Source organism: Nicotiana tomentosiformis, chromosome 5 (assembly GCF_000390325.3).
Source record: "Nicotiana tomentosiformis chromosome 5, ASM39032v3, whole genome shotgun sequence".
NCBI classification, from domain to species: Eukaryota; Viridiplantae; Streptophyta; class Magnoliopsida; order Solanales; family Solanaceae; genus Nicotiana; species Nicotiana tomentosiformis.
In genome coordinates, this window is record NC_090816.1 from 34,096,269 (window position 1) to 34,168,357 (window position 72,089).

At 37.7% G+C, this 72,089-nt stretch overlaps 4 protein-coding genes across 4 annotated transcripts; 1 reads left to right on the forward strand and 3 right to left on the reverse strand.

The window, feature by feature from the left end:
- Window positions 1-19,233: 19,233 nt before the first annotated feature.
- LOC138892145 (uncharacterized) lies at window positions 19,234-19,866 on the reverse strand. Its single transcript, XM_070175844.1, has one exon. It carries the CDS (start codon window positions 19,864-19,866, stop codon window positions 19,234-19,236), a length of 633 nt encoding a protein of 210 aa, XP_070031945.1.
- Window positions 19,867-34,944: 15,078 nt separating this feature from the next.
- LOC104109325 (uncharacterized) lies at window positions 34,945-41,986 on the forward strand. Its single transcript, XM_009618586.4, has 2 exons — window positions 34,945-35,420; window positions 41,265-41,986. Exons 1-2 carry the CDS (start codon window positions 35,051-35,053, stop codon window positions 41,798-41,800), a joined length of 906 nt encoding a protein of 301 aa, XP_009616881.3. The 5' UTR covers window positions 34,945-35,050; the 3' UTR covers window positions 41,801-41,986.
- A 3,159-nt stretch (window positions 41,987-45,145) lies between these two features.
- On the reverse strand, window positions 45,146-46,231 carry LOC138892147 (uncharacterized mitochondrial protein AtMg00810-like). Its single transcript, XM_070175846.1, has 2 exons — window positions 46,056-46,231; window positions 45,146-45,728 (listed from the first exon to the last, which is right to left on the reverse strand). The coding sequence occupies exons 1-2, from the start codon at window positions 46,229-46,231 to the stop codon at window positions 45,146-45,148; spliced, it is 759 nt and encodes a 252-aa protein (XP_070031947.1).
- Window positions 46,232-50,842: 4,611 nt separating this feature from the next.
- LOC104109326 (mitogen-activated protein kinase kinase kinase 17-like) lies at window positions 50,843-52,156 on the reverse strand. The gene has a single exon (XM_009618587.4). The coding sequence runs from the start codon at window positions 51,996-51,998 to the stop codon at window positions 51,009-51,011; it is 990 nt and encodes a 329-aa protein (XP_009616882.1). The 5' UTR covers window positions 51,999-52,156; the 3' UTR covers window positions 50,843-51,008.
- Between the last annotated feature and the right edge of the window lie 19,933 nt (window positions 52,157-72,089).

Genomic DNA, 72,089 nt, shown 5'->3' on the forward strand with positions numbered 1-72,089 from the left:
CATAGTTCCGGCACCAGTTGCTGCACCACCTACTCAGCCAGCCATAGGTAGGGGTCAGACAACCAGAGGTAGAGGCCAGACTATTAGAGGTGGAGGTTAGGCCATTAGAGGTGGAGACCAGCCAGCTAAAGGTCGTCCGAGGGATGTAGTTCAGGATGGTGGGGCCCAGCCTCGGTGTTATGCTTTCCTAGCCAGGTCTGAGGCTGAGTCATATGACGTTATCACAGGTACTGTTTCAGTTTGAAGTAGAGATGTTTCAGTTCTATTTGATCCGGGATCTACTTACTCCTATGTGTCATCCTATTTTGCTTCCTATTTGGTTATGCCCCGTGATTCTTTAAGTGCTCCTATGTATGTGTCCACACCAGTGGGAGATGCTATTGTGGTAGATCATATTTATCATTCGCGTGTGGTCACCATTGGGAGTCTTGAGACTCGTGTAGATCTTCTACTTCTCGACATGGTTGATTTTGATGTCATACTGGGTATGGATTGGCTGTCATCTTATCATGCTATATTATATTGTCACACCAAGACAGTGACCTTAGCCTTGCAGGGGTTACCTTGATTAGAGTGGAGAGGAAATCTTGGCCATTCTACCAGTAGGGTTATCTCATATGTGAAAGCTCGGCATATGGTCGAGAAGAGGTGTCTAGCTTATTTGGCTTATATCCGCGATTCTAGTGCGGAGGTTCCTTCCATAGATTCGGTGTCGGTTGTTCGTGAGTTTCCAGAGGTGTTTCCAGCAGACCTGCCGGGGATGCCACCCGACAGGGATATTGATTTCTGCATTGATTTGGCTCCAGGCACTCAGCCTATTTCCATTTTGCCATATCGCATGGCCCCGCCAGAGAAAGAATTTGAAGGAGCAGTTGCAAGATTTTCTTGATAAGGGCTTCATTAGACCTAGTGTCTCGCCCTAGGGTGCACCTGTGTTGTTTGTGAAGAAGAAAGATGGATCGATGAGGATGTGTATAGATTATCGGTAGTTGAACAAAATCACCATCAAGAATAAATATCCATTGCCGAGGATTGATGATTTATTTGATCAGATTTAGGGTGCCAAGGTGTTTTCAAAGATTGATTTGAGATCTGGCTACCATCAGTTGAGGATTAGGGCATCCGATGTTCCTAAGATAGCTTTTCGGACTCAGTTTGTGCATTATGAGTTTCTAGTGATGTCATTTGGGCTGACAAATGCCCCAGTAGCATTCATGGATTTGATGAACACTCTGAAAGACAACCAGTTATATGCTTAAGTTCTCAAAATGCGAGTTTTTGTTGAGTTTAATTGCTTTCTTGGGTCACGTTGTATCAGCAGAGGGTATTCAGGTGGATCCTAAGAAGAATGAGGCAATCCAGAATTGGCCTAGACTCACATCAGCTACAGAGATCCATAGTTTATTGGGTTTGGCAAGCTATTACCGTCGATTTGTGGAGGGGTTTTCATCCATAGCAGCCTCGTTGACCAGATTGACCCAGAAGGGTGCCCCGTTCAGGTGGTCAGACGAGTGTGAAGTGAGCTTTCAGAAGCTCAAGACTGCTTTGACCATGGCATCGGTATTAGTGTTACCCACAGGTTCAGGATCTTATACAGTATATTGTGATGCATCTCGTATTGGTCTGGGTGTGGTATTGATGCAGGGTGGCAAGGTTATTGCATATGCTTCACGGCAGCTGAAGGTTCACGAGAAAAATTACCTTGTTCATGATCTAGAGCTGGCAGCCCTTGTTCACGCGCTGAAGATTTGGAGGCACTATCTTTACGGCGTGCCATGTGAGGTATTCACTGATCATCGGAGCTTGCAGTATTCGTTCAAGCAGAAGGAACTCAATTTGAGGCAGAGGAGGTGGCTGGAACTATTGAAAGACTATGATATCACCATATTGTATCATCCCGGGAAGGCCAATGTGGTGGCCGATGCTTTGAGTAGAAAGTCAGCCAGTATGGGTAGCCTTGCATATATTCCAGTTGGTGAGAGACCGCTTGCATTGGATGTTCAGGCCTTGGCCAACCAGTTCGTGAGGTTAGATGTTTCTGAGCCCAGCCATGTTCTAGCTTGTACAATTGCTCGGTCTTCTTTATTTGAGCGCATCAGAGATCGGAAGGATGACGATCCTCATTTACTTGTCCTTAATGACACAGTGCAGCACGGTGGTGCCAAGCAGGTTACTGTTGGAGATGACCGAGTTTTGAGGATACAGGGTCGTATTTGTGTGCCTAATGTGAATGGACTTCGTGAGTTGATCCTTGAGGAGTTCCACAGTTTCCGGTATTCTATTCATCCGGGTACTGCCAAGATGTATCAGGATTTGAGGCAGCATTATTGGTAGAGGTGAATGAAGAAGGACATAGTTGTCTATGTAGCTCGGTGCCTAAATTGCCAGTAGGTAAAGTGTGAGCATCAGAGACCTGGTGGTTTACTTCAGAGGTTAGATATTCCTGAGTGGAAGTGGAAGCATATCACTATGGACTTTGTTGTTGGACTCCCACGGACACAGAGGAAGTTCGATGTAGTTTGGGTTATTGTGGATAGGCTGACTAATTCAGCGCGTTTCATTCCTGTGGCAGTTACCTATTCCTCGGAGCGGTTGGTAGAGATTTATATTCGTGAGATCGTCCGTCTTCACGGTGTGCCCGTGTACATAATTTCTTATCGAGGTACGCAGTTTACCTCGCACTTTTGGAGGGGAGTTCAGTGTGAGTTGGGTACGCGGGTTGAGTTGAGCACAACATTTCATCCTCGGACGGACGGGCAGTCCGAGCATACTATTCAGATCTTGGAGGATATGCTTCGCGCTTGTGTTATTGACTGTGGAGGTTCTTGGGATCAGTTTTTGCCGTTAGCGGAATTTGCCTACAATAACAGCTACCAGTTGAGCATTCAGATGGCTCCCTATGAGGCATTATATGGTAGACGGTGTAGGTCGCCAGTTGGGTTGTTTGAGCAGGGGGAGGCTTGGTTATTGGGTACAAATTTAGTTCAGGAGGCCTTGGACAAGGTCAAGATTATACAGGGTCGACTTCGTACAGCTCAGTCCAGAAAAAAGAGTTATGCTTGCCGTAAAGTTCGTGATATTACATTCATGGTTGGAGAAAGAATATTGCTTCGGGTATCGCCCATGAAGGGTGTTATGAGATTTGGGAAGAAGGGCAAGTTGAGCCCTAGGTATATCGGGCCATTTGAGATCCTCGAGAGAGTGGGCGAGGTAGCTTATAGACTTGCGTTGCCTCCAGAGTTATCCTCAGTTCATCCGATATTCCATGTGTCTATGCTCCGAAAATATCATGGTGACTCGTCCCACATGTTAGATTTCAGCTTTGTCCAGTTAGACAAGGATTTGACTTACGAGGAGGAGCCGGTGTTAATTCTAGCCCGGCAAGTTCGCCAGTTGAGATCAAAGGGTTACCCTTCAGTTCGAGTGCAGTGGAGAGGTCAGCCTATTGAGGCAGATACTTGGGAGTCTGAGTCTTGATACTTACTGGGCACCTCTGTGGTATGCTCATTCTACTCTTCTGCACATTATTTTGTGCAGATCCAAATATATGTTTATTAGCTAGCTGTGTGGACTGTTGCTGCAGAGACTCAAGGTAAACCTGCCCCTGCGTTTGCAGGCTTCAGAGTCACCTTCAAATTTTCGTTTTGCACTATTTATTCTTATTTTTGGACAGTTGTATTTAGAAGTTTTCTAGCAAACACTCTGTAGAGCTTATGACTTGTACTACCGGTTTTGGAAATTGTAAGAGATTTCTATTTAACTTGTTAGATATTTTTTAAATAGTGTTATGTCAATTAATGTTAGGCTTATCTAGTCCCTAAGATTAGGTGCCATCATGATACCAAACGGAGGGAAAATTGGGTCGTGACATTATTTTTTTTTATTTAGGTGGGGACAACCTTGAACCTTCTTGTGTGTTTATTATTCTTTCGTGTGTGTTTGCCTCAGTTTGATTATTTTTTTAAGTCTATTAGATCAAGTACGCAACCGTGATCTTCACGGGACTTGGGGAATGCCTAATACCTTCTCCCCAAGTCAAATGAACCCCCTTACTTTGAATCTCTGGTGCAAATTAGTTTTAGAGTCTAAATGTGTTTTAAAAGGGAAAATATGTTTTAGAAAAATGATGACTTGGCACAGCGAAATCAAATGTCAAGTGGCGACTATGAAAAATCTTTTGAAACACAATATTTTTGTCACTTTTCAAATGAAAACCCTTTTGAGCTTTACAAATCTTTTATTATCTTTAAAAGAGGGTAGTTAATGTGAAAAAATAGGTGTGACAAAGTAAAATATTTTCATAGAAAATGAGTGGTTTTATCACTTATTTTTTCTTGTTTGGTTGGTGAGTAAAACCTTTTTCTGAAAAATATTTTCTAGTGGTTGGTCAGAGAGTAAAAAATATTTTTTAGGAAAATAATTTTCTATGTTACCCCCCACCCCAAGTCCCTATGTTTCGTGTGCTCTTCCCTCCCCCTCCAAATACCCAACATTTTCATGACTCTATTTTCTTCAACAATTTAATTATTCTTCTAAAAATTCACACAAAGCCAAAGGAACTAATGTGTTGCTCACTTTTATGCAAAATGAACGTTGAAATTTGTGCTCCATTACTAAAAACATTACTCTTTTTTTGGTTGAAAAAGACAGTACTATTTCTACAACATGAAAATAAAGTACTCATTTTGTTGAAATGTAAGAAAATATTATTTCTACATCATGAAAAGAAAATATTCATTTTGTTGAAATGAATCAAAATACTTTTTCTACATCATGAAAAGAAAATACTCTTTTTGTTGCAATAAAAGAAAATACTTTTACTACATCATTTTGTTGAAATAAAAGAAATATTTTTTTCACATCATGAAAAGAAAGTATATTTTTGTTTAAATGACAAAAAACTTTTTTTATATCGTGAAAAGAAAATACTCATTTGTTGAAATAGAAAAAAATATTATATCTATAACATGAAAAGAAAGTAATATTATTAATATTTTCATTTAGGATAGGGTGGGGTGGGGTAGGGGTGAGGTTGTGGATAGGGGTGAGGGTGGGGTGGGGTGAGTTGGTAGGGGTTGGTGGGGATGGGGAATGGCTGAAAGGTTAGAAAAGAGATTTGGAAAATGTTTTCCCTTCTCTTGATAGGGAAAATATTTTTCTCCAATTGGAGGAAAGTTAGTTCACGAGGAAAATATTTTCCAAAATAATTAAGCCAACCAAACATGGAAAAATTGGAATACATTTTTCGGAAAATATTTTCCTTCATACCAAACACACCCTATATACGGCTAATAATTTTACAAAGAGCATTCTGCTATAAATATGGTTGTTGCTGTTATAGGTTAAAAAACTGTTATAGAGAGGTAAAATATAATTTAAAAAATCGGTTTCGAAAAAAATTTGACTATTATAGTGAATGATTGTTATATATGAATGTTATTATATAAGGACTAAGAGTAGATTTTACTAGAAAAAAACTTTAATAGTCCTTTTAAAGTTTGGGCTTAGAAGAATTTTGGTGCTTCTTATATTCCACTAAACATAAAATATCCTTTATGTTTGCAAACGTGGACGCCTTTTGTTTAAGATTAAACAGAAGCTACAAAACTAACGGGAAATGGCACAAAGGTAACGGCAGCAGTGGCAGTAACGTCAAAAAGACAGACATCTCTTCAACTACGATTTGCGAATTACATATTGTGAAACTTGTCGTAAGGGTAGGCCCGACTTATTTTGGGGACTAAAGTCAAAATTTAACGAGTGACCTTATTATTTATGTCAATTATTTTAATCGGTCCCTTTTCTACTAATAAATTTCTCAATTTTGTATCTATATTAGTTCATTGACTAGGATCATATATATTTATAGGAGTTGAATTATCTATTTCATTCATAAGCATCAATGTATTTTTTTGAGGATCTATTTCCGACTTGTCACTTGTTTTTTTTCTACTTGAATATTATTAATTTTAGAATTATCTAACTCAACTGAATTACTAACTTGCTCATCTATAGAACACTCCTAATTTTTCTGATTCAAGATTTTTATTATTCAATAAAAATTTATCAAGAGCATCTTTTTGAGATTGTATTAGATTTTGAATTCTTCTTTTTTTCTTGAGTTTTTCATAACTAGATTCACACTTTCTATTTGACATACTTATCTTCTAATAAATAATCTAAAAATGCACTAAATAGCAAAATATTAAATTTAAGACGAGAAAATAGTAAAATGATAGAATAAATAGCAAAATATTAATTTTTAGATGAGAAAATAATAAAAAGATAGAATGATAGAACCCGTTTCAAGAACGGATAATTTGATATCAAATTAAATTTTCTGCTCGAGTATGCTTGTCGTAAGACTTGAATTATGAAAATAGACCAAACAAAAAATACTCCACTATTTCTTAAATCAATACACTGAACTCTGAAGTCTGAAGCTCCACAATAATGCTTTAATCTTTGGCTATTGAAGAATGGAGTCATGAATTGATTAGTTGAAGAACAAAGTATAAAAATATAATATAGTGGCATAGTGCTATTAGTGCACACGTTGTCTTCACTTTGCGGGACAAAGTCACGTTGTCTTCACTTCAGAAGCTCCATAATGATGTTGGCTATTGAAGAATGGAGTAAGAACAAAGTATAAAACTATAATATAGTGGCATAGTGCTATTAGTGCACAAGTTGTCTTCACTTTGCTCGACAAAGTTTTGCTTGAGAAAGTTGTGGTCCGCTATCTCAAATTTATGTTCAAACTTCTCGTTTAACTTTATAGTTTTTTTAAAAAAATTATTATATATATATATATATGTATAAAACCAAAAAATGGGGGGCCCATAAATGTGGGGCCTAAAGCAATTGCTTTATCCGCTTTATGGACGGGTCGCCCCTGCTTGTCGTGGCGTGAACAAAGTCTCACATGGAAAGTAGAAAAGAAAAAATAAGCTACTTATAAGGAGTTGGATACTTTTTAGGAAAACTACCAGTTATGTACATTTATAAGTAGCTAATTATAAAAATTGGTCAATTCATTAAATATTACTAATATTAGCCAAATATTACCAACATTAGCCAATTAGCTATTTGTAGCAAAAAAAAAAGGTGGGTGTTATTAACAGGGGCGTATGTAGCATATACGTGACGGGTTCAACTAAACCCATAACTTTTGATGTGGAGAGTAAATTTATGTGCAAAATGTATTAAAATTGTAACAAATAGTAGATTTGAACCCATAGCTTTAAAATTATAACGAGTTCAATACTAAAAATCTTAAAGGCTGATCCCATAGAGTTTAAATTCTGGATACGCCTCTGGTTATTAGAATAGATTGGGTACATCTTAAAAAGTTTGAATCTCAGTTTTGAGATGATTTGACGAAGTTTTGATGTGGTTTGAATTGAAAATTCGAAGTAGAAGATGAAACATGAAAAACGGTTCTATGTGTATCACACTTATATTCATGTATACATGTGTGTGTGATACATGTGTGATACATGTTTGATACATGTGTCACAGAAGAATTATTTTGAACTCGATTTTAACTACAAATTTTGATACCAAATCAGTCCAAATCTCCTCCAGTCTTTCTCAAAATTTGTATATTGACTCATTTATATATTTTCAATGAATTTCAACCATACCCATTTAAAAAGATCATTTTTTGCTTAGATTTTTGGAATCTTGTATATATATTTTTTTGTATTTCATCACCTTGTTTGCTACCTCATCCATGGAGCATCTAATATTGTTGATCACGCTTAAAAATATGGAAAGAGATTTTTGCGTGTGATTTTAGAGAGAAAGAACTTTATTTATTTGCGTTTTCAATTTTTATATGTGTTTGGCTAGTTTTGGTAAGTTTATGATTAATGGCTAAAGGTTGGTAAGATAGAACTTATTTGAGACATTTATATAAGATAGTGTGGGGCCTTTTAAAAAAACCGTGCGAGCTTGACCGATATAGCCCAACAAAAGTAATGCTGCTTCAAGATTACCTCGTGAACTGCTCGTTGCTACGAAGCATGTGAAGCTGCTTAAGAATTGTATAGCAGCAAGTGCTAGATATCCATATTTGCAAATAAATATATAGTGTCATCTTCATCTATGCACTCTACATTGGGCCTAATCTAAGACAATATCAAAACTTGCACGGATCAAGTCTCGAAGCACAATTCTCATTCGATCGAACTTCAATTTTCGAGTATTAGATCTTCCACGACCCATTGATGGAATCTACATTGTTTGTCGCTGAATATGGTTGTTGCTTTTACTGTTACATCACCGGTTTTGCTTTGTATGAATGAATTTGGGAGAAAAAGAGTCACAAGTACTTTGGTTAGTTTTTTAAGGATTTTGGAAGATGAGGTGAGTCACGTGTCTCATTAACAATGTCACGACCCAATTTCACCTATAGTTCGTGATGGCACCCAACACTACAACTAGACAAGCATACTTAATAAAATAAGCATATATTGAAAAAAATTAAGACCAAGACAAATAATAAGACGCCAAATTCTACCAATGTGTGTGCCAAGACCTGGTGTCACAAGTGTATGAGCATCTAGTAGATTATACAAAACCTCAAATACTGTCTGAAATAAAATAGACAGAATGAAAAATACAAGGAGAGACACTAGTAGCTGCAGAACGGCTCAGAAAGGCAGCTCACCACTATGCCCATGGATAGCGTGGGTGTAAGACGATAGGTCCCCCACTAGTACTTGCCTCAGGTCCTGCACAAAAAGTGCAACAAGTGTAGTATGAGTACGTAAACAATGTGTACCCAGTAAGTATCAAGCCTAATCTCGAAGTGGTAAAGACGAGATGGCCGACTTTGACACTCACTATGGGTCAATAATAATAATTGAAATACGACTAGAATATTTAAATCGGTATTATTCACAGAATTTACAATAATTTATTTAACCAACGAAAATAATCAAATTCTTTCAAATGCAACAATTCTCAGTATATTAATTAAATTCCTTCAATTCAAATAATTTCCAATTTATCAATTAAATCTCATTTACAGGAATAACAATTAATTCCTTAACAAGCAGGCATAATAATTCATTAAATTCCAAGGATTCTCAAATTTATTAATTAGCTTCGCAAGCTGAAATAAGCTATTAAGGTAACGTGTGATTATTATTATTAAGCACGATTTCTGCCGAGGACGTACGGCCTGATCCAGAGTGTCGTGTACACTGCCGAGCGACGTGCGACACGATCCATAGATGCATCTATCCTGCCGAGGCGTTCGGCCCACTCCACAAGAAAGGAGGACATTTTTTTATGTACCTCCAAAAGGAGAGTATATTTATTATAAGATAAATTCGGGAGGAAGAACAATTTCTTTTAACAATTAATTAATTTAAACAGAAAATCAAGCATATGAGATTTCTATCCTTTAATATCTTTATCTAACAATTCACAGTATATTCATTTATAGCAATTAATATTAATTAAACAAAGAATACAATTTATACAAGTAATTCTTACTTTGAGTCCTAAACTACCCGGAATTTAGCATTAATAGTAGCTACGCACGGACTCTCGTCACCTCGGACGTACGTAGCCACCGCAATTAGCAACAATTATTCAATTTAATCCCTATGGGGGTAATTTCTCCCTCACAAGATTAGACAAGAGACTTACCTCATCTCAAAGTTCACTTTTCGATTATCGCGTCGCGTAAAATTCTCGATTCAATGCCGAAAAATCCGAAACTATCCAAAAGTTATATAATATAATTAATATATGTTAAATAATTCAAAATTCATCTATTAAATAAATTACCCTATCCAAAATGGTAAAATTTTTAAAATTCATCCCGAGCCCACGTGCCAGGATTCCGAAAATATTTGGATGAAAACGTTACCCATAATCTCAAGAACTTAAATATATAATTTCTACCCAATTCCATAACTATTTTCGTGGTTAATATCTCACTTTTATAAAAATCTAGGTTTTTCACCTAAACCCTTGATTTCTAAGATTTACTAATTATAATCTACCTATAATCTATGTATTTAACTCAAGGAGTGTGGAATTAACTTACCTTTCAATTGCTAGTTGAAATCTCCTCTCAAAAAGATCCAAAATCGCCCAAGAATGGAAGAAAATGGGCTCAAAATGACTGAGCCTCGATTTTTAACACATTCTGTCCAACAGTCATTTTCGCACCTGCGGCTTTCGCACCTGCGAAAAAATCCTCACAGGTGCGAGTCTCACTAGCCTTGGCCAAGCTCGCATCTGCGCACACTGCTTCGCACATGCGTGATCGCAGGTACGCCAAAATTCCGCATCTGCGGCGATGGCCTCCCCTTCCATTTTTCCACTTCTGCGCATAAACCTAGCATCTGCGAGAGTCGCACCTACGGCTGTCCAAGCGCAGATACGAACATACCAGAAGAAGAAAGCTTCATCTCTTCTTCAAAATTCCAAAATTGATCCGAGCCTTGTCCGGTTAAGGGCCTCGCCCGAATATACCAACAAATTTGAAATCATAAAACGGACTCGCTCGAACTCTTGGAACGCGTAAAACAACATCAAATCTAAGAATCATACCCTAAACCAAATTGATTCAAACTTAAACAATTTTAAGTTCTTCAATTTACTTCCAATACGTCGAAATATACTTAAACTACTCGGAATGACACGAAAATTTGCGTGCAAGTCTTAAATCACTATATGGAACTATTCCCAAACTCGAAATTCTAAACAAACTTCAATTACTCAAAACCTATCCCAAACTAAATTTAAAGAATTTTAAACCTTCAAATAGTTGATTTTTACTATTAAGCGTCAAAATGCTCCCGGGTTATCCAAAGCCCGATTTGAACATACGCCCAAGTCTAAAAGTATCATACGAACTTATTATAACCGTCAAATCCCGATTCCGAGGTCGTTTTCTCAAAATGTTGACCGAAGTCAAACTTGTCCATTTAAAGCTAACTTAAGGAACCAAGTGTTTCGATTTCAACCCACACACTTCCAAATCTCGAACCAACCATCCCCGCGAGTCATAAATTAATAAAAGCATGTTCGGGGAGTTTTATTTTAGGAAAACGAATTTTTAAAAGTTAAAATGATCGGTTGGGTCATTACAAACAGACTCTTGTGAAATCGAGTTAGATACTTCCCTTATTTTCTAGATGAAGCGAGTATGAACAATACCAACATTTTGTGTTCTGCAACTGCGACCGGGAGAAGAATTTGCTTACAAAAAGGCAAGGGGACTAAGGTCCCATGGCGTTTATCTCGTTTCAGCTTATGCTGCTGAAATCAAGAATTGGTATTTCAAATTTTCAATTGACAATCTGACATCAAATGATATCCCACAGGGGATTTATCCATCAACTACATAAGAAACTACAATATTCAATTATTGTAATCTATATCTATCTATAATATACTATAAGCACGAAACCCTTAGCGAAATCTTGTTCCCTTTTTTACCCTTTTAAAATAGAATTCACACTAGACAAAATAGTTATTTGATTATTCTTCTAGCTAGGAGTTTGAAATTAAATAAGATTTATTACTTATTATACATTTCCTTATTTGAATTAAGTAAGAGGTCCTTATACTTAGGACTTTAAAATTATTAAAGTTTTATCTTATATGAATTTAAAATTAAGGTATAATTAAATAACACCAAATATTTATATGTTTTACCTTTTATATATATTATGAATTTGATACAATTGAACGTTTTTAGCTCAAAAATTTTGTATAATCATACTAAATTTTAGGTGAACAATTATGATGTAAACAAAATAAAATAACGAAAAAATTAAAGCGAGAGGAAGTAGTTTGCTTTGTCCTTTATTCAAATCAATATTTAACCTATAAATGCTATGAGTATTCTATGTGAAATTGCCATCGACTATTAATTTTATTCTTCGATCAATAATTAGCTTAGATATAAATATTAATATAAATTTTAAAATATTATTAGAAACAGTCATTACGAAAATATTTAATAATAGCAAGAGAAAGAGAGAGAGAAAAGTGATTGACCAAAGTCATTTACTAACGCTACGGCAAACATAAAGTGCAAAAGTTCGATTTTTTATCATTTGACAAAAGAATTCTTGTGGATAAATATCACGACCCAAAACCCACTATAGGTTGTGATGGCGCCCAACGTCGCTGTTAGGCAAGCCAACGGTAATCTACCAACTTAATTATTCATTTTATTATTTTTTTGAAGTCATGAATCTTATTAGATAGAGAAATTAATGCATTAAGAATCGTAGATACATATATTTTGGATAAAATATAAAGTAAAAGTGTGTCAATGTAACGCAAACCATAAAAAAATTCTGGAACATCCCAAAATCTGGTGTCATTAGTGCATGATCGTCTACTAAAGAGTGCCATAATAATAATACAATATCTGTCTGGAATATAAAATAGACAGGATAAAGTAAATAAATACGATGGAGACTTTGTGGGCTGCGACACGTAGCATGAAATGCAACTCACCATAAAGTCCCCTCAGCAGCTGCGCCTACGCGCCAAGATGACTATCAAATGAACCTGTCAGATCCTGCATATTTAGTGCAGAAGTGTAGCATGAGTACATAAATCAACGCATACCCAATAAGTATCTAGCCTAACTCCGGAGAAGTAGTGACGAGGGGTCGACATCGACACTTACTAGTAGTCCAATAAATAAAATGCAAGAATCATAAATAGGCATGAAATACAACAGGATCAATAGAACAGGGAACAATAGATAACGAAATACATCAACAAAAATTATCAGTTAAAATGTCCCCAAGGGCCATATGCGATCTCAACAAATAGGAACCATCAATTAGATATCCGATCTCAAGTAATAAAGAAAATATTACTTAATTCTGAAGTTTAATTAAGAGGGTAAGCGCATGGGTATTCGGACTCTTAACGATTTTACGTACGAATTATGCCGAGGTCATTCGGCCCGATCCATATAGTTATGTACATACACTGCCGAGGTCATACGGCTTGATCCATGGATGCATCTCATATAAATACATATACTGCCGAGGCGTTTGGCCCGATCCATAGGAAAGGAAGAAACTTATCAAATTGTGAGTCACGTGCTTACAACACAGGTACAGGAGCATAAAGTAAACATGACTTTTACCGTTTATCAAATATCACGCCAACCAACTCAAGGCAATAAAGCTCGTCCTAATATATTCTCAAATCAATTTCAATTATAAATTCACTTAATCAAGTTAGCAAGATGAGTTCAAATAATTCAGATATTGCATGATAAAGTCCTAAGTCTACCCGGACATAAACATGCTTTTGGCTACATATGGACTATCGTCACCTTGTACATACGTATTACCCACAATTAGTAGCACATAATAATCTTAATACCTACGGGGTGGTTTTCCTCTCACAAAATTAGACAGGAGACTTACCTCGCTCCGAAGTTCTAATAACCAGCTCCAATGCCTCTCTAACTCCTCCACTCGAAACCAAACGATCCAAAACTAGTCAAACAACATGCAAACCAATAAAAATATACTCCAACACTCATAATAAATTAATTTATAACAATTTCCAACTCCACTCGAAAAGTCAAAAAAGTCAGCCCTCGGGCCCACGTGCCCGAATTCCAAAAATTTTCCAAGATAAACTTTATCCATAATGCCATGAACTCAAATATATAATTTATTCCTAAGTCCATGTCAAATTTCGTGGTCAAAATCCAAAAAATAAATTCTAGGTTTTCTTCAAAAATCTCACAATTTCCACTAATTTTCATGTTCAAATTCATGTATAATTCATGTATTTAACTCAAAATGTGAATAAATCACTTACCTAGTGATGGATGACAAAAAATATCCTTCAAAAATTGCCCCAAGCTCGGCTCCCATGGAAGATTTTAGATAAAATGAGCAAAAACTGACGAACGCAAAACACAACACAAAATTGATGCTCGCTAGTCAAAGATAGTATAGTATGATTATCGTCTCCATAAGGATTGAATTTAAACAATGCTCTAGTAATTCCCGGTTTTACTACTTTTCAGGATGATCAAAACTTGAGTGGGATGATTACGAACTACGATTATCTACTAAAAGTAAAGCAATTGACAATTGACTGCAAAGAACTAGAGATTCGCATTGTTGGTTTCTTATCAATGTGAGAAATAAGGGTTTTGACATAATAGGTGCAAGGTTATTATTTTGGATATGATACTGTTATATTTCACTCTTGAGGTCCTATCGATTCTCACGAATTCAATAGCTGATTAGCTTATACTTCCGATTTAGACTCCTCTCTCGATTAAATCTAAATCTTTCAAATAAACTAATGTGAAGTGCAGTGAAGGTTATGTTTATTCACCCAAGGCTCCTAGGACCCCGTCCGATCACACCAACAAGTCCAAATCCTTATTCAAACTTATCCAAAGGCTCGAAATGCCACAAATAACATCAAAATCATGAATCGACGATCAAATCCTTCTTTCAACTTTCAAACATTGAAACTTCAAAGAACGCGTTTAAATCATACTTAAACATCCCGGAATGATGGCAAACTTTATGCACAAGTCACAATTTACGATACGAACCTATTCCAAGGCTCGAAACTCCAAACGGACATCGACAACACCAAGTTCAAATCAAACTTAGGAAATTTTTAAACTTACAAAATGCCAACTTTCCATAATAAGTGCTAAAATGCTCCCGGACCATCCGATACTCAACCCGAACATACGCCCAAGTACAAAATCATCATACGAACATATTGGAACCTTCAAATCCCGATTCCGAGGTCATTTACTCAAAATTCAAACCTTGGTCAACTATTCCAACTTAAAGCTTCCGAATTGAGGATTTTCCTTCCGAATCAACTCTGAACTTCCCGAAATTCAATTTTGACCATACATACAAGTCATAAAATATGAAGTGAAGCTACTCAAGGCCTCAAACTTCTGAATGACGCACTAGATCTCAAAATGACCGGTCGAGTCGTTACATTCTCCCCCACTTAAACATATGTCCGTCCTCGAATTTACCTTCGGAGTTTCCCAAAACCACTTGTTTAACACCTCGTGCACCTACCCATGCCACCACAACCCATGTGAACACATTAGGTCATGCCATACTGAAGATCCTTCCTTTTACCTTAGCCCACAAGCCTTAAGACCAAATTTTAACATCTGGAATTCTCTACGAGACCTGATTCTAACATACGAACAATGTATCAATCTCAACCCGTTGTACCAAATATGATCATGAATCCATGCTGAAACCAAACCACACACCGCATAATTCGTATGCCCATAATAACATCCTCAACCGTAGAAGCTGCAAATTCACTATCCTGATGCCCATATTATACCTCATAACGTGCATAATCCCTGATCGAACCCTCGCGATACTGTAACGATGATAGCAACCTATAACAGCTCATAACCGCCCGCCAGATCAATAACTCATGGAGTCTCTTCGCTTGACAAGAACTATTGCCTCATTCTGAACTAAATCGTGACATTTCTCTTCAATATACCTTACATAAATCTGATCGAACTGATTTAAGGTTCAATAACCTCGTCTCACCCAGTACAAGCTTCTCGGGCAATAAGCCACCTCAGAAATTGTTTAAAATCTCATATGATGCCATTAATGCGCCAACGAGCTACAACTCGAATATGACCCATAAGGAAGAACGAATCTGGCAAAGAACTACCCAGTTCGCATAACGAATAAAACGGCCAAACAAATGCTATGAACCTATCTCAAAGATGAGTAACAAGGCACACAAACTAAGTATAAGGAACCATACTCAACATCTAACTATTGCGGCATGCAACCCGATCCATATATGATATCGTTGCGGCGTGTAACCCGATCCATACATCATACCCATGGCGACATGCCACCCGATCCATACATAACAATCAATAAGGAAGTACCTACTGAGTCAAACTACTCATACCCACAAAATGCCCGATTATCGACCACAAGTACGCCAAGTGCATAAATACAACCTTGGGGAGACAGATAGCGCCATGCGCTACAAAGGCCATGCTCGATTAAGGTTCATCAAAAAACCGATATCTCGAAAGCCATCTCGCTTATATAATACCACAAGCTATGCTGGATCACCATACATGTGCGGATAATCAAGCCGCCTCACAACACATATGGAATAAAAAGAGTATCACCTGAAATAGACGACGCTAGGAATATCATCCACTACGCCTGAAGAATCATCCATAAGTAATGCTATGCTGAATGAACACATCCGACCTGATGTAGAGCATGCATTCACATTAGATCTACCAACGGACCTCAAGCCAATTCCGATCATCCCATACTGGGCCAATAACCTTTCAAAGATCCACAATGACTTCATTCATGACTCATACGAGCAGTCTTCCAATCTGGAACAAACTTCCACAGTCTACAACCAAAGGAATAGAGCGTCCCTCAGACATAAAATCTCCAATCAGCGACAGTACCATAATCATCATACCCGATTTCAGTCTCTAACAATCAAATGACTAACACGTCACACTTATACGATCTTCCCGTGGGATATACTCCCACAACCTTCCACACCAAGTAGCAAAATCTGAATATCAATGGCCATCGACCATGCTATTTCTGTAATGCCAATTAAGAATCCACAAATCAATGCACAATGCCTCTTCCACAGAACACTGTCCTCGGGCGATATTAAGATAATGCCAGCTTATTCTGAACATTTGAATATTTCCCCCCCTCCCTCGAGCTCGTGACATTCTTATCAAAACCGAACCGTAACCTTGATCCTCAACTTCCAATTTCCATACCGTTCACTTCACCTATCATGTCGCTACGCGAGAATACAAGAATTTCTTCATAACCCCTAAACCACCAGTAAAATAAACACTTCATCGACTAGAACCCCTTTCACTCCACTTATTTCAGGAGAACAATTGCAACACACAACCGAATACCTATAGCCGCATAAAATACAACCCTCAAGTCGTTGTTCAAACAGCCATAATTCCTCCGGGATCCATTTACACATAACAAGGCTATCAAAATCAAATACCTCCAAATCAATCAAATTGCGGTGGCTGTCAAGCCCACACGTACAACCACGAATCACCTGTATATCTTGACACACCAAAGGAACTGATCATTTCCACAACCACGCTGATTGAAACCATTACTAGCTGACTCGACTTCTTCCAATTTACTCTTGACTTGCCTTTGAAATAATAGTTCTATTCAAACACATAACGGACCTCAAACAACACTCATCCCGAGTGACCCCAAATCACGATACCACATCGCCTCAACACCCATCAGCCATCTCATACACTCCTCATGCACTCAATAGTATCTCCAACTGATGCACCCGTTCAGAAAGATCTTCTATGAATCCGATGTTCTTTCCTTTCATCTCTCTAACATCGCACTGCAGAACCCCTGTGCTAATATAGAAACACTTCAAGTCCCTTTCATAATCTACTGCAAAAACTCAATCCTTAACAATACAACGGACCAAAATCCTTAGACACCGCACTTTAATTCTTGAACCCACTAGAACCATTATCGAGAGTCACCCACTCTGACCTGGTCTAGAATATATATCCAAACTCTAGTGCTCTGCTAGCATATGAGCACTCCCAAAGAAGCAACCAGATGAATTCCTTTCCTTGTACGTCACATCCATAAGAAGCATACACTCTGAGTCATCCCAAAATCTGCACACGAATCGATAAGGTGAAATGTAGTACATATACGCCAAATTCCTTGCCCAAAACACCCTCGATGTTTCCTCCCCTCGGTCATAACTAATCTACAAATACACCGATAACCCGATACTACCAAGGCACACAACCACGTGACCCAATCATAGACGGTGGGCTCCCTCACTTAGATTTAAGCTACAATCACATAAATCCAAAACCCAGAATAACTCGTCCTCCTCAATTATTATGATCTCGCACCGTTAACCCACCAAATTTATCATGATCTCACGTTAAACTTTTCATAAAACATTCCAAATTATCAACCACAATCGCACACCCAACCTCCTGACAGTCGTACTATCTTCTTCAAGCGATCCAAGCTCATATCGCAGTACATGCCTCCCGCTGGGCAGAAAGTAGAACTCTTCGTAGGAACGTCATCAAAAATCATGCAACCGCTAACCTTCTCACATGAGATATCCCACCTGTGAAATTCTATAACTACATCTTCCAACGACATTGCCCTAGTTATATCTACCACGAAATCAGAAAACCCTTCTGAGCCCATGCTCGCCCACCAGTCTAAAATGCTCGCTCATTCCTATCAACATCAAATGAAGGTCTAGTGATGCACCCAAAACTCAAAGTCATATTACATCCTGATCAAACTCTTTCCATCATATTAAAACTTCCGAAGCACAAAGCTGCCATCTCGAACAAAATACACAAACATTGTCCCTTGTTCACCATGACCATAATCGCACCAAGCTTTCTAGAAGCAAGTGGACATCCTACCACAAATTCCATACGATACGCTAACATTCCCACTCTAAGTTAACTATCTTCCGAAACGAACTTCTCGACCTCTAGCAATTCAACCTCTGCGAGACACCTCCCACCATGTCCTTCCTCATCCTTCGCTGCCCAAATGCTGCCTCGAATCATAATTCATCTCTATAGAACCCGAACTAATAAATTGCTACCAATTCTAAGCCTCCATAAAGATCATCTCTCTCAATCCATCAACATTAGAAACACTGATTCGACTCTGAAGTCGCCATACACCGCACCTATGATAACTGTTGCTTAGGCACCATTCCACAATATCCTGTCCCGAAGACAAATCAAAGGAGACCATAACACCGATAAGCCTTAATGTATTCCAACAAAGGCGATGACACCACATCCCAACGAGAATTCTACCATATTCGAAAATATCAAGTCTCGCTACTCCGTCAACCAAGGCCTGATCATCCAACCTTAAACTCTAGGGAAACGGTTCGGTCCACAGTTGAGAGCCATTCAGTAGGCACCCCAAAAATCTCCCCAAGTAAAACCTCATCCACCACAAAATCTTTCCCATTGATCTTCAAGCATATTGTGTCCCCCCCCCCCTCCTCTCCCCCTATAAACAAATCAACACAGAAATTGCGGACCTCCTCCTCATATACTTTTGGACTCTAGATGTTGAGAAGATGAGTACACTTCTGGAAGTCATAGATTTCTACCAACTGTCTTATCCCAGATCAATCAAGAGTCTCAGAGTCGAATACTCTTCCCCATAGAACTTTCTGCTTTTTCAAATTTGCTCTTCTTTCAAGCTCAGACAGTTCTACTCTTTCCCTCTTTGAGGAAGCAGGTTCCTCACTGCTACTTGGCCTCTTTCTGAGAGGCTTCTTCTTCTCAACAATTTTCTCCTTCTCAACTTCTCCTTCACCATCAACTTCAGCATCCTTTGTAGATAGAACCTTCTTTTGTTTAACAGAAACTGCTTTCTTAGATGTTTTCCTGACAAGAGGAATAGGTTCCTGAACCATCTTCTCATTCTCAACCTCTACAATATCTGCCGGAGGCACATCCTCCTCATCAATAAGTCTACTTTTCAAAAGCCTTCTCCTTTTCTTTTTCTCCTTATTCTCCTTCAATGCACTGTCAAGAGCAACCTTCTTCTGCTTTCTAGTGGAGGGTCGTTTAGGGACAGACTCTTTTGTGAATGTCCCACCACTCCTAGAAGTAATAAAATGGGATATAGATAGATTATCTAGGTCCTCCTCACTGTCACCAGAATCTCCCTCCGACACAGACTTCATCTCAGGGTACACAACCTCCAAAGGGACTATAACAGGGTGAGAAAAGAAGGTAGGGTCAGCACTGTCCATGGGCTATCTAGTAGAACTGGGAGTTTCATCCCAAGTAGGAGTAGAGAACTCCTCTTGGGCAGAGGGACCAGGTCCCTCTATAGGCTCCCATGTAGTACTGACCGGTGTCTGGTCACTTTGAGGCACCTGGTCCCCATTTCCTTGTTCTTCCATTGAGTCCCAACACCTATATCACTGGTCGAAGAATCCCCAACCAGCAACAATAGGCTCTCTTATAGGGGAGGGAGAGCCTGTCTCACCCTCATTACCCAATAATGCAGTACCAGGAGAAGAAAGTGGAGCATTACCTGATGTTGATAAAATATTCAGATTAATCCCTTGAGCACGTGAAGTGTCAGAACAACCAGACGTAGGTACACCATCAACCAAACCAGAAATCATCATTTCATTCACAAGTTCTTCCTCAACACGCCGACTAGACACTTCTACTCCTTCATCCCCTTCTACTATTTCTTCTGTAGTTTGGAGAAAGCGATAAGTAGAGGGGGATACAACAAATATTTTGGGATTTTGGCTTTTTTGGGTGCGATGGGAACCAGAACTAGATGATGTAGAGGATGAGACTGTGGATGAAGGTTGGTTGGAAATTGGGGCTTGAGTGGGTGAAGGTTGGGGCTTTGATCTAGATGGTTGTGCTTTATGATACGGATACACAACAAGGATGATATTAATGACTTTGGGAGAGTCAGATTGTGGTGAAGACATGGTTGATTTTGAGAGAACGAAGACACAAAAAGAGGGTTTCAAAAAAGAGGGATGTTTGATGTAGACAGTGAGGAGAGAGAGACTGTCTTTTGGGGTATTTATAAGGAAAAGAGGGACCAGTTACAATTAGGTATGAGACAAAGGGATGGGTAGTCGGGTCGGTTTGTAACGGGTGTGTCATTTAGGTTTATGAGGTAAGCAGAGGAATTTAATGACGTGGCACACCAATAGTTCAAAATGCATATAAGTGTAAGAGGATCTACTAACCTCAGTCATGGGAACCAGGTTCCCTAAAAGAATTTAAAATATGAGCATCATCCTTCCAAAAAATTACAATGTCATTAGCCACTTGTTTGTCATGTAGTTGTCGTGTATGTTTACCTGTAACAGTATAGAATTGAGTTAGAAGTTGCCAGAAAATACTTTTTAGTAATTTACCTTACCATCCTTTCATAGCCAATCATCTAGGGACCAGGTTCTCAGTTCAGCTTAATCAAACCCAATTCCAGACGGTTTCTTTCAAAATGCTCTCTGCTCGGTGCTTTGGTGAAGATATCTGCTACCTAGTCCTCTATTTTGCAAAACTTCATATAGATGAGTCCTTTTTAACCATTGTCTCTTAGAAAATGATGTCGCGCATAAATGTTCTTTGTCCTCTTATGCTGAACCGAGTTCTTTGCCATATTAAGAGCACTTGTGTTATCACACAAAAGTGGTAAACAATCAGAGAATACACCAAAATCTTCTAGTTATTACTTGATCCACAGCAGTTGGGCACAATAGGAAGCAGCTGCCACATATTTAGCTTCTGCAGTAGAGAGGGCCACATAGTTTTATTTCTTTGTAGCCCATGAAATCAAACATAACCCCAGAAAGTATGACATTCCAGATGTACTCTTTCTATCCACTAGATAACTAACACAATCAGCATCAACTTATCCAATTAAGTCAAAATTATCTCCTGGGGGATAATAGAGGATCAAGACCTGCATTCCTTTGAGATACCTCAGAATTATCTTAGCAGCTTTCAAATGAGATTCTTTTGGACTTGATTTAAATCTAGCACATAACCCAACACTAAGCACAATGTCAGGTCTGTTGGCTATTAGGTACCGAAGTGATCCAATAATACCCCAATACATAGTTTCATTTATAGGGAAACCAGGTTCGTCCATGTCTAGACGAGTGACAGTAGCAATGGGAGTATCAATGGTCTTTGAGCTTTTCATCTCAAATCTTTTCAGAAGCTCCTTAATGTACTTCTGCTGACTTATCATAGTTCCCTTAGAGGCTTACTTTACTTGTAACCCAAGGAAGAAGTTCTGTTCCCCCATCATGCTCTTCTCAAACTCACTTTCCATAAGCTTTGCAAATTCCTCACACAAGGAATCATTTATTGCACCAAAAATGATGTCATCAACATAGACTTGCACAATCAGCAAGTTCCTTTCTCGTTTCTTTAGAAATAAAGTGTTGCCAATTTTCCTTCTAGTGAAGCCATTCTCTAGAAGGAACCTGGACAATCTTTCATACCATGCACGAGGGGCCTGCTTCAATCCATATAGAGACTTGTCAATCTTGAAGACATGTTCAGGATGTTCATGGCATTCAAAACCAGGTGGTTGTTTGACAAAAACTTCCTCCTTCAAATATCCATTCAAAAATGCACTCTTAACATCCATTTGGAATAATTTGAATTCCATATGAGATGCAAAAGCAATGAGAATTCTGATGGCTTCCATTCTTGCAACTGGAGCAAAAGTTTCATCATAGCCAATTCCTTCTTCTTGATTATAGCCTTGGACCACCACTTGGCTTTATTTCTTGTTGTATTGACAAACTCATCAAGCTTATTTCTGAACACCCGCCTGGTTCCAATAACTATTCTATCTGAGGGCCGAGGAACCAGGTGCCACACTTTGATCCTCTCAAATTGATGGAGCTCCTCTTGCATAGCAGCAATTCAGTAAGCATATTTCAATGCTTCCTTGATATATTTTTGGCTAAATTTAAGGCAAGAAGGCTGAGAAAGCAAACATGTTTCTTGCCTTCGATTTAGTCTGAATATCAGAGTCCAAAGGAGTGATTACATTTTGAAGAGGATGTGAGCTCTTGTGCTTCCAGTTAGACACCTGGGTTTCAGGATGGGAGGGACCAGGTTCCTCCATGTATGACCCATCATTGGCATCGATGGAAGTATGAATGCCACTTCTTTGCTTTGCATTAGGAGTGCCTAATACATCATCAACAACTCTATTGTCAGCTTCAGTTGTTGTGATGGAGGGACCAGGTTCCTCCAAATCAGCTGGAGGTTCTGCTACATCTTCTTCACTAGTCCCATTGACTTGACTCATTAGATCCACCTTCCCGTTTTCCATATCAATAACCTCTCCAGGGACCTTTGAATAATCTCCATCTTGATCATCCTTATCATGTGAATCTTTCTCACTTGAGTGGTGATATTCATCAAAGATCACGTGTACACTTTCCTCTACACATTGAGTCCTTTTGTTGTAGATCTTGTATGCTTTGCTTTGAGAAGAGTAGCCAAGAAATATTCCTTCATCACTTTTTGCATCAAATTTTCCCTTGCTTCCTTAACATTATTGAGAACGAAGCATTTGCATCCAAATGCTCTTAGGTAAGTTAGTTTTGGTTTTCTCCCATTAAGCTATTCATAAGGGGTCTTGTCAAGCAGGGACCTAATCATGCACATGTTAATCAAATAGCAAGCAGTGTTCACTGCCTCAGCCCAGAATCTCTTTGACACTCCACTATCAATCAACATCATCCTTTCCATATCTTCAAGAGTCCTATTTTTTTCTCCACAACACCATTTTGTTGAGGTATTCTGGGGGCAGAAATTTTTTAACTTATACCATTTTAGGCATAGAATTCATCAAATTTGGCATTGTCAAACTCGGTGCCGTGATCATATCAAATACTCATAATATTATAGCCCATATTCACTTGAATCTGCTTCACAAATGCAACAAACACTAGAAAAGTTTTCATTCCTGAGAAATAAGGTCCATGTGAATCTGGAATAGTAATCAACAATAATGAAGATGTACTTCTTTCCTCCTCTGCTAGGCATCCTCATAGGTCCACATAGATCCATATGAAGAAGATACAGTGGACTTGAGGTGCTCACTTCCTTCTTTGGTTTGAATGAGGACCTGACTTGCTTCCCCTTCACATATGCATCCCACACGTTGTGATCGTTGAACTTTGACTTTGGCAATCCACGAACCAGGCCCTTCTTGATCAACTTATTCAGTAGAAAAAAACTTGCATGCCCCAATCTTCTGTGTCATAGTTCAGCATTATCATTAATGGCACTCAGGTATGTAAGATCACCACCATTTAGAGAATCAAAGTCTGTAACATAAATGTTTTTGAACCTTTTTGCAATCAGAACCACTTCACCCGTTGTAAGATTGGTAACAGTACAAGACTTTGACAAGAACTCCACTTTGTTTCCTTTGTTGCAGATTTGAGAGACACTCAATATGCTATATTTAAAGTCATTCACATAGTACACATTTTCAATTGAGTGGAAAAGTGTTTTGCCAATCTATCCAACCCCAGAATGTATCCCTTTTTTCCATTTCCGAAGGACACACTCCCACCTTGCAAGGCCTCGAGTGAGAGAAAATCTTCCATTCTTCCAATCATATGTTTAGAGCAGCCACTATCTGTGGCACCCTATTTTGCACTAGTCAAAATAAGATTCAACTTGTGATTTCTCTGTTATTGATAAAGAGAGTCGCCACATAATATTTAAAGGTATACTAGGGTACCTATTTAATTACTAAGTCATATTCTTTATTAGTCCGCTAACCGTTGAGATTATAGACAAGGGTTCTTGTTCTTCTAAGGGGAAGGTATTAGGCATTCCTTAAAATCTACCTGAGGTAGCTCCATAGGACTTATACTAGGTTTGGAATCAATTATTTATACTATGCCTTAATTAGCGTTCTAAAGTTATGGTTTACCATATATTAAGCCATAATTCTTGAAAAGGGTAGGTGTAATTTAAAAGGATATGGATTAATAGAGGAAAATAGTGTTGGTATATTTACACTTAAAAAGCTTTCGAAAAGAGATATAAGGATGTTTATACTTAATAAAATATGTGAAGAGGGGGAAAAACTTTGAACACTTGTTTTAAAAAAAATCGGAAGTGTACATTACTCTAGTGAGATGGGATAAGCCTAAGATATACCTTGATTTGAAGACTTGAATAAAAACCATTTTGTTGAAAATTCTTTAGGGCGATAGTACTTATTTTTTCGAAATTTGATTTACTTTTTGAAGATAAAGCTTTGCGATTCAGATCTGATTTTCCTTTTGAAAATGGGGTTGCTGTTTTTGCTAAGTTCTGGGGCTTCAAAATCTTGTTAAGAAAAATAGGTGAGTGAAAACATAGTGTGATATAAACAAATATAATTAACGAAGAAGAAATGAGTTACTAACTAATTCTTTTAATCCTGTGTTATTTAGGGCTTGCCTATGTTTTATATGACGTTAAGGTATAAAGTAAAGCATATAATCCAATATATAAGTATTGTATACATGTAAGATAGAAAAATAATAAAAGAGGTAATAAAAATGCAACAAGGCAGTGGACTAAACTAGCGAACTAGTAAGAAATAATAAAGGAGTGTGGAGGGAAAGGATTGGACTTTGGTATTTGGGCCTCAAAGAGGCAGGTCTAGTGGTAAAGGGACGGCTACAACTGACTTCAGACTTCCAAAATTGCAGCGGTGCTAGGCTTGGGTGAGTTCCTTAAGAACTCAGCAGGTCCAAACAAATGTACATGTCCAAAAGAAAGAGAAAGTCATTAGATACATATTCTATATGTTCAGTCATGCATCAAACATATAAGCAAATGATCGAAGCAAAAATGTAACAAACTATACTATGAGAAATTTATACTAATGTGGTGGTTATACATGGCAAATAATTTAAATTGAAAATCTTTCGTTGTCATTAAACACTAAACCCCTAAAAATAACAAGTGTCAATGAATATTTCTCAATGGTATTAGCATGTTATCATGCTCATTCTGGGGGTGGTTTAACACTATACAGAACTATGGAGTCAAGCAGGCATCTCATAGATAAGGCTTATACTAGGTGTGATTGCATTTATTCACAGAATTATATGGCTGCACATATGATCAGCTTCTTTGTGTATGAATTGTTGGTACTGGTATATCAAACTGAGGATATCTACTCACATGAAATACAAGGAAAACTAATGCTTACGTCTGTTTTTGGTATTGACAGTATAGTGTCATATCATTATCCAGTGGTATTAGTGTGCATGCATGCTCAATATGGAGATGAGAAGACACTATATTGTCCTCATGTATCAAGCAGGCAGCTCTGTCTCTATTATGCTTTCATCTCAAATTCATCTTCAATGTATCAACAATGATGCTGGAATTTTCAGCCCCAAGTTCACAATGTCCAAAATGTTTTGCTTTAAAACTACTGGATTTAAACATACCTACTCCATTGGATTGAAACAAATAGCGCCTGGTGAGAGCTTTGTAGGTGCTACAACAAATTGTTGGCAACTGGTGTGTGCATTCACAGTCGTCGGCAACAATTGGATGTTTCAAATTACTAGCCTTGTATTTTTCACCTTTCATTACGCTACCGCTATATTGTATTTGGTAGCAATAGCCATTGTAGTTCTTTGTCGTATTGTTTGTTTGTAGGTTACTTAAACATTTTGTAAGTTTTACCTAGTTTGGGATTTTTTTATATATAACAGCTACTAAGGGAATAACCTAGTAGTATATTTGCCAAAACAAAAAGGGCTAAGGAGAGAATTCTACTCAAGGTCGATGCCCCATTTGAATCCCCCGACACTTCAAAGTTCCCAAGGATATCAAGGCCCAAGGCAATGCTTGTGTCAGGGAGAGCAGTCCAACCTAGCGTTAAACTCCACTCCCAAATACCCCTAACCACTAACGACTCATTTTTTCCTATGGGTTTAGGTGCCAATGAGGCCATTTCAATGTAAAATAAATGTTATAATATTCCGTACCACGGAAGTATACTTCCTCTCTTAATAGAATAACATAAGAATACAAAACAACTTCATTTTATAACTACATTTCTAATATCACATGAATAATACACATATTAATCAAGGCTAAAGGTCAGATTTCAAACACATATGGGGGGAGGGGAACAGAACACTAAGCTTTACTGCTAAAGACCTGAACATTTGGGATCACATTCAAAGAATAGGTAAAGAACACACAACTCAGATATGTAGCAACCCAGAAATAGATACTTCTGCCTTAGCAGGATAATTATAGATTGGTTAGCTTAGGTCTTGCCACTAGCACATGCATGGATTAATAACACTACTTAGAACCTTTAAAAGGCATTAGTAAAGGTTCAGACAAACAGTTACAACTAGCAACTTTTACAGAGGTTATTAGAGATATCAGAAACATGATCAAAATTCGTATTATGACTACAGATTTACAGATTTAAACATGGAATTCCTAAGGTGCTCAACAGGGTCACATTCTCATAATAGTATTAACCTTAAGCAAACTATTATGTCCAAGCGGTAACAATAAAGAACTTCTCATAAGATTTAAAGACCAGATTCAATTCAGATTGGTAGGAAGGAGAAGACTAAGTGTAATTTCAAACAAAGTATGGGATCATGAAGACATACATGGGAACATACAATATTTAAAATCAACTACACATAGATACTTCAGTTATCTTATAAAAATAGGATAAGCTTCAACTATTATAAAGTCAGTATTGTCATAAAAGATTAAAGACAAGGAAAATGTTGTGCCAGACAGGTTTAAACTTCAACTATACAGACTGAGATTTACATCTAAACATAAGGTAGTTATACTCAGGCTTGAAAGTAGTCACAACTAAGTTTTGTTTTATGAAAGATATCTTGATGGTGGCAAAATATACATGCAGAAGGATTATTGAGGTTCACAAGAGTTTACATTAATAAGAATATTTCATATAGATGCAAGCAGCAGTATGATATGAGCATAAAATTATAATAATTACTTAGAAAGCTTCTCTCAGAATCAACAAACACAGATATAGAGGAAAAACCCATTTAAACACTTACATTTCTCATGTTTTAGTTAAATGATGAGGGATATAAACTTATGAACTTTCAAGTTTTTTCCTAATTAGGATTATCAAAAAATAATCTGGAACACGAGAATGCAGGAAAAATAGTGTATAGAGGTAACGATCACAATAGAACTATTGACAGAAAATCTGAAGTTTAGACAAGCATGGAAGTCATTAAGGCACATTAAGAAAATTTAATCATATTGGCTATCTGAAAGTCTTTAAGGTCACATACAGCTCAATCAACACTATTTAAAGATACTTTGGAGCATAACTAATGATCACAAGTGAACAACATCTTATCACGAACTAAAAATAACATTTCTATACCAATGACAAACATTATAAACTAATACAATTAATAGAAGGCAACATCACACTCATAGTATTCAAGTAAGACAATTAAAAGAGAAGAGGGTGAAGGTATACTGACCTTCTGTAGGGAAGCAAACCAAGTAAGTCTTGTTTAGACGTTAGGATCCAAGAACTCAGAAACTTCAACCAATGAGTACCTCAGAGCAAAGTCAGAAATCAATTAAGAACTTAGCCTTAGTAGAAGAAATTTTTAAAACTACTATATTGATTTTCTGCCTTTTTGTTAGGTGTTCTTTGTGTGTTTTTCTTTAGTGGTTGGTCATGCTAGATGAGAACATTAAAGGCCCTATTTATAATGCCATTTAAGGCTCTAGAGTTTCACAGATTCAAAATTATGGGTGAAAAGTGACGAATGGTAGATGATGCAAGCAAAATCGGGGGTAAATCTAAAGAGACAGAGGGAAAAATGATGAACAAGTTTACCTGAGTGAAAAATGGTTGTCGAAGGCAAAGAACCATCAGATAAAACCTCAATGTCCATAGGTCACTACGTTTGACCTCTGGACAAAGAATAACAATGGTGTTGATGAAGAAACTCCATGCATGCCATGGATTTAACATCACACAAGAGAAAATCTGAGATTTGATATTACATCATTATGTCTAGGGTTCAGATTTAGGTATTTGAATTTTGAGTAAGGGGATAGGAAATAGCCGACTGGATTCATGGTTTTCAGAAGGCAAAAGGATGGTTTCAGGCTCGATTTGTGACTCATGAGATAAATCAGATGATTTGAAGGTTTTCGTTTACGAGCTTAGGGTTTCAGATTAGGGATTTTGAATTGTAACGATGGAATGTGTAATGACCTGACTGTTATTTTGAGCTCTAGCACGTTGTTCAGAGATTTGAGGTCTCGAGTAGCTTTACTTCATGCTTTATGACTTGTACGTGTGGTCAGAATTGAATTCTGGAAAGTTCAGAGTGGTTACGGAAGGAAAATTCTCATTTCAGAAGCTTTAATTTGGAAGGTTTTAATATTTCGTAAGTTTGATTTGAAGTGAATTTTGGTGTTATCGATGTCCATTTGGGGTTCCGAGCCTTGGAATAGGTTCGTATCGTCATTTTTAACTTGCACGTAATGTTTGGCATCATTTTGGAATGTTTAAGTATAATTCGGACGCGTTTGGCAAAGTTTGAAAGCTTAAAGAAAGGTTTCGATCGTCGATTCATAGTTTTGATATTGTTTGGCGTGATTTGAGGCTTTGATTAAGTTCATATCGTATTTTGGGATGTGTTGGTATATTTGGTTAAGGCCCCGAGAGGCTCGGGTGAGTTTCGGACGGGGTTCAGATCGATTTAAACCTTGTTGAAGTTGCAAGAATTTTTGTTTAGCTGGTGCAACCGCTTCTGCGAAGCCTTGGTCATAGAAGAGACTTTGCAGAAGCGAGATGAAGCTCGCAGAAGCTACTTGGGTGAGATGGGCGTGTGGTCGCAGAAGCGAAGAGGAGCAACGCACATGTGTATGCGTAGAAGCGATGTCGCTGCCACAGGTGCGAGGAAATGCACAGATGCGCGAGGCAGTGTTGCACATGCGATTGCGCAGGAGTGGAAGAATTTTCGTAGGTGTGAATTTCTGCTGGCAGTGGACTTCCGCAAGAGCGAGAAGTTTCTCGCAGAAGCGAGCTCGCAGGTGCGATGATATCTGGGTAGAGGGCCTTGTAAAGTACGTGGGTTTGGCTCATTTCCATTTCGTTTTTCCATGGGACCGGCCTTGGAGCGATTTTGGAGTGCCATTTTCAGCGTCACTCATGAGGTAAGTAATTTTTACAAGTTGTGAGTTAAATATACGAATTTGGGCTTGTAAATGCATGAAAAATTATGAAAATTGTGGGATTTTAAGAGAAAACCTAGAAATTGATAATTTTGGATTTTAACCACGATTTTGGAAGTGGAATTAAGAGTAAATCATATATTTGAGTTCGTGAGGTAATGGGTAAAGTTTATTTTTGAAAATATTCAGAGTCCCGACACGTGGGCCCGAGGGTTGACCTTTTTGGCTCTTCAAACGGAGTTGGGAATTGTTATAAATTAATTAATTATGAGGTTGGGGCATATTTTTATTGGTTTTCATGATTGTTTGACTAGTTTCGGATCGATGAGCATTTGGTTTTAGGTGTTAGAGAGGCGTTAGAGCCGGTTATGGAACTTCGAATCGAGGTAAGTCTCTCGTCTAACCCTGTGAGAGGGAATTTACCTCGTACATGTTATATTATTATGTGCTACATATTGTGGGAGCTACACACGTATGAGGTCATGAGTGTCTGTGCATATGCTAGAATTATTGATTATGTCCGAGTAGACATAGGTTCACGTCATGCTATAATTGCACTATTTGAGTCATCTTTACTCGTTTAATTCCTTTATTTCACATTACAACTTGAAAGTAGACTTGCATAGAGTGACAGACTCGCTATTGTAGAGATATGACAAGCTACTTGATAATCCATGAATAATTTGTGCTTCCCTTATGAATTACTCCCGCGTTGTGCGTTTTTATCACAAAACTTTCCTTAAAGTTCATAACTCACATGTTTATTCGTGAGTGGTGTCAAGGACCCGTTAAAGCTTCTACTCTAATGGGATCAGGCTGATCGCCTCCGGTAGGATTATGTACCACACTCTTATAGGAGCGGCCCGTTCGACTCGGCAGTATAATAGATGCATCTATGGTTCGTGTCGTTCGACCCTCGGCAATGCACATATTATTATCGGAGTGGGTCGTACGCCTCGACATTTATATAACTACTCTTATGGGATCGGGTCGTTCGCCTTGGCAGCGTCGTGTATAATATTTGGCAAGAAGCAATCGTATTCGTGAGTTTTCCTGATTTAAGTTGCAACGATCTATCCGGTGGGGACCATTTTCCATATATACTCCGGTTGAGGAGGAGACCGATAATTGAGGGCTTGCGTTTACTGTTCAGAGGAGGATCGTACCACGTGCTTAAATTTGTTTGCATTATTTTTACCATGCCTCACACTTGCTTACTTTCTGTTGTACTTGATTTATTGGACCACTAGTAAGTATCGATGTCGACCCCTCATCACTACTTCTCCGGGGTTAGGATAGATACTTACTGGGTATGTGTTGATTTACGTTCTCATGCTACACTTGCTGCACTTTTTATGTAGGTATATATGTATATTTCTAGTGGTCTTTTGGGCGCAGAGGCGCGGCTACTGCAGGGACTTTATGGTGAGCTACATTCCATGTTACGATCCGCAGCATACAGAGTCTCTATCAGAGTTATTTACATTCCCTTGTCTAACTTGTATTCCAGGCAGATGTTGTATTTATTTATATTTCTCGGTAGATATTCATGCACTTGTGACACCGAATTTTGGGATGTTCTAGATGTTGTTGGTGATTTTGCATAACATTTATACACTCTTATTATCTATTCTATTTAAAGTGTAAGTTTCCATAATTGTAATGCATTGATTTCTTTATCTAATAAAATTCACAATTTCGAAAATAATAAAATGCCTAATCAAGTTGGTAGTTCATTGTTGGCTTGCCTAACGATGACGTTGAGCAGGTTAGCGGTTGCGTGATTTTGATGAAGTTTCTACGAAGATTTCTACTTACTACTCGGCAGAAGGTCGAATATGCGATTGTGGCTGATAACTCGCAATGTTTGTGAAAAGTTTAACAATGGATTTTGAGAAATTTGGCGGGTTAACGGTGAGGGATCATGGTAAATTGAGAATGAGGAATCCTTGTGGGTTTTAGATTTATATGATTGTAGCTTAAAGTTAAGTGGGGGAGCCCATCGTCTACGATTGGATCGTGTGGTTGTCTGCTTGTGCAGTTTCTGGTTATCGGTGCATTGGTAGATTATTTATGACTAAGAAAAAAAAACATCAAGGGTAATTCGAGCAAAGAACTTGATGAATGTGTGTTATATTTCGCCTTATCGACTAATGTACAGGTTTTGGGAAGACTTAGAGTTTATGCTTCTTGTGGATGTGATGTACAAGGAAAGGAATTAATCCGGTTGCTTCTTTGGGAGTGTTCATGTGCTAACAGAGCGATGGAGTTTGATTATATTGGGGACCAGGTCAGAGTGGGTGACTCTCAATAGTGGTTCTAATGGGTTCAAGGATGTAAGAACGATATCTAAGGATTTTGGGTTCGTTGTGTGGCTGAAGACCGGGATTTTGTAGTAGAGGGTGGAGAATACTTGGGGAATTTTCTATGTTATCATCGGGTTTGCGGGGCAGTATTGGAGAAATGGAAGAAACATTTTCGGATTCGCGGAAGGTCCTTCAGAATGGGTGTACCAGTTGAAGCTATTATTATTTCTAAGACAAGTCAAGAGTAAATTGGAAGACGTTGGGTCGGCTAGTAATGGTTTGAATCAGCATGATTGTGGCAATGATCAGTTCCTTCGGCGTGTTAGTTATATAGATGGTTTGTGGTTGTACGTGCGGGCTTGACAACCATCATAATTTGATTGATTTGGGAGGTATTTTATTCTAATGGCCTTGTTATGTGTGAATAGATCTCGGAAGAGTTATGGAGGTTTAGACCACAAACCGAGGTTCGTATTTTCTACGATTATGCGAATTCAGTTGCGTGTTGTAATGGTTCTTCTGAAACGAGTTAAGTGAAAGGTTTCTAGCTAATGAAATGTTTATTCTAAGTAGTTCAGGGGTTATGATGAATTCTTGTACTCTCGTGTAGAGGCATGGTAAATGCAACGGGCGGTATGGGAATTTGGAAGTTGAGGACCAAGGTCGAGATTTGGTGTTGATAAGAATGTCGTGAGCTTGGAGGAGCGGGGGAGGAATTCAAATGTTCAGAGTATGTTGGCACTATCTTCGGGCAGCTAGAGGATGGTCTGTTTTGTGGTAGGAGTGTTGGGTATTGAAATGCGGGTGCTTGGCCAGTATTATAGAATAACATGGTCGATGGCCATTAATTTTTAGATTTTACTACCTGGTGCGGAAGGTTGTGGGAGTATATCCCACGGGAAGATCGTATAAGTGTGACGTGTTAGTCATTTGATTGTTAGAGATTTAAAATAGGTATGGAGATTTTGGTACTATCGCCAATGGGAGAGGTTATGACTGAGAGGCGCTTTATTCCTTTGGTTGTGGACTGTGGGAGTTTGTTCCGGATTTGACGGTTGTTCTTATATGTCATGAATAGGGTCATTGTGGATCCTTGGAAGGTTAGTGGCCCAGTACGGGATGATCGGAATCGGCTTGAAGTCTACTAGTAGGCTTAATGTGAATGTGTTCTCTACATCAGGTCAGGTTAGATGTGTTCATTCAGCTTAGCGCTGCTTATGAAGGAGTCTTCGGGTGTTGGATATTATTCCTATCGTCAGCTATTCTTCGTAATACTATATTATGCCATGTGGGTTATGAGACGACTTGATTATTCGCACGTGTGTTGTGGTCCTTTGTAGCTTGTCGTTATTGCACCTTAGTCGTGCTTGAGCTTTTGTAGCGTGTGGCGCTATCCTTCTCCCCAGGGTTATGTTTCCGCACTTGGCGTGTTTGTGGTCTATATTCGGGTATTTCGTAGGTATAAGCATTATGGCTTTATGGGTTTTTTCTTATTTATTATTATGTGTGGATCGGGTGGCATGCTGTCACGGATATGTTGTTTGGATCGGGTTGCACGCCACAACAATGAGATGTTGAATACGGTTCCCTATATCTATTCTTGTGTATTTTGTTTCTCATTCTCTGAGAAGAGTTCATAGCCTCTGTTCGACCATTTTTTTCATTACGCGGGCTGGGTAGTTCTTTTCCAGAGTTCGTTCCTTCTTATGTGTCATATTTAAGTTGTAGCTTGTCGTTACATTGATGGCGTCATTTGAGATCTTGGTTAGTGTTTGAGGTGGCTTATTGCCTGAGCAGCTTGTACTGGGTGAGATGAGGTTATTGGACTTGAAATTAGTACGGTCAGATTTATGTACGGTATATCAAAGGAAAAATGTCACTATTTAGTTCAGAATGAGATAATGATTTTTGTCAAGCGGAGGAACTTCGTGAGTTATTCATTTTAAGAGAAACTAAAGCAAAATGATCAAAAACACGCAAAGTAACAATATTAGAACTAAAAGAAACATCTAAGCACTAAAAGGTGTAAAAATCAAGGGGAGGATAAAAAATTACATGTCTACATACTTCATACCAAACACACCCATAATCTTTAATAATTCTTAATACCTGCACATAATGTTTTGCATTGAATAGAGTTTTCATCTTGCATAATACATAAGATTTGAAGATTTGCACATGATATCTGTTTTATTGGACAAATGCCAAAAAAATACTAGATAGAAAATTTTATTGTTAAGCTCTTAGACTGCCTTCAAGGAAAAGTTATTGGATACCCCTTTGCTACAAATTTAGGCACAAATCTTCGCCAGTTCAAGCGCTATATCACTATTAAGAGAATGAAGTCTACGAAATAAGCTACAATTGTAAAGTTCTTCCATCAATCTTGAAAGAATTTATTTTTCAAGTAACTTTAAAGTATGTGCCTCAAAGTTTAAATCTTTCTATATTTAGTTATGAATTTAATAATAATATATTAGCTTTTTTTAATATTTAATTAGTAAAATATACATATCTTTAGAGATTTAAAATTTTAAAAATTTTCCTATATTTTATATATCAAGTGCTGTTATATGAGTATAATAGCCGTTCACTATAAAAAGCAAAAAATATCGAAACAGATAATGTTGTTACAGAGAGATTTGACTAGAGACCGTATATATAATCTTTTCGCGAGGTATAATATGCTTTAAATTCTTTTAGATAATTAAATATTATTCAATGACAAAATGACCAATAAAACCTTCAATGATTGAATATTGTAGTTTCATATGTAATTGATGGAAAAATTCCCTCTGGGATATCTTTTGATGTCGGATTGTCAATTGAAATACCAATTATTGATTTCAGCAGCATAAGGTGATACGAGGAAATAAACGCCATGGGACCTTCGTCCCCTTACCTTTTTGTAAACAAATTCTTCTCTGTCACAGTGGTAGAACACAAGATGTTTGGCACATACATAGTATTATTCATACTCGCCTCCCTAATTTTGGGCGAAACACTTGTGTTTTTGGGGATATGGTTCCACACCTCATTTCAAGAACCAATTATTGTGGCTTTGTCTCACCTTCACAAAGGAAAAGGCCCTTTGATTGTAAGAAGGATACGGATATTGATGTTCTGCGTTTTGGTGTACTGGGTATACAGCACTAGTGTCATATTTTATAGCCGGAGGATTTTTCATGGCCCCATCAATTGGAGAGATGATGTTGCTCTCAATCTCCTAATTCTGCAGGCTTCGCTCCTGGGTACTGCTTTGATTTCTTGTTTTTTTTTCTCTTCAATATACTGAAAGCACAATCCTTGTTTAATATACTGCTCCATAGTGCACATAGAGTAGATGTCTTGATTAACAGCTTTTGGAATATATTGTTGAAGTCTTGCTTAAAGTGCGCTTAGGCCCTGAAGCTCGGTCAACCTCAGGCTGTGCCCTATGCCTTAATTGGCGCTTTAGTGTAGGTGTGAAGGTGCTAAGGCCTGTGCACGGGTTTTCTCTTTGGACTGAATAGTGTATGTTCGTGCAAGGATAAGTGAATTTAGAGATCCGCTCTAGTTTTACAGAACCTCTAATATGTTTTTTAGAAATAAGTTTGTAGTATTAGAATGAAATAATGGAGAGGATCAGGTATAGAGAATTCATATAGCCAACCCAACTTGTTTAGGGTTGAGGCATATTTGAACCCACAATGAATAAATTAGGGTGATGGGCTTGAGGAATATTGGTTTTAGATTCTAGTAAGAGTTGTTAGCATGGAACAATTATAAGGATGGTTGAAATAGAGAAGTACTCCCGCGGTAGTATCTAATAGAAGTATGCCTACCAAGGTGAAAGGTAAGTTGCATTGAAGAATTACATGACCAACAATGTCATATGAGAGTGAATATTGGGCGACAAAAGTCCAACACATCTACAAGATGAGTGTTGTTGACTAAGTTGCTCGGACTCTTCACTTTCAGTGCTGCACCCGTGTCGACACGGCGTGAGTGTGGGATCCGTACTGGATATCTCAAACCGATTTTGGCTACTTTGACCAAAATCGAGGAGAAATTCGGGACAAATACAATAATTTCTGAAATCAAAACAAAAATTAGGGTGAAATTGAAGAAAATGGAATACCTTGTATATAGAAATTTTTATGTCTGTCCTCTAATCCTTTTCAAATTCTCCTCTTGATCAATATTTTCTCCTTTTCGGAATACCGTGAATGTTTTTCACATGATGTCTCATAATTTAGACATATTTTTTTTATTCTATTTTTAGATATTTGAATTATTTTCAGTCGAATCCATGCACCTGTATCTGGATACATACCCCTAAATCTTAAAATTTAGATCTTGTAGGATCCGATCTCTAGATTCATACCCGTATCGGATACCCGCATCCGAGTCTGAACAACTTAGGTTGTAGAGATACAGATGTTAAGATGTATGTTCAGTCATATACGATTAGATAAGATAAAAAATGATCACATTTGCTAAAAGGTGCAAATAACACATCGAGGATAAAATGAGATAAAGTCGTTTGTGATGGTTTGTTCATGTCGACCTTCGGATGCGTTGGTCTGTAGGTATGAAAATATGGTAAATGAAAGTGTTAAAAAGGGAACGACATAGACCTAAATTCACATGGAACAGAGTTGTCTCGAAAACCTACAATTTATTGGAATCCATGCAAACTTAGCGAAAGATAGAGCACAATGAAAGCTAAAAGATATACATAAGCAATATCAATTAGTTGGGGATATGTTTTCGTCATGTTTGTACGTTTACTTTAGGTCATATGCTTTCTGGGATCTTTTAGCCATATCATAGATCAACATATTCTCCCTTTTTTATTTTTACTTTTAGTTTGTATATATTGGCCTTAGATGAATTTAAACAGAGAAACATAGTCAGAGGATTCATATGGCCGATCCAACCTGGTTGGAACAGGCGTAGTAGTTGTAGGAGTAGTTTGCATCTTCTTCTCTTTTCTTTATTCTTTTGGGGTAAGGACATTAGAAGCCAACTTTGATTTTAGTTTATTATCAACGTGGATTTCCTTATCCAAAAAAAGAAATAAATTAAAAAGGCCAGCTTTGAGCTTCTGGTTCATTTGTCTCCTCAGACCGGGTAATGACCCTCAGGAGTCAATAAGCTGCTTATTGAAATGCTCCCAACACATATATTACCTTCTAAGAATGCACTGTGATGTTTTTTTGACAATGACTGCACTATGATGCCTTTAATACTATTATTCATGTTATCTTCCATGATCTTGTCGAGCTGTTACTTTCACCTTACATGAGTTGCATCCACAATAATAAACATGACATTTCTGCTAATTTACTCTCTTCTTCTTTAGTAATTCATCCCAAACTTGTTCCACTTTCTCAAAATGAACATTACTTGTTTAATATGATTTCATAGAAATTTTAATACTGATTTTGAACTCCATATCAAATTATTATCACATAAATAGATAGAATTTGATCCCTGCCAAAGGATAGTTGGTGTATTGTGATGAGCAACAAATATGGTCAATTATGCTTTTTTTTAAGCAATCAATTAATTCCTTTACATTCCCCCCCCCCCCCACCCTCTCCAGTACAATGATTTCCAAGTTTCAAATGGTAAGCATTTAATCTCTCTCTCTCTCTCTCCCCCAGCCTAATTGATCCATATAAATGCCCAACTACAGTGGTCATATTGCTAATAAGATGCTTTAAAGAAGAAACTAGATTTGCTTTTCAAAAAAGAAATGATTTAACACATCCTGATCAAAATGAAATTACAACAACAACCCAGTGAATCAAAATGAAATTACGTAACACATTATTGTGCAATGCTAACTTTGCCTATCTGAGCTTCGCCAGATCATAGTTAGTCCCAAACCCGCATAAAAGACAGTTACAGTAGGCTGGCCGTTGACGGCTAGCTTATAAAATATTCTATATGTGAATTATCTGAGTATTAATTAGAGTGAAAAGGATGCAAATGATGCATATAACCACCCCATATAATTTGTGATTGAAACGTAGTGGATTGATTCATTGTGGCTTTTCGAGTTTTTAAGCCAAAGAGAACTGTGAACCCCATGTTAAGACTTACTGGTTACTTTGTTGTGAATAAACCACCTAGTAGGAAAAAGAAACTGAAATAAAATCTTCTATCAAACTGTAAAATTGTATTTAGTTCAGTCTAAGAAAAAGCAAGCATAAAATGCCAGGGTAATTTCCTGTATACCCAAGAGTTTGATATAATATAGAGTTGCAGAACACCGTAAAGATATCTTCAAGATTTGCTAAGCCTCATGCTTGTTCTCATTTTCCCCTTCTTTTATCATTGTTAATGGAATCACCTCTTTCAGTTCTCAGATATCAGTGCTTTTAAAAGCGAAAAGTGCAAAAAGTAATTACAACAAACAGTGTTTTTCTCTATGAGGAGTGAAGCGCACACTTCTCTGAAGCGAAGCACACAATTTACAAAAAACTAAAAAGCACCAAACATAAATAAATTTAGTACTATCATAACGAAGTTGCAATTAAAATAACTTTTTTTGTGGTTAATGCAATTAAAATAACTAATTCAGCATCTAATTATTTTTCTCTAAAAAATAACTAATTTCAGTATCAAACGTAAAATGATGCTGGTACTAGTCTAACTCCTCAAAGTTGAGATTCAACAAACCGACAGCTTCTTGTTTGGATCACTTTGCAGATCATTGTTTGAAGCCCACATTTCTTTGAAGTAGGACTGAACTGAAATTTTTGGTTTTCTGGTTTCGGTTTCTACATTTATTTGGTTGGTTCATGGTTTAATTGTTTCAATATGTCTGTTCTTCGGTTCGTTTCTTGGTTTAGTGGAAGTTTTTAGAAAAGAATTTCTGGACCATCCTTCTTCCTGTTTCTCTCTCCTGACGGATGATATGATAACTGCAATAATAAAAGTTTAATCCTGTTGACTGATGACATGTTAACTGCAGCACACTATTCTTGTAATATTTGATATGGGTTTGAGTCCAAAGAATTGAAAAAAGCTATTTCAATAGTGTTTGATTGATGATATGTCAACAGTTTTATTTCTTGACATGGGTTTTTCTCAAAGTTGGTACTTTTGATGTTCTCTGGCTTCCATGATAGACTCTTATGGTAATATTTCATTTTAAAATTTGATTTTTTCCCTCTTATTGTTTCTTATGATGCTCGTTCTTATTGAGATATCTGTTTTGCTTTTTTCCTTACTATTTTGATATTTACAGAACTGAAAAATAAAAAGCTACTCCTAAATAAATAGTCTTTGACTGATGATATGTCAACTGATTCTTGAGAAATTCTTTAGTACGTTTCAGTCTTATTCGTGAAGCACAAAATATGTAAAGATACATTTCTTGGAAATGGAAAAGCAGGGTACTGAATTTCCTATGACTGTGATGATATGAAGTAGAAAAAGTAATATAGGAAATGGACTGGGCAGGTTGTTCTAAACTAATACACTTGTGTAGACCGATGACAAGTCTCTATTAATATGTGTCGAAAAGGAACCTGTGGTGCAGCTAATAAGAATAAGAAAAAAAACTAACATTGTCCTGTATAAGATGACACAAGTCTAGTGTGCATGTAAATACCACCAACAACAACAACAAAAAACCCAGTGTAATCCCACAAGTGGGGTCTGGGGAGGGTAGAGTGTATGCAGACGTTACGCTTATCCTTGTGAAGTTAGACAGGCAGTTTCCGATAGACCCTCAGCTCAAGGACAAATAAAAAAAGGAAGCTGTGCATGTAAATACCATTAGGAAAAAAAGGTTGTTCTTTGCTTAGATTAGTAAAAAGGGAATCATAAAAATTAATGGGTGCCCATTTTAATGAGAAAATGTGAAAAGGGTTTGGGAACAAGTACTTGCAAGTGCAGCCTATTGCAAAAGTTTAATTCTGACCCATTTTTTGTCTGGGGAAAACCCCCTTTTTGACAGGCCCAAAACCAAAAAAACTGAATTGATTAAACTGAAGTGAACATGAAAAAAATCGAACTGTACCAAAATTACTACAGTTCAGTTTTGGTTACCGAAATGACAATCCGAAAACGGAAAAAAACAAACTGAACTTTTGTTAAACCGCACCAAAACGACCGACACCCACCCCTACTTTGAAGCGCATGGCTTCACCCATGAAGCAAACCCCTCATTTCACATTGCTTCACCGCTTTAAACAACGAAGCTATGGCTTATAACAATGCTGTCGGCAAAGCTCTCAACAACTATCTTCTGTTTTTGCTATATTACACTCTTTCTTCCATCTGACTATATCAAGCTCCTCACCAGGAACCTCAAAATATTTGGGAGCATATCGTTCTACTGGTGAAATGCCACTAAATTTATTATTGACAAGTTACAATCATATTAACTACCTGCAGTGGCTGTTTGACTTGACGAGTAAGCACATGAAATGTCCAGATGGGATGTGTGTGTTTCATCTGAACTACTACTAATCTACGATTCACAAGCATTTGGAAATAGTGTTTAGCTTTTCATCCCTTTTGTTACTAGGCCTCTTCCTCCAATGGATGGTTTCCCCATTTCTTGTGTTTCTCCAATGTCTTATGGGATGGGAGCATACATTGCGAGTACTTTAATACTAATTGTAACTTTTATGCTTTCTGCCTCCGCTCCTAACCATCACAGATGGTATTTATATATGGTTCTGTCAATTCACTGTTCATCAGATCCCTAAATAAGTCCAAGAAAGGCTATTTTTTTTTAAAATGAAGAATATTGAATCCATTTATACTGATATGAGTTACTAAATTGAGTTTGAAGCTTATAGGTGGCTTCTCGCATATCCACCAATAATGCATGTGATTCTCATTCTCCTGTCTTGCACATACAGAGATATTGACCCATTAATCCTTAAGATCTCTTGATTAACCAAGACAAAAGGGTAAGTGCTCCGTCCCTCATAGGTAATACTGAAGGTGGAGTTTGCCAATAGGAGTTACATATATCTAGGTAGACTAGGTTATGCCGATGCATATACTTGGACAACTGATTTATGTCAGATGTGTTTTGCAAATTTCTTGGTTTTAAGTTTTAAAACTAAACCTGTGATTTGCAGGATTTTCGCTCTTTGCCTGGATGGTGTTGGACAAATTGTATCCTGTAATAATGGAGCATGATTCTGTTAGGAAGATTATCAAGGCTGAAGAAATACTTCTTCAGGAAAGAAAATTGCTTATGGAGGATCATGGTAGAGTTTTACAGGGTAAGATTGCCGAATTGAGAGCAAAAATGAAGAAGCTGGAAACGGATTGTAAGATGAAAGCTACTAAGGCTCAGGCTGCAGGAGCTATTGTTTTGAAATTAAAAAACCAGTTCGAAGAACTCCATCTTAAATATGATCGTTTGCTTGAATACAACCACACACTTCGAAACCAGTTGCAGTCAATAAGCCACGAGGTCCAGATTATTGACGAGTCAGATGGATGGTCTAATTTGAAAATTAAGCTGGGTTGGCCAAGACTTGAAAATAATGGACAAAGTGTAGATTTTGAGAATGTAATGGAGGCAGCAACAAAATGTGGTGAGTACCTTGTCTCTGTCAGTCAGTCATCATCCTCGCCCAGACATCGCAGGCCAATTTATCAGTGTTGAGGACAAATAACCAGCTTGCTTCCTTTGAAAGATGCTTGTTTGTGTAAGTAAAACATTTGTAAATTCTCAAAGAGAACTGATGGCAGAATGTTGTACATGCATAGCCTTAAGCTTTATTTTCTTTCCTCTTTTTTCTTTCTGTATTGGCTACTTCAAAGGAGAATAAAATAGTGGAATTCACAATCTTATCTTTTTTTAAGAATATCATGTTGCTTCATTTCTATGGAGTCATTTTTTATTCTCCTTTGAAGTAAAACTCAATTTAGCAGTCCTCCATTTTGCCAGCTTAAATAAACAAGCATCACATTTATTGGACGAACGCTGCGAGAAAGAAAAACAAACAGACGTCCCAGTTCTACCTTGCACCAAAAATAAATAGTAAAAGTGGGGAAAACTTAATAACGCAATTCTATTAGTATATCATAACATCTACTATTGTTTATTTGTTTCATTAATTTCGGCTTCCAACCAACTTAAATTTTCTCTAAACACTGTTTAAATGGTTAAAACTTTTTGCAATAGAAGGGACATGGCAGGTCATCATTCTCCGTGGAATTTATGAAGCATGTCACATGCTTTGATTTTACCACTCTTGTGGCTATAATATTTTACCTGTTTATAAATATTTACTGTTATTATATTATTTTATAAAATATTAAAAATTAAATATCTATGGGGCTTACGCCTCGCTGAGGCATATGTAAAACGCCTCGCCTTACGTAGCCAACTATATAAGGGGAGTTCAAAGTGACAAAATATTTTGTTCCTTTTGCAAGAATTCGAACTGGGACAAATCAGTGGATTTGACAGCAAAAATGTCGCCGGAGCAGCGCCACATTGCAACCGAGACGGCAGCGGTGGCGCCGCGGCCTATAATGTGGCCTCTGGTCCAGTCCATTTTGGAGAAGAATTTGGTAGGAGCTAGTTAGGAAGTGTAACAAGTTTAGGACATGCTTTTCTGTAACAAAGAGGTTTATATAACGGTGAATGTCCAAATTCTCTTAAAAGACTTGGAAAAGTTGCTTGTGGCCTTTAGACAACTTTAGGTACGCCGGAGGACAGCAATGACTTGGCTTATTAGATTGCTGCCATGTGGCAACTGTTGTAATGAGGAAGTGATAATGAGTAATTAGATTTTACTGGTCCCTAGTTTGACTCAGCACGAAGTTTTGAAATTTGTAATCTTAAAAGTTTAAGGGGTAAAAGCTTTGTGAGTCCATGATATTTGTATGGTTATAAAAATTTCTCATTAAGGGTAAAATGAGTAAAATAAAAAGTTTAAAGTTGAATGATTTACAATTATAAAAATGTATCATTTTTTTTAAACGGACTAATAAGGAAAGTATGTCATTTAAATATCTAAATTGAAACGGAAGGGTATCAATTATGCTCTGAGAACAAGAAGGAGCCCTTGACTTGCAATGACTAAAAACCTTGAATTACACAAGCAAAAAGAGAGAGAATTAAGCTTCAAGGTTTATAATCAAAGATGTTTCATCTTGAGGCTATTTAGACCAAAAATCAATTAAGAAAAGATTTAGTTGGTCAATTTAGTGAAGTGGAGATGAAGGCATTCAAATTCAATGGAGGAGATTAATCAACTGCTGATTATGACATGACAATTATATTACTTGATTACTTTCTTAACAATACGCTAATTCAAGATCCATCAATACCTTAAATGACCTTCTAGAACCAATGTGGAATTGCTTTTCATCTTGCCAAAGAATGTCTTTGGAAAAACTTGAGGTTTAAACCATTTCAAAACAGTGACAAAAGGGGCTGTTAGTAGTGGTCCGTAACTTGTAAATCAAGATACAAAATCCTACAATGTGGCAAAGTGTTCTCTCATATCCCATAAGAGGCACTAATTTTTAAGTATAATCGTTATTTTAATTCTGTGCAATGTGTCCTCCCCCGAAATCATTATTTCTTCGTCGGAAAATTACACTGTTTAGCTCGGTGTAATTCACTAATGTTATTTAAATATCTGCAATGTGTCCTCCCCGAAATCATTATTCCTAATTGAACATCACGTTTTATTTTCTTAATTTAGTCAAAAGAAGATTAAGAATTTGGCTTATATGTCAATCACAAGTGGCACTAGCAGTGGTACTAGTAGAGTAGTATATGTTTAGACAACTAACATTTCCTTTACAAAAGAACAATTCAAAAAGACTCCTATTCTATCCGTTGACAATTCGAAATCATGCACTGTCCAATAATATCATTAGATTAGGATTTTGTTGACAATTTAGGTGTCTCAAGTGAAAGTACAACTAAAAGTATTGTAGTAATAACTATTTATCGCAGGACTAATATAATTTGGCTTTGAAGAAATATCTAATAGTCCGAGTAGTTGAGTGTTTCAAAGTTATTATCATCCAAAGTATTTAAATACCATTATCAGATGCTTTTACTTACTTTATTGATTCGTTTCACATTAAATAATCATTTATTAAATACCATAAATCTATAACCATCTGAAAAATAAACAATTAAAAGTGACTTCCAATGTTCTATTGTTTATTTAATATTTTGAAGACATCAGTTTTGAACCAAAACGAGAACGATGAACCGCAATAGGTTACCTTTTCTATCGTTTTCTAGTTCACTTAGGAACATGGAATACATAATTTTGCAGTGGGGGGAGAGATGGAACGTGGAGTTCTATTTATTTATTTACTTCCTTTTTTTTAAACCCTACCTTAGATGTTGAGAGAAGAATGAGAGGTGAAGATGAGCCAGAGAGAAGGTCGGTTGTGAGAGCAACTGTCTCAGATATTTTTTTTATTATTGAATCAAAAAGAAATCAACTATACAATTTATATTATTTCCTAATTCACTAACTTAACCCAATACTAACTTGTGTCCAACTAACTAACTATAGTTACAACTAATGTAACTCATTATATACACAATGTATCACTACTACTAAGACTTAACATTTTTACACTCCTCCTCAAGTTGGGTGATGAAATACATTGATCATCCCCAACTTACACACCATATCATTGTGTATCTGCTTTCCAAGGCCTTTAGTCAATATGTCTGCTACCTGATTTTTGCTACATACATGTTCTGTCTTGATCAACCCACTTTGTATCCTTTCTCGTATAAAATAACAATCTATCTCTATGTGTTTACTGAGCTCATGATACATGGAATTTGAAGCTATTTGCAAATCTGCCTTGCTATCGCAAAATAACTCCATGGGCAGTTCAATCTTCATTCCTAGCTCCTGCAACAGTCCCTGTAGCCAAACAAGTTCTGCCATTGTAGTTGCCATACTCCTGTACTCAGTTTCAGTTGAGCTCCTTGACACTGTACTCTATTTTTTGATTTTCAGGAGATTAGTGAATCCCCCAGCTTGATACAATACCCTGTCACAGACTTCCTGGACACCATACATGATGCCCAGTCTGCATCACAAAAGGCAGTGATTCTTCCAGATTTTCTGCTACTCATTAGTAACTCCAATACTGGTTGGTCTTTTATATATCTAACCACCCTTAAAGCTGCTTCATAATGCAGCTTTGTTGGAGCATGCATGTACTGACTCAATGTTTGGACAACAAAAGAAATATATGGCCTAGTGATAGCCAGATACAATAACTTTCCCAACAATCTTTGATATGGTCTTCTATCTTCTAATTCTGGACTTGTACCTTTATCAGATTCAAACAACTTGTCATACTCAAGGCTGGTGAACTTCTGATTTTGTTCTAGAGGTGTTGTAAGTGGCTTTGCTCCCCCTAGACCACATTCTGAGATTAATTCTAAGGCATACTTTCTCTGATTCATAAGTATACCCTTAGATGATCTTGCAAATTCAATCCCCAGAAAATATCTCAATTCCCCTAAGTCTTTCATTTTAAAGTTGTTGTTCAGGATATCCTTAGCTTCTTCTATCAGTTTAGTGTCATTCCTAGTGATTAACAAATCATCCACATATACTAGAATGATTACAAGATTGGCATCTTGGCCTTTTGTGAGTAAAGAATAGTCTAGCTTACTTTGTGTGAATCCTAATTGTATCAAAGCTGTAGTAAGTTTTAGGTTCCATTGCCTACTAGCTTGTTTCAGCCCATACAAGGATTTGAGGAGACTGCACACTTTGTTCTCCCCCTAGCCACCAAATCTTTGAGGTAGAGACATATATACCTCTTCAAACAAGTCCCCCTGTATGAAGGCATTATAGACATCCATTTGGTAGAGAGGCCAGTCAAACTGGGCAGCTAAAAAAATAACACACCTGACAGTAACCATTTTGACCACAGGAGAGAAGGTATCATGATAGTCTAATCCCTTTTGTTGAGTGAAACCATTGGCCACTAATCTAGCTTTATACCTTTTTACACTACCATCAACTTTGTACTTCACCTTGTACACCCAAGGTATCTTACCTGCATGTAGATCAACTATATCCATGTATGGTTATTAGTAAGGACATCAATTTCTAATTTCATTGCCTGAATTCAGTTAGAATCTTGGACAGCTTGAACAAGTGAAGTAGGTTTAGTAATAACAGAGAAATCTGCTAGATAAGCATGGTAAGAAGGAGTAATAGGACAAGAAGTTTGATATAGGGTATGTAGTAGTGGAAAAAGAGTGAACATAGTCTGTTAGCCATAAATGAGGTTTGGATGTTCTGGTGGATTTTCTCAGAGGAAGGGAAGGATAAATGGAAAGTACAGAAGGAGATGAAAAGGTAGATTAAGGAGAAGGAGTAGATGAAGGATGTGAGTAGGAGAAGAAGTTAGGGATTCATTGGTTGAGGGTGAAGGAATAACATGATCAATAGAAGCAGGACTAGATTTTGCAGCAGGAAAGATGTCATTCACATAAGATTATGAAACAAATGGCATAGAAGGGGAAACTTGTGGTTCAAGAAAGGTGAATTTAGGATGTTTGAAGGGAAACACTGGCTCCCTAAAGGTGACATCCCTATTCACAAAGAAGATGCATGTTGTAATGTTGTACATTTTGTACCCTTTCTGAGTTTTTGAATAACCCATGAAAACTGCTGGGATGACTTTGGAAGAAAGTTTGTCAGAAAAATTGGGCTTGGTGGCATAAAACAAGTAACCAAATACCTTCAGGTATGTGAGAGGAGGTGGTATGCCATGAAACAATTCATAGGGTGACTTTCCTGAAAGAGATGAAGAAGGCAATCTATTTATAAAGAAGGATGTTGTGAGGACACATTCACCCCAGAACTTTAATGGAGTATAGGCTTGGAATCTAAGTGCCCTTGCCATTTCAAACAAGTGCCTATGCTTTCTTTCAACCACCCCATTTTGTTGTGGAGTACTAACGTAAGAACTTTGATGAATTATCCCAAAATAGTTAAAGAGATTAAGACAGTGAGAATTAAAGAATTCAAGACCATTATATGATCTGACAATTTTAATAGAGGCAGATAATTGATTTTTAATCAAGGCAAAGAAATTCTTGATAAAAACAATAGCATCACTTTTTTGTCTCATCAAGTAGACCCAAGTCATTCTAGAATAGTCATCAACAATGGTAAGGAAAAATATAAAACCATTATAGGTACATTGTCTATATGGACCCCATATATCCATGTGTACAAGTTCAAAAGGAGATACAGTTTTTAACACACTAGTAGGAAAAGAAAATCTAGTTTGCCTTGCTAAAGGACAAATGGTACAAGATTTAGATGCTTGACCGGACAAGTGACTCTTCAGCATTGGGATTTCTTGGATGACAAAAACTGGTGCATGACCAAGCCTTTGGTGCCATATTGAGAAGTGATCAGACTCAGTAGAAGATAAGCAATAATGTTAAGGAACAAGATAAGTTGAGGGTGTACAGACTTGAACTGGTGAAGGCTTATTGACAGGTTGAAGTACGTATAAACCATCATTCTCCTTACCAATCCCCCTAACCTTTTCAGTACAGATGTCCTGAAAGATACAAAAATCAGTATAAAAACCAACCCAACATTGTAGTTGCTTAGTTAGTTTTGAAATGGATAAGAGATTATACTTGAAAAAAGATACATATAGCACATTAGTCAGTAAATTGTCAAACAAAGATACTGAACCAATATGTGTGACAGAGGTAGTTTGGCCATTTGGTAGGTAAACTTGGCTACAGTTTGGAGCTATTAATTCAGAGTTAAACAGATGATCTAGGCTAGAAATTATGTGATTTATTGCCCCTGTATCTATCACCCAAAGAGTAGTATCACAGTATATAGTTGAACAACTATTATAGCAAGGGGATATACCTGCCATGTTGATGTTTGTCTTTTGTGGAGGTGGTGCTTTGTTGATCAGCTGCAGGATCTGTTGGTATTACTCTAGGGTGAAGACATGCATAGTCATTCCAGGAGCAGGAGTAGTGCAATTGTCAGCTTGATGTGCATTGTGTGCAATGTAGTTAGAAGCAATAGAGTTGTCATCATAGTTTGCATTATTCACTAAAGGGACTTTGTTGCCATTACATATTTTTTGAAATCTGTCAGAAGTCCTTCTTTTAGTGTTCTTAAAATTGGTAGGGTATCTAACCAACTTATAGAAATTCTCCTTTTTGTGACCTCTCATATGAGAGTAATCACAGTAGAGTGTGTTTGTCTTCTTGAACTTATTCCCTGTACAAATGAAAGAATTGTGGAGTCATTCAAAATTCAGTTGCTGGAGAGGCTGGACACACTGATTTATCATATTTTATTGCATCCTCTAACTTTCATATTGTATGATCATATTGTAAGCTTGATCCATAGAAGGACTGGAAACTGTCATCAAAATTTGACTGCGAGATTGTGAGTAAGTCTCATTTAGCCCTATCAGAAATTGCATCAGCTTTTGCTGCTCTATGTGGTCTGCATAGGTCTTATCACTTCCAGGAAGAGGAACCATAGACAAGTATTTATCCCAAACATTCCTCATTTTTGAGAAATACTCAGAAACAAATGACGTACCATATATCATTGTATAGATCTCTCTATGTAGTTGATATACTCTAGTGAGATTCCTCTTGTCAAAACGTTCTTTTAAATCCAACCAGACCTTATAAGCATTGGATGAGTACATCAATCCATTAGCTAATTCTCTCGAAACTGAATTTCTGATCCACGACAAGACAAAGGCATTACATCTGTCCCACTCATGAATTAAATCTCCTCTATAATCTTCCCTTTTACAGCTACCATCAATAAAACCTAATTTATTCTTCGCTAACAGTTCAACTTTCATAGAGTTACTCCAAGCAGTGTAATTTTTAATTCTAGTTAGCTGTTGAGGGATGAGAATACAACCTGGAGTGTTAGACGGGTGCATGAATAAAGGATTCCTTGGATGAATATCTGTGAATCGCTCTGTGTGGTCCACTATGGATGTCGTCACCGGGCGTCGACATGTCATCACTTGTGCTCGGTATTTTTCACGAGATTCTTTAGGAATCAACAAGAGAAGAAACAATTGCTGCTCTGGTTGACCTAGAATTCACCAAAAAAGGATGATTTTGACTCACATACGATGTAATTTCCCAAATCCAACAATGGCGAAAAATTAGGGTTTGTTTGCTACAATCCTTTGATGGATTCAACCAATTGCGTGTCCGATCGTTCTCAAATGCTCATTTACCCGCTCAATCACCACCGATCGATGGCTCTGATACCATGTTGAGTGAAGAAGAGCTAGAGAGAGAAGGTCGGTTGTGAGAGCAACTGTCTCAGATATTTTCTTATTATTGAATCAAAAAGAAATCAACTATACAATTTATATTATTTCCTAACTCACTAACTTAACCCAATACTAACTTGTGTCCAACTAACTATAGTTATAATTAATGTACCTCATCATACACACAATGTATTACTACTACTAAGACTTAACATTTCTACATTAGAAGCTCCTCTTTTTATTCCCGTGTTGATTCGAACTCGCAATCTGAGGACGGAAGGTTAAGGATGCTTACGACTTCAGCAATCCTCTCTTGTTATCGAATGTTAACTTGCATTGTAGCTAAATTTTTTTCTTTGTTTAATTGGAGTGAGGTGCGTCTGGAAGTTGTGATATTATTTGAAGGAAATATGAACCCACCAGTTACTATCAATTTAATAGAAATATTTTGTTAATTAGTGTTTCTTAGTGGGAAATATTTGGTTTGAAGAAGTTTGGATAATGGAATTCAAAGGAAAAAGTGAAAGTTGGTTTAGAGAAGCTGCAACTAATTGCACCTGTTCACTCTACTAACACCACCAGCAATAGCCAATAGGTTGAGCTTAGTCCCAAAGTGCAAACCAACAAACTTTTAATTATTACTATAAGGAGTCACAATTCTATATGTTTTTCTTAAGTTAGTTTGATTAGTTGGGCAAAAGTATGGTGTCTTACTTTTTAAGTCTTATAGAAGTATTTGTCAAAATATGTTTCATTCCCTCTTTCTCGCATTAGCATACGTGAAGCAATGCGTGATTTCAAAGGATTGTGATTACTTAATATACTTGTTCTCACACTCCACACTCAAAGAGTTCCATAGATTTCTTCCATTATTAATTAAAATACCTATAGTTAGCTCTTCCTCATCCTTCACTCGGTAAAAACTTACCGGCCTTCGCACCAAACTAATGATAATATGACATTTGTATTTCATATATTTGTTTATTACCTAATTATAGTTAATTAATGTGCATTTTATCTCATTTAATACTTAATCATGGTAAAGTACATTAGTTGATGTAAACACCGGATGTGAATAAGTATTCACACACTCGCCCACTATAACCTCGAGTAAAGAATTTAATTTATGATAGCAAGATATTTTCTATCATCGCCACTTTCCAGGGTGCTTTTGGTTGTTCAAGAGATCAAGACTCTTGCCTTTTAGCTGTAGCCCTCAAACAACCGCCCAACAAGAAAGCAACGCTGATTTTTTTTTTTAAAATTTATACACTACTATGCTTAACATGCTGTTTGACCCTTTAAAATGCAAACGAGAAATGAGATTAAAAAAATAAGAAAAATTATGTCAACGAAGGTACAAAAAAAAAGGGTAGAAATTTATAAACAGTGAATTAATGAGTAATCTTATTTACTGAACTTCTAAGATGTCTGTCAAAATTGAGACTGCTAATTACAGCTCTATGTTGTATCCTAGAAGCACTACAACAAAAAAGGCTATCTATGCAATTTATTTCTAACATCACTAACTAAATTGACATCATCTCCTCTTTATCTTAACTGCAATTTCTGACTGTGCTCCAACTCTCATCCCATCTCCACTCTAGTTTTCCGGATTCCGTACACAATTTTGTTACCCTTTGCAGAGGAGAATCCATTGAGCTAATTGTTTGCCTTGAATCTTCGACAGTTTCTGATTCCTCCACTGAATTCCAAATGCGTTGATCAAGAATGCTTGTTGGGGAACTTGTGATGAAATCTTCATTTATCTTGCTGTTTGAATCTGATTGCTCAAGAAACGGATGGTTGAGGAGCTGTTTAGCAGACCATCTCTGTTTTGGATCCCTTCTCAAGCATTCACTTAAAAAATCCCTTGCTTGTGAAGAGAGAAACTTTGGAATTTCTGGGATTTGGCCAGAAAATGCAATATGGCAAAGCAAAGAAGCAGGACTGTGGTTAACAGTAGTCCAGGGTGAGGCACCAGTGGCCATTTCAATAATAGTGCATCCTAATGCCCATATATCAGCTGCAAACCATTGTTCTTCTCCGCGTGCTACTTCTGGTGCCATGAACATAGGCGTGCCCCCGTTCCACTTAGCCTGATCGACTGACCTAGCACAACCAAAATCTGCAATTTTTGCACCGGTTTTATATAACAGAATGTTGTGTCCCTTAATGTCACAATGCACGATCCCTTTCGAATGTAGATAGTTTAATCCATGAATAATTTGCTTCGTGTAATATCGGATCAACTGCTCATTCAACGGGCCTCCCTGTATTTCATCGGTGAGCGTTCCGTCGGGCATGTACTCCATCATAAGATTGAACATGTCCTTGTTGTTCTCTCTGGTTACATCGTACCCCTTGTAGCACACTATATAAGGGGAGCTCAAAGTGGACAAAATTTTCTGCTCCTTTTGCAAAAACTCTGACTGTGACAACTCCACGGATTTGACAGCAAAAATCTCGCCAGAGCAGCGTGACATGGCAATCGAGACGGCAGCAGAGGAGCCGTGGCCGATGGTGGCGCCTCTTGTCCAGTCCATTTGAAGAAGAATTTGGTAAGTAGCAAGTTAGCAAGTGAAAGAAGTTTTGGACATGTTCTGTTTTTCTGGTTGGTTGGACACTACAAAGAGGTTTATATATAACAGAGAATGTCCAAATTAGTTTGGTAACGCTTAGGTGGGCCTTTTTTTCCTCTTAAAGACTTGAAAAGTTTGACGATTCCTTTAACGTGGACAAATGCTTTGTGGCCTTTAGGCAGCTTTGAGTAGGCCGGATGACATCACTTACTTGGCGAATTGGGTTGCTGCCACGTGGCAAACTTTAGAATGAGAAAGTGAAAAATAGGTAATTTAATTTCAATTATATTTTTAAAACAAATTTGAAACTTTGAATGAGTTGATTAGGTTGGATGCTTTGTTTTGTATTGGGGGTGTAACGACTTTTGAAGATTAAATTTGGGAGTTAGGGAAGGTGTGAGAGTGGGTTTAACCACCCAAAAATGTCTGCTATTGATATTTCTTCCCAATTATATTCCACCTTTTGGTAGTCAGTGAATTCAAGTGGAGGTATGAACTAATATTTTACTCCTTCACATGATAAAAATTTGTCAGCAGTATTAAACTTCTTGGTATAAAAAATAAGTAGAAAGTCAATCAAAAGAAAATAGTTTTATAGCTAATTACGTTCTTGGTGATTATGTCATATAATTTCTTTCTTAATGCTATTTCAAGATCCAAATCATCTTTACTTGCCTTCTAGAAAGTATTAATATGATCAGAATTGCTTTTCAACGTGCCAAAGCAAGAATCATATACTTGGAAAACCTTGAGATTTCAACCATTCCAAGACAGTGACCAAAGGCCAAAGGGACTGTTAGTAATGGTTCTTAACTTGTAAATCAAGACTCTGGAAATCCTCTAATGTGGCAAAGTGTTAAGCAAAAGTGCACCCAAATCATTCCTCTCATTTTACACACCAGTTTCTACCCAATGCTGACTTTCAGTTTCTGCTGCCTTCTTTTCTGGTTTTCCCTAACTTTTCTTCTATAAGATGGACATAATGTTTTTGAATATAATTTCTTGAATTCAACCATTGCTAAGTAGAAAATCTTGAATACATGTAGGGTGAATGTACACAATAAAGAGAAGATTAGGCAGTTTCAGAATCACTGCATTTCTTCTCTTTTTATAAAATTTTAATTAAGTATGAATTTTACCAACTTTACTTTGATGCATGTACCAAACCATGTGTATCTGAATTTCATTCTAATGTGAATATTACTGCTAACTGTTTACATTGATTTCCTACCTATTAATTATCCTAGCAATGGACTGCCAGGATTTAATAAAGATAATAAATTTTCGAAACAAATGAATTCTCCATTTTAAAGACCCATTTTAAATAGGATATGATTTTACTTTTTTCTTCCAATAACATAACTAATAGGCAAATGGGGAAGTTCAAACTCGGGAAATTGCAGTAGTGAATTGTATCTCTTTTGCTAATGAGTAGTTTCGCCAAATAGGAGCTATTGAATTTGATTTGAAGGAGTAGTAAAATAATAAGATATAAAGAATAATAGGTAATATACTAGGTGGGCTTTAGTGGTAAAGTAAAACTGTAAAAGCCAAAAATCAAAAGAATACCTTATCACTTGGCCTAAGGTCAGAGCATCTCTAAATCTAACAAACATTTTAATAAAATAATGCTTTCGTTTTACTTGTCCAATATACTAAAAATAAATTTTTTATTTTACTTATCTATTTTAACAAATCAAGAGAGATTAATTATTTTCTTTCAATATTACCTTTAGCATTAAGTACCCACATTTCCTAAACATTGCTCCATTGATAAGATTTTAATAACAATTAATAAATATAATTTATTAAAATAATCTCTTAATAAATAATTTTTAAGGGAGTGAAAACTAATATTTGGCTAGTAAAAGTAAACAGAGGGAGTAGATAACAAGTTTAATTAATTTTGCTTCTTGATTCCCATGTTTCATGCCATGCCGCCATGTAAAAAAAGCGTGGGCCAAATACATAGACAGGCCCTTAAAGTTACTAATCTTTACTTAGACACTTTAACTAAGGCATTTTTTTATTAGACACTCTAACCTCATCTAATGTGTACTAATTAAACTCTAATTTGACAGTCCCAAATAAAGTAAAGAATGCGAGGTTCAAACATGCCTGATGTGGCAAATGAACTAGGCAAAATACATAAACAGGCCCTCAAACTTGGCCTCAGCTGGCAAGTATGCCCTCCAACTTTGGTGTGCACAATAAGGTACCTCCACTTGTATAAAGTTGAACACGTAAATGCAAATGACGTGACACTGATATGACACATAAATTTTGCAGGTGTCTAGATGATCATTTTGTAAGTTTGAGTGTTCAACTGACAACGTGAAGACAAGTTGAGGTGCCTACTTGTGCACACCAAAAGTTAGAGGGCATACTTGCTAACAAAGGCCAAGTTTGAGGGCATGTTTATGTATTATGCCAATGAACTAATAAGTGAATGACACATGGAAAACAACAGGAAACAAAAAGAAGGAAAGACTCATTCTCGATAAAATCCCCACCCCTTTCGTTTTCCTCTTTCCCTTGTCATCTGCATGTGTATATTATTTTTCTCTATCCATTAGAAAACAATTGGACATATACTGTGCATAAATAGAAATAAATATAACTTCCACCGACAAACTTTAACTTTGACAGTGGTTATACTCATCCTTACATGAGTGTTCCTTCAAGCCATACATAACCTGATTCAGCTGAAGATGATGATTCAATTGGGGAAAAATTCCAACAAGAGAAAAATTAACAATGACCCAATTTGACAGAAATCTTACAAGAGAAAAAGATCAACATTGACCCAGTTAAAAATGATGAATTTGCTTTTGATTTTAGAGGATAATTAGAGAGAGTTTATTTATGAGAAGCCAATTTGCTCTTTGATGGAAAGATTAACCCCTTTGAAACCATCACTACAGTTTCACTTTAGATCAAAACACATTGATTCTTCAAAATCACCAAAGTCCGTGAAGAAATTGTTTAAGCAAGCATTCTCTCCCCGACTCAAGAAGAAAGATTTTGATCCATTCGCCGCTGCTACTTTTGAAAATTGATCAGAGTACCTCCAATTTAAAAAATTCTTCAAGCTCAAGAAATTAAAAATAGATATATTCGCAGGGTGATAAGCTTTTCATGATATTCGTGAATATATTTTGAAATAACAGTTCTTAGTTATCTTTTGTTTATTAGTAATATTTATTACTGGTTTCGTAGCTGAATGAAGAAGGAGAAGGATTCAAATTGAAGAAAGTGAGAAATGGGGAGCGTTGTATGATATTGTGTGGAAGAACTGACGAACGAATCTGGAACCATCCAATCTTTCACGCGCTTAAAAGATGTGTAAAATACACATTGTGCGATGTTAGAAATTTGTGTTTAATTGGCACACATTAGATGAGATTAAAGTGTCTAATAACTAAATATCTTAGTTAAAGTATTTAAGTAAAAATTGATCACAACTTTAATGGGTTGTCTATGTATTTAGCCAAAAGCGTGGCTCTAAGTTTGGGGATAATAATTAACATATTAAGGAAGGCTCTCCAACTGGCTCCAACTTAAATTAACCTCTTTGAAAATTGTTCTGACAGAAAAAATATTTTAAATATAGGAAATTTGACATCAGATTATAACATATACGAGGAATTGGCAAATTATTTGCCTTAAATTATGTTGGAAAACCCCCCCCCCCACCCCCCTCCCCCCAAAAAAATAACATTGTATAGTCATATCTCAAAAAACCTACTTCCTATTTATTCTCTCTCCATAACCCTCTCTCTACGTATATTTTTCATTTCCCTCTCTCTTTTTCTCCTTATATTTGTTTTTCTATCTCTCCTATTTCTCTCTCACGGTTTAGTGGAATTAATTGCAATTATACACAAAAATCAGTGGGATGAGAAGGTAAGGTTGATCTCACACCAGAGAAAATCAGAAGCAAAAATTAAGAGAGAAAATAGGAAAAAATAGAGTTCAACTTTGTTTTTCTTCTCTTTTTGTTTGTTAGATTGAACGAGTGAGTATGATTGAAATTAATTGAAAACACCTTGACGAGGCTATATACAAAATTTGAGCAAGATTAGAAGTGAATTAGACTTGTTTCGGGTATAAAATCAGGCCTAAAATTCCAACTGCGATATATGTATATCACGTTGTATATCGTATATATCAGTGTATATAACACACAGGTTCTTATGGACGTCTGTGTATATCACATTGTTTATCGTGTATATAACATAGATTTTCATGGATATACACAGATACACATGATATTCATGAGATACCACTAATGTACATGGGGATATACATGTGATACAATGGGGGATACACAGATAGAGTCGTCTTGAAACTTGAGTTTTCAATCTAAAATGTGTTATACTGATGTTTGGCTATAATGCTATATTTGTAGTGCATTATTTACCTTATATTTTGGTATTTTAATGATTAATTGTTCAATGTTTGAGCTTAATTGAGTTATTTTTATATGTAGGATTATTAAAATGCATAAAGGAATTAAAGTTGCACAAAAAGATATTGAAGACACAAGAAAAGAGCACAAAAGGAGAAAATCGGAGCAAGGCAAGGATACCTCGCCCCGCTTGGCTTAAGGCGCGCTCAAACTCGCCCTGCCAGGACTATGGCGCGCTACTGACCAGGCCTTGCCTGGCTTAAGGCCTGGTCCCCCAATCCACGAATAAATTATTTTCTACTCAGTTTTAGACTTGGAGACTTTGACCTTAGCCTATAAATACTCCCTAAACATGTCTAAGAAGGGAGTTGGACGTTTTTGAGAGGGGGATTTGACCGAGGAAGAGCACGAGCCACCGTGGAAGCCGAAATTCATCAAATTCCATCTTTCTTCCGCCAACCTTAGTAATTTTAAAGTTTCTTTGTATGATTTGTTATTTTGCTACCATGTCTATGTGAAGCTAAACTTCATATTCTAGGGTTGTGGTTCTTTCATGACTATTGTTCTTGGGATATTGATTTTGATTTCTTAATTTATCATATTGGTTTATTTATTCAATCCTGACCTTAATTATTTGATTACTTGATCACCAATTGAATACTATTTATGAATCTAGAGTTGAACTTGAAAGTAGAAATTCTAGATTGCACATAAAATTGAGTAGAGCAAGTTCTTGAATTTGGGTATCGGTAATAGATTCGCAGTTAAGATAGACATATGATAATTGCCTTGCTTGGTTATTATATGGGAATTATGAATGTATTTTTGTTGATTCTAACTCTACAGACAAATAGGCGTTAGGTTAACTTGAATAGGCGAATAAGAGATCGACAAATTCTTATGAGCAATATTAACCTCGTCAACCAATAAACTAGATAAATTAATTAGTCAATTCAATTAAAGTATACAATGGGATTGTTAGATAGCCCATGACCCTAGATCATTTTTTATCACATTGGTAACATAAAAATCTGCTCTTTTTTGTCCAGAGTTCACTATTTATTTTCCTTTATTTCAATTAGTTTAGAGTCAAACACTTCTAGGTGTAATTCTTGCTTAGATAACTATGATAGTCTAATTTAGTTAATAGTTAATAATAAGTCCTCGTGGGTTCGACATACAACTTCTAGTCACTTTATTACTTGACGAATGCGTATACTTGCATGTGCGTTTGGCCGTGACAAGTTTTTGGTGCCATTGCCGAGGACTTAGAATTAGCTATTTTCAAGATTACATTTTTACTTTTTATCTATTTAATTTTTTTATTTTTTTAATTTATTGTAGTATTTTGTTACTGATCTTAACATTGCATGTTGTAATGAAAATTGGTCGCATGATGGTTATTCTTATTATGATGATCTTTCTTCATATTGTGGAGGACTCCACTAGTGGCAAAATTGTCAGAATGCTCTGTCACGACCCGGAATTCCCACCCTCGGGACCGTGATGACACCTAATATTTTATTTTCTAGGCAAGCAACCGTTAGCTATATTTGTTAACCAGTTTTGACAATTACAATCAAATGATAACAATAACAATAACAACAAAATAGTCTGAAATGAGGTGATAAACTACTGAACGATGTAATCCAAATACAATCCCAGAAACTGGAGTCACGAATACATGAGTGTCTAGAGTACTATAGATAATAGTCTGAATAAACACAACTGTTTGAATCTAAATAAAAAATAATGATGAAATAGAAGGGAACTTCAGGGTTGTGGACGTCGTGCAGCTATACCTCAAGTCTTCACAGGTATCTGGATCCTGGCAATCTGACTAAGCACTACTGGGATCGACTCCAGTATCTGCACAAGAAGTGAAGAGTGTAGTATGAGTACAATCGAACCCATGTACTATGTAAGTGCCGAGCCTAACCTCAACAAAGTAGTGACGAGGCTAAGGTGGGCCAGTTACAATAACTTGTACACAATAATAATAATAGAAAAACAGGAAATGGAAGTAAAGTGGTTAACTCATGAAAACGAACTCGAAATTCAGCTACCATAGAGCCTAGAATTACAAGTCCCATAGTCTCATATCACAATACCGAGGCAAATCCAAAAATCACAAATAAGTGCCACATATACAACCCGTTGCGATGCGCAACTCGATCCCACCATATCATCATCATCTGTCAATATCATAATCCGTCCTTATTCCACCATTTCAATTCATTACCTTTCAATTTCCGTTGCGGCGTGCAGTCCACTCCCCAAACAATTTCAAACATCAAGATAAACAATTCAACAACCAAATATACAAGAATTTCTACATCGAGAGGTTTAATGTACAAGGCAACAAAGAACCACTGAATAATCAAAGAATCTCTACCAATTTGAAGTTCCAACTTTATCAATTCTTCGGTATCTAACAACTAAACAATTCATGCAAGTAAATCCATATTATAGAATGCAACAAATATTAGAAAACAATAGGATAAGTAAAGCCTATGACAATTAAGGTATGCAAGTAAAGCAAGTAGGGGAAAGTAGCAAATAAGTATGGAATCACGGGAGGAACAAACAAATTAAGACAAGGTATAGTTAAATGACAAGTAACAATTATGGCATGGAAGTCAATTAAGGCATGAAGCAAGATATATCATGAAATAAGCGAAAACATGGAAACAAATATCATGACAGCGTATATACTGTTACGCGGCGCCTTCCTGAGATTCTTTGGAAGGGCGACGTAAGGCTAAGCAATTGATGTCAGTGCGATTACTGTCCGCCAACTGAGGTCCCCTCTGTACGCTAGACTAGATTATCGGTGCCGTACGAGAAAACCAATGTCATGAACAATTGGGAGAGAGCAGAAAAGAGAATTGAGAATGAAAGAAAGCTTGATTGCATTGAATGAAAGCTATTAGAGAAAAACAACACGGTGTCGGGGGGGAGAGACACCAGTACAGAGAATTATTTGCTTGCTTGGTCCCCCTTAATAATGCTTAAAAAAGATAAACCAAAGTTACATGACTTGACCTAAATAAGCTGTAAAAGCACACTTAAAGAAAATGCAGTAAAACTACTCTATATTTATAATGAAAAGGACTTAGTCTTCTATAAAGTAGAAACAAGTCCGTTGGCAGCAACTTTGTCTTTAGCATTAGGGTCTAAGCACACGACGTCGTCTGCGCGCGCGGCGCTGTTGGCATCTGCCTGTGGCTGGGCGCTGGTGATGGCTATCGGTGGGGCGACAGAGGCACATGCGCGCTTGTCACTTGGAGCTGCCGAGACCACGGGGACGACCGTGGCGCTGAGCATTGGGAGGCTTTCCAGGACGCCACAGGGCGCATCCAAGGGGTCATGGGGCATGGCTGGAAAGCTGCCCATGAAAATACACTCATCACCTAGCATATATGCCGTTTTCCTACATAATCCACATAACACATAGTATAAGAATTCCTAATTCAATCAAGTCAAGGTTAGACCAACACTTACCTCACTTCGCGAATCAAAGCAATCAACCAACCACGACCTTGCCTTTCGAACAAGCCTCCAAACCAACCAAATCTAGCAAATTATCGATCAAACGATTCAAAATAAGCTTTTGAAACTACCCATTAATGAAAGAGGTTCAATTTTGATCATGTTAAAAAATTCAACCCCGGGATCGCTTGGTCAAAACCCGAGGTTCGGACCAAAACCCCATTACACATTCACCCCGAGCCTGATTATGTGATTTGTTTGAAAATCCGACCCCAATTCGAGGTCTAAATCTCAATTTTTACAAAATCCCCAATTTCTACGCAAATCCTTAATTTCTACCATGGAAATCCTAAATTTGATGTTGAAATCTCATTAAAAGTAATGGGTAATTGAAAGGAAAGGGATTAGAGTTGCTTAGCAATGGTTTTGGGGGGGGGGGGGGGGGGAATCCTATTGGCAAATCACCTCTAGAGTGTTTGGGGTTGAGAAATGGTGTAAAATGAGCTAAGTACCGATTTCCCCCCTTTTTGCCCAGCTGCAGATGTTGCAATTGCGAAGTCCTGTTCACAATTGCGAATATCGCAAATGCGAGACAAGGGTCGCAAATGCGAACCCTGTCTCAGAAGAACAAAAGTCACAAATGTGACAAATTGATCGAAAATGCGAATAACCAGCCTTCGCAAATGCGACCAATATCTTCGCAAAAGTCCTATTTTGCCGGGTATCGCAAATGCGACCAAGTGATCGCAACAACGATCCTGTGCTGTTCGCAATTGCGAACCATTTCCTTGCAAATGCGAGATTACCCAATCCCAGGCCCTGCTTGCAAATGCAAACTCTTGTTCGCAAAAACGAGGCTCGCAAATGCAAGATCTGCATCTGAACACTAGAGCTGGAAGGATACCAGCTAACTTCAAACCATCCCAACTCATCCGAAACGTGTCCCAAACTCACCCGAGCCCCTATGGCTCCAAACCAAATATGCACACAAGTACATTAACATCATACGAAATCGCTCGCGCAATCAAATCAACAAAATAACATCTAAATCTATAAATCTACCCTCAAAACAAATGAAATTTCAAAGTAAACTCAAGAACAACTAGAATCACATCTAAGCATCTGAATCATGTCAAACCAATTTCAAATTGCATCAAATTTTGCAGACAAGTTTCAAATAGTAATATGGACCTATACCAAGTCTCAATATCAAAATCCAAACTCGTTAGCCATGAAGTCAACTTACGGTCAAACTTAGAAAACTTCCAAACTTCAAAATACTAGTTTCGGCAAAATGAGTCAAATTAATCTAGGGACCCCCAATTTTAATTCCGGGCATACATCCAAGTGAAAAATCACGACACGGACCTATCGGAATTGTCAAAAATACCGATTCGATGTCATTTTCATAAAAATGTTGACCGTAGTCAACTCAAGTTGTTTTTAAAGCCAAAAATCATGTTTTTTCTTCAACGTTTTACAAAAAGGATTTTCAAAAAGCGATATGGACCATGCATGCAAACCAAGAAATATCAAACGAAGCTAACACAGGTCTCAAAACATAGAAATAAGGGTTAATACTCAAAACAACGTATTGGATCGTCACATTCTCTACCTCTAAAAGAAGCGTTCGTCCTCAAACGGACATAAAAAAGTACTTGGACTGGTGTGAGGGTATATACTCTGCATATTGGAATCAGACTCCCACGTAGCTACCTCGATCGACTGACCTCTCCAGTGCACTCTAACATAAAGATAACTCTTAGACCTCAACTTCCAGACCTGCCGTGCTAGAATGGCCACCGAGTCCTCCTTATAAGTCAAATCCCTGTCCAATTGGACTGAGCTAAAATCTAATACATGAGATGGATCACCGTGATAATTTCTGAGCATGAAAACATGAAACACCGGGTGAACTGCTATTAATATAAGTGGCAATGCAAGCTTGTAGGCCACCTCACCAACTCTCAAGAATCTCAAAGGGTCCAATATACCTAAGTCTCAACTTGCTCTTCTTCCCGAACATCATCACACCCTTTGTTGGTAAAACCCAGAGCAAAACCCTCTCTCCACACATGAATGCAATAACATGAACTCTCCGATTGGTATAACTCTTTTTCCTAGACTGTGTTGTACGGAGCCAATCCTGAATCATCTTGACCTTCTCCAAGGAATCCCGAACCAAATCAATACTTAACAACCGAGCCTCTCTCGTCTCAAACCAACCAACTGGAGAACGACACCACCTCCCATATGAGGCCTCATAAGGAGCCATATGAATACTCGGTTGGTAGCTGTTGTTGTAGGCAAACTCCGCAAGCGGCAAGAACTGATCCCAAGAACCCCAGAAATCCATAATACAGGCGGGAAACATATCCTCAAATACCTAAATGGTGCATTCGGGCTGCCCGTCTGTCTATGGGTGAAATGTTGTACTCAACTCAACCCGTTTCCCTAGCTCATGCTATACAACCCTCCATAAATGTGATGTGAAGTGCGTACGGCACACCATGAAGACGGAAAAATCTAGCGGATATAGATCTCCGCCAACCGCTCTGAAGAATAGGTAGCTGCCACCAGAATGAAATGCGCTAACTTGGTCAACCTATCCATATTGACCCATACTGCATCAAATCTCTTCAAAGTATGTGAGAGCCCAACAATTAAATCCATGGTAATACGCTCCCACTTCCACCCGGGAATCTCAAGTCTCTGAAGCAAACCACCAGGCCTCTAATGCTTGTAATTCACCTGCTGGCAGTTTAAACACCGAGCCACATACTCTACCATATCTTTCTTCATTCTTCTCCACCAATAATGGTGCCTCAAATCCTAATACATCTTGGTGACACCCGGATGAATGAAATACTGCAAACTGTGGGCCTCATCAAGAATCAACTCACGAAGCCCATCCACATTGGCCACACAAATATGATCCTGCATCTGCAACACCCCATCATCTCTAACTGGCCAAGGCCTGAACATATGATGCTAGCAGTCTCTCACCAACTAGAATATATGTAAGGCTACCCATACTTACATCCTTTCTACTCAAGGCATCGGCCACCATATTGGCCTTCCCAGGATGGTACAAAATGGTAATATCATAGTCTTTTATCAATTCAAACCACCTCCGCTGCCTCAAGTTGAGATCTCTTTGCTTAAACAAGTACTGTAGACTCTGATGATCTGTGAATACCTCAGACACACACCGTAGAGGTAATGCCTCCAAATATTCAATGCATGAACAATAGTTGCCAACTCTAAGTCATGAAAATGATAATTCTTCTCATGAACCTTCAACTGCCGGGATGCGTACACAATCACCCTACCATCTTGCATCAATACCACACCAAGCCCAATACGCGATGTATTACAATACACAGTATAGGATCCCGAACCCGCATGCAATACCAACACCGGAGTTGTAGTCAAAGTAGTCTTGAGATTATGAAACCTTAACTCACACTCTTCACACCACCTGAATGGGGCAGTCTTCTGGGGTTAATCTATTCAATGGAGCTGCGATAGATGAAAACCCCTCCACGAACCGGCGGTAATAACCCGCCAAACCCAGGAAAATCTGAATCTCTGTAGATGAAGTAGGTCTAGGCCAGTTATGAAGTGTCTCAATCTTCTTAGGATCCATATTAATACCCCCGGCAGATACAACATGCCCCAAAAAGGTAACTGAATCCAACCAAAACTGACACTTTGAAAACGTGGCATATAACTGGCTATCTCTTAGAGTCTAAAGTACAATCCGAAGATGCTGTTAATGCTCCTCTCAACCGCGGGAGTTGATCAAAATATCATCAATGAAGATGATCACAAAAGAATCCAAATAGGGCTTAAATACCCGATTCATTAAATCCATAAATGCTGCTCGGACATTTGTCAAGCCAAATGACATCATTAGAAACTGATAATGCCATACCGAGTCCGAAAAGTTGTCTTAGGGACATCAGATGCTCTAATATTCAACTGATGGTAGCAAGATCTCAAATCAATCTTCGAAAATACTTTGGCACCCTAAAGCTGATCAAATAAATCATCAATCCTCGACAACATATACTTGTTCTTGATAGTGACTTTGTTCAACTGCTGATAATCAATACACATCCTCATCGTACCATCCTTATTCTTGACAAACAACACTGCGCACCCTAGGGCGAGACACTAGGCCTAATGAATCCTTTATCAAGCAAATCCTCCAACTCCTCTTTCGGTTCCTTCAACTCGGGTGAGGCTATACAGTATGGTGGAATAGAAATGGGCTGAGTGCCCGGAGCCATGTCAATACAGAAGTCGATATCTCTGTCGGGTGGCATCCTCGGCAGATCCACAGGAAACACCTCTTGAAACTAACGCACAACTAGCACTAAATCTATAGACGGAACCTCCGCACTAGGATCATGGATATAGGCCAAATATGCTAGACATCCCCTCTCGACCATATGCCAAGCATTCACATAAGAAATAACCATGCTGGTAGAAAGGTGTCACGACCAAAATTTCATCTAGTCATGATGGAACCTAACCCAACCCGCTAGGTAAGCCAATTAACTACAATCCGATTCAATGAGAATTAATGAGAAAATAAATAAAGAAATAACTGAACTTTTATAAAAGAGATTTTCAATGGGCTGGTAGTACAAATCATGAGATTCTAAGATTTAGAGTTTACAAAGCCGGAATGAATTAAATACATCATCTGTTTGAAATATACATGAACAGATTAAAAATTCTAAAGCTACCAAGAACAAGAGGCATCTATGACCAGAACACAGGTACATCTTCAAATTCAGCTCCCGCCATACACAGCAACATCAACATCCAACATCTGTACGTAAGGTGCATAAATGTAGTATGAGTATAACCGACCCCATGTACTCAATAAGTAACAAACCTAACCTTAGGTTGAAAGCAGTGACGAGCTTGGACAAAGGTCAGAGTCCAACACCAATAGACAAGAACAATTCGTAACAATATAAAAAAAACAATACAACCAATGACTCAAAAATATGTTGCCCAGCTTGTTCACAGTTACAGAAAAATAGTCATGTTTCTTAAGTATAATAGTAAAACCCAAATCTTTCACCGAAAACACCAAAGTATGAGTAAGTCAAAAAACTGTGATTTTTCCCAAAACCTTTCAACAATAAATAAGATGTTTTATTATCAGATATCAAGAGGAAATTACTTCTCTATGCTTACATGTCAGTGTGCACGTGAAATCATGAAAGACACCAAAATCGGGTAGTATGAGAAAATGCATCTCTATGCATGTATGTCAAGTATGCATGTAAAATGCAATGCACCACTGTGATGAACTCATGTACTCACACTCTTAGAGTACTCAATCTCACTGTCTCATACTCCCACTCATCACGCTCAATCACTCAACACACTCAGTCACTCAACACTGCACATGGCAGATCCAGCCCAAACGCTAATAAATCCTGCTGCGGCACGCAACCCTATCCCATCATGAAACAATAGCAACCACGCTCATTGTGGGTGTGTAGTTCTGGAGGGGCAGATCTAGCCCAAGCGCTAAAATAAGCCAATCATGGTGTGAATCAATAAAGCTTGTTGCGGCGTGGATCCTGATCCCATAAATATCACTCACAAATAGGCCCTCGGCCTCACTCAGTCATCAATTTCTCCAGTCTCTCGGGCTCACAATGTCATGAGAATCAGTCCAAAATGATGATATGATGGATCAATAAATAGCAACAGAAACATGGTTTCTAACATGGATCACAACTCAATTAATCTAACACGTAGAAATCTCATGGATAAAAACAAGATTAAGTAATTGTACATTACCATTGAAACAACCGAGTGATGATTCACACGGTGCACGCCTACACACCTGTCACCTAGCATGTGCATCACCTTAACACCAAACAAATATCACGTATATTCAGGGGTTAATACCCTCAGCACCAAGTTTAGCAGTGTTACTTACCTCGAACAAGCCAAATCTAATACCGAGCACGCCAAACGATGCTTCAAAAATTCCATCCTGCGCGTACCAAACTCTGAATGACTCAAAAATATCCAAAAGCAACTCAAGAACATCAAATAATGCCAAAGGAAACAAACCCAATCGATAAAGGTCAAATCTTTAATCAAATCCCCATAATCAACCAAAAAGTCAAACCTGGGCTAGCACCTCGGAACCCGACAAAACTCAAAAAATCAGACAATCCATTCAATTACGAGTCCAACCATACTAGTTTCACTCAAATCCAACTCCGAATCGATGTTCAAAACTCAAAAATTTGATTTATGAAATGTTTAGACAAAATCCCTTAATGTCTCTTTAAAATTCATAATCCAAATGCCAAAATCGAAGATAGTGAAATATAACCAAAATCGAGTAGAGAACACTTACCTCAATCCATGTGGTGAAAATCGCCTAAAAAATCGTCTCAATCCGAGCTTCATAGGTCCATATATTATAAAATGGACAACCCTCGATTTTAAAGCTTCTGCCGAGCAATTCTCTCATTTGCAAACAAATTCCCGCTTATGCGGACTCACATGTGCGACCCAGCCTTCGCTTCTGCAAACAGTCCCAAACTCAGCAGCCACCGCTTCTGCAGTCATATTGTTCGCATCTGCTGACCCGCTTCAGCGCCCAACTTATGCACTTGCGGACTCTGCTCCAAGCCAAGACTTTCGCTCATGTGCCAATGATCTCGCTTCTGCACGCACACAGGTGCGCTTCCTACTCCGCATTTGTGATGGTTCCCAAGCCTAGACTTTTTCGCAGGTGCGCCAATTCACTCGCTTCTGCGACCACCGCACCTACGCAAAACCAATCGCAGGTGCGCAACACTAGAACCAGCTCCTCTTCAGCAATGTAACATGAGACAAAAATGATCTAAACCTCGTCTGAAACTCACCCGAGCCCATCAGGACCCCATCCAAATATACCAACAAGTCCCATAACATAACACGGACCTACTCGAGGCCTCAAATCACGCATAACAATATCAAAACGACGAATCGCACCTCAAATCAAACATAGTGAACTTTGAATCTTTCAACTTCCAAAACTCGTGCCGAACCTTATCAAATTAACTCGGAATGAACTCAAATTTTGCAGACAATTACCAAATGACATACCAAAGCTATTTCAATTCCCGAAACCACAATCCAATCCCGATTTCATCAAAGTCAACTCTCGGTCAAACTTATGAACATTTCAAACCTTCAAATTTCCAACTTTCGCCAATTAGTGCCGAAACCTTCTAGAAATATCCAAATACAAGTCCGGGCATAAGCCCGAGTCCAAAATCACCATCCGAACCTAAACCATCAAAACTCCAATCCGATGTCAAATACTAAAAAGTCAAACTTGGTCAACTCTTCCAACTCTAAAGCTTCAATCATGAAATTCATTCCTCCAAATCAATTCCGAATAACCTGAAAACCAAAACCGATGATTCATACAAGTCATAATACATCATACGATGCTTCTCAAGACTTCAAATAGCTGAACGGAAATGCAAATGCTCAAAACGACTGGTCAGGTCGTTATATTCTCCCCCACTTAAACATACATTCGTCCCTGAACGTGTCCAGAGTCGTTCCAAAGCCATCAAATCATCGTGTAACCTTACCATGAACATACCCGGGGGTGATCCCACATCACCCTATCCCATATAGGCCTGACAACAGAACGTAATTGAAGATCGTTACTTCAACCTAGCCTGTAAACCTTAGAATCCAATTTCTAACATTCAGAATTTTCTATAAGACCCGAATCTCGCATCTATACACTGTACAAGTTTGAACAAGCTGTATCAAGCCATAACCATAACCCAAGATGAAATCACACGATATACCCCACAACTCGCGCACTTGTAGCAATAATTTCCCACAACAATAACTGTTCAAAACAAATCCGGTACCGACAATAAATCTCACATCATACAAAACATCGTTCAAAACCTTCGTACACCGGCGATGATGAAAGAAACACGCAGAAACTCATAACCACTCATCAGATCAACAAGCCATGGAGCTCTCCCTGCTTCGACCGACAAGAACTATAGCCAATTTCTAAGCTGATCTGTGACATTATCCTTCCAAATATACCGCAATCAAATCTGATAGCACCCATTCTAGGTCCAACAGCCTCATCTCATCAAATACAACCACTCAACTGACATGCAACACCAATAAAACCTTAAGACACAAACCGTGCAATCCATGCATCGATACGCAACAATTCAAATGCACCCAGAAATGGAAAATGACTCAAATGAGAGAACCGTCCCGCAAGCTCAACAAGCACCACCACAACCGAAATGCTATGAACCCATTATACATAGTAGAGCCATGACACCCGAATCTAATACAAAGGATCATATCCCAACATAGCCCTGTTGCAATACATAACCCATCCAAACACCAATCCAGATGGAATACCTCAAGCCACCATGCTCAAAATAAATAACTACACGCAATTCGACATCAAATACACGAAGTGAATGACCATAACCATGGAGAAGCAACCAACACAATATATCACAACCAGAAAATGGCCATAACCAAGGCGCAATAGACCATTCCACACCCCAATCACCATCTCGCTAGGATTCCGCTACAAGGCCCAAACAAAACCACATCATGCATGTATATAACCAACAAATCACAACCCCTTTGTAGCATAGAAGAGTAACACATAGAACATATCGGAACACGAAGAAGCTCAACTCTAACTGAATGCCACACCTTCCAGTAACAACGGTGTTAAGTCAACAAATCCAACCCGGTGTAGAATACACATCCTCCTTGGGCCTACAAATGGACCCCCAAATCAACTCCGATCATCCCCAAATGGATAAATATCCCTCCAAAAGTCCACAATGATCTGACCATAACATGTAGTACTATCTAGCTAACTTTGGCCATATCTTCACAGTCCGCAAATCCCGAAACAATCTACTTCTGAGAACTCCCAGTCTCCAAATCCATAGAACACATGAATCACTATAGCCAGTCCCAACTCCACTACTCGAATGACTAACACATCTCTCATACATAACTATTCCACGAGGGATACTTCTATAATTCTTCCCTGACACATAGAAAAATCTGAATATCAACTGTCGATCAATCAGGCAAGTACTGCATATCAATGAAGCATCCGTAAGTCAAAACTTAGTGCGCCTTCTGAGATGTGCTCTCTTCTCAGGCAATACCAAGTAGTTATAACATTCATCTAAACATCGAAAATCGTCCATGCTGTCTAAGAACTTATGGCCTTCCCTTCAAACTAAACCGTGACCTTGCACACGCAAATCTCAATCCCACACAACACACCGCATCTATCATGCCATCATATGAAAAGTACGAGAATCTCATAATCAACTCTGAGTCACCAACAGAATACATACCCGATCAGCCAGAAACCTTCTATTTGATCCCATCCAGGAGAAAATCACAATACGTAACATGATCCTCACGCCGGTAGGAAATATCCATCTCAAACTGTGGTAGAAACCATAGAGAACACTTTGGAATCCATTTGCACATAACCAAGCTATCAGAACCGAATCCCTCTACCTCAACCAAGCCACGCAGGTCGCCAAAACTCAAGAGCATTGCCACAAAATACTTGTAGATACTCGCCACATCATAAGTACCCAAAGACCTGATCATATCCATTACTGTGCTGATCCAACCTACTATCAAGCTGTCCTACTTCTCCGAGTTTCTTCTGAATTTCCTTCAATTTGATACTTCTCCTCCCCATAACACCACGATCCTCAACCAAAACTCACTACACGAGATCCTAGCATAAAACCATGCCGCCCTAAGGCCCATAAGCCGTTGTATTCCTTCTTAAGCACCTCAAAAGTACCACAACTGAGACACATACTATGAAGAGGTCTTCTGTGAATCTAAAGTCGTTTTCGTCACATTCCTAATACTAAAATGTAGAATCTATAATGATATAGAAATATCGCGAGTCTAGACACCATCCAATGTAAATATCAGATTCTAGCCATATGCAAATCCTAAAAATTCCCAATTTTTACATATAACTCCTGAATCCATTAGAACCTTCTCGAGAGTCATCCACTATGCTCAAATCTCAATTGCACCGCCCAAACGGGCTGAACTACCTGTGCCCTATTAGCACGACGACACCCAAAGAAGTAATCCACGCATCTAAGCAACTGAGCAAATTCCTACTCCATGCGTACTACATCCTCCACGAATAACAACTCAATCAATCCATGATTCCTACATACCCATAAAATGTAATACATCATGCATCCAGAAATTTTCTTGCTTAAGTCATCTTCAAAACCAGCTTCTGCAAGTCATAACCGATCCACAAGTATGCCTCAGACCGAAACCAATACAACACATAATCGTGCAATCAACTCATTGATAGCAGACTCCCCCACTTGGCTCAAAGCCATGGAATAAAACATTTGATAACTTACAATAACCATACCCCATTACTGCCATAATACCACAGTGAAATTCAACTAAATCCTTTATAAACTCATGTAACACAAACCATATAGTTCCTCAAATCATCTGCTAAGCTAGCATTCATCCTCGTGACAGTCAAGTCAACATTCTCAACCAATCCAAACTCAAATCGCAACACATATACCCACTGGTACAAAAGAAAAGCCTTCACACAATATCATAGGAATCATACATCAGTGGATTGCCCCCAAGTGATAACCCACATGCTTTGCCTCAAACTGACATCTCTCTATACCTTTTCATAGCCACAACTACTACACAATCACTTAAATCTTCCTGAGTCTGAACTCATCAACAAGACATGAAAATCTACTTTGTTCGACAAATGAAATAACACGAAATAATATCTCAAAAACCTTCATAACTCAAGACTATATGACACATCCAAAGAAATCGAGCATCCAATAGTCCTTTTCATATTTCAAGCAAACTCTTCTCGTCATATTCAAACTATCTGAACACATCTTGTAGTCACATGATACACACCATATAGCCATCCAACCACTTATCGAGCCACAAATTCCACTAATAGGGACACTACCATACATATAGGTCCAAAAGCGTGTGCTCACAAAATTGAAGTCCCCGTGCTCAAGCTATAGTCAAAATCCGGTCTCAAGTCTTCCAGACTGGCCCATCATCAGTACACAGAAACCACATCTCCCACCTTATCCATGGAATCACAAGCTGTCGATGCACACCTGATACCGAGCGCTCACATACGCATACGAGTGAGTGGAAGGAATTCAAATAGGTATGCTTCAAGCTGAATCAATGACGCACGATAAGGAAATAAAGATAGGAAGTTTATCCTAAATGCCATGTACCCTCTTGAAGATAGGTTAGGACGTCATCATACCGATCCGCAAAACTCTACTAGACACTTGCTCATGACTCGTAGAACCTATGAACCTATGGCTCAGATACCAACTTGTCACGACCCAAAAATTCAGCTAGTCGTGATAGTAGGTAACCCAACCCGCTAGGTAAGACAATTAACAACAATCTCAAGGGCTGGTGTACAAATCATGAGCTTCTAAGATTTAGAGTTTACAAAGCCAAAATGATATAAATACATCATCTGTTTGAATTATACATGAACAGATTAAAAATTCTAAAGCTACCGAGAACAAGAGGCAGCTATGACCGGAACGCAGGTACATCATCAAATCCATCCAACATCTGTACGCAAGGTGCATAAGTGTAGTATGAGTATAACCGACCCCATGTACTCAATAAGTAACAAACCTAACCTTAGGTTGAAAGTAGTGACGAGCTTGGACAAAGGTCAGAGTCCAACACCAATAGACAAGAAAAAATCGTAACAATATAAGAAAAACAATACAACCAATGACTCAAAAATATGTTGCCCAGCTCGTTCACAATTACAGAAAAATAGTCATGTTTCTTAAGTATAACAGTAAAACCCAAATCTTTCACCGAAAACACCAAAGTATGAGTAAGTCAAAAAAACTATAATTTTTCCCAAAACCTTTCAACAATAAATAAGATGTTTTATTATCAGATATCAAGAGGAAAGTACTTCTCTATGCCTACATGTTAGTGTGCTCGTGAAATCATGAAAGCCACCAAAATCGGGTAGTATGAGAAAATGCATCTCT

Coding starts and splice junctions, on each gene's coding strand:
- LOC138892145 (XM_070175844.1), bottom strand. CDS start 19,866: ATGGACAGTGCTGACCCTACCTTCTTTTCTCACCCTGTTATAGTCCCT.
- LOC104109326 (XM_009618587.4), bottom strand. CDS start 51,998: ATGGACTGGACAAGAGGCGCCACCATCGGCCACGGCTCCTCTGCTGCC.
- LOC104109325 (XM_009618586.4), top strand. CDS start 35,051: ATGGGACCTTCGTCCCCTTACCTTTTTGTAAACAAATTCTTCTCTGTC. Junction 35,421..41,264: donor TCTGCAGGCTTCGCTCCTGG/GTACTGCTTTGA, acceptor TGTGATTTGCAG/GATTTTCGCTCTTTGCCTGG.
- LOC138892147 (XM_070175846.1), bottom strand. CDS start 46,231: ATGGATATAGTTGATCTACATGCAGGTAAGATACCTTGGGTGTACAAG. Junction 45,729..46,055: donor GTCAAAATGGTTACTGTCAG/GTGTGTTATTTT, acceptor GTTAATCACTAG/GAATGACACTAAACTGATAG.